Here is a 72089-nt window from a genome sequence, read left to right as displayed (position 1 = left end):
AGATTGGGCCAATCTGTGTCATTGTTAGTGACTAGGAATATGTACTGTTGTCAAGTAAGACAGCTGGTAGGCATGGTAGGTCTGTAATCCTGGCACACAGGAAGCTGAGTTAGGAGGAATAAGAACCTGGGACATCTTTGTCTTCCATAGCAGACCCTGTCTCAAAACAAACATACCAACAAACAAAGAAACAAAAACCAAAATACTGTGGAAAGTAAAGTTATAAGGGTTAATGAAGCCAAAGACTACAGGACAGAATTTAGAATGAGTGAGAGTCTTACGGGATTATATTGATAAATACCACATGAAGAAAGACTGGGTGTACATCTTAGAAGTTTTACAGGTTATTAAATTAATAAAATTCATTTTTATCTGGTTTCATGCATAAAATTTGAGATTAGGGCAAGGCTCATCTCCGGAATATGAAAAGAAAGAGAGCAGAAGACATGTTTGATTCCATTAGGTGCTCATTTTCCCTCAGAAAATCTTCATGATGCAAAAGGGCTGTTGATTCAAGTGCCTCCCACAGTATAGATGAATAAAGCTGCCAGTGCCTTGAGAAGGTTTGGGTAGAAGGCTTGTCAGCACCTATGTGGCTGACAGGACATAGTAGAGCATTTGACCCTGACATCAGCACTGCATTTAGCCTTGTTATATTGTGTTTTATGAGAATAAAAGGCTAGCCTGTGAGACACTTTCGAAAATTGGTGATGCTTCTGAATCCAAATGTGTGTGAGCGGGCTGTCAGTTTTTAGACTAGAACACACATAGGGATATTTTCCTGTCTCTTCATCCTTTTGATGACACAAGAAATGGACTTGGTCTAAATGCTACAAAACTGTAAAGTGGAGATTCTTAATCACCCTGAATTGGATACAGGCTCTGAAAATTGACATGGTTTCTGTACCCCAAAGAGAACCTGTTAGTAAGTTCTATCCACTGAGATTTTTCTGAACTTCTATGTTGCTCACTTTTTCAAATGCAATATTTGCTATTTGAAGAATATTGTTACTTCTCGAAGATGGATGAGGGATTGAAGCTAGTTTTATTATTCTTTGGTTCTGATCGATGGATGTGCCCAATTTACAATCTTTAGGCGAAATTCATAAGGATCATTGAGTGGTGAGAGTCCATCTGGGTAGATGAAACAGCAGTGAGTTTTGTTCTTCACTTTTTTCCTTGACAAAGGGAAGGTGCAGTGGGCAAATGTACTCATTGCAAGCAAACCCTGGACTTTTCCTGAAAGGAGCTCTTTAAGTCCACCACTCTTGGTATATAGCAAGTGTTGCACAAGTACACACACAGTGCAGGGACTCATCCTGCCTCAGAAGGTTTAGAGCACAGAAGCCCATTGGTATAGTGCAGCTTTGTGTGCCTTGTCTGTGAAGGTGACAGGTAAATGAAGAGCCAATTCAAGAAATTTATATTTTATCCGTTAGAATTGAATTAAGTTCAGTTACATTGAAAAACATAATGAGGACAGAAAAATATGAAAAATAATTTTCTTTTCAATAACTACTTAGAAGATTAAAAGGGTCCCATAGTGACACCAACTGTAAGTTCATTATGAAACACAGGAGGAACATAATGCTAATATACGCAGAAGATTATGAAGTCACAAAATGACATTTTCCAAGGAGATACAGACTACGCTGCAGGAGGGAAGAGCCAACACCCAAAAGTATGTAGTCATGAATCCATCTGCAGATTCAGTAAGGAAGATGAGCGTTCCAATTACAGATTTCATAAAAATCTGAGTTGCTTCTACTTGAGTGAGTAGTGCCCCGAATTATCCAGGGACCCTTAAAAAGCAAGTTACCTCATTTATAAAGTCATTAAATACTGACAAAGCTAGAGATTGAAAAAAAACCACTGTATCAAGCTCAAATTTCAGAATCAGACCTATATCTTCTTGAAACAATAAAGACAGGGTGATAATACAAATTGAATCTTAAAGTGAGAGACTTATTTAATAGTGGAGTTAAAACCATCAATTGTCATATTTCAATAAGATTATCATTGTACCTTATTATATATTAACTAAGTAACATTATAAAATCTATACATAGCATGAGTATCAAGAAATAAGATAATATAACTTTAATCCTGAGATAACAAAATCCTAAACCTGGCAAACCATTTAAACATAATGAGGTATTTTCACAAATAAAAAAGACTTTAGAATTAGTAAACTAACTGAACCATATTGTTCCAAACCCAGAAGTATGTCTATGCACAACAACTAAGTGATTAGAAGATAAAATTTGAAAAACCATTTATGATTCTGTCAAAAAGAAATATAAATCACATCTGAAACTTTTCTCAAAATTCCAGGAAGATTCTGTAAAGCAGAAAGTATTGTTGAAGGAAGTTAAAGATGACCTTTAAAATGAAGAGATGTACTATGCTCATGGACTGAATGACAGTGTGGATTCAAAAACTGACTTGGAGCATTTAGGCTACCATAAAGTAACAATAATTGACAATGTCTTTGACAAGTGGTCAATGGGACAAACTGTGTAGTCAGAAATAAAATCTCTTTATATGATCATTTAATTCCTCACTTTTGCCAAAGCAGTCCAGAGAGGTATAGAGAATCTTTGCAGTAAATAGGGTGGGAATAACTAACATGAGTTTAGCATAAATGAATATCAACTCTAATCTTATGACAGAATTAATTTGAGATGAGTCAGACACCCAAATGAAGCTATGAAGCTATGATTCTTAGAGAAGATTATATAGGAAATACTTTGTGATTCACAAATATTCTAAGATTTCTCAGGACAAAGTGTTATCTTTAAAGAAAGAAAAGATAAGTTAGTTGTCATAATATCAGATGTCTTACCACCAAATAATTTGATTAATAAAACTAATAAAGGGCTGGTGTGGAGAGCAATTATAGAGTACTCACACAGTTTGGACAAGGCCCTGTGTTCAACTCTCACTATTACAAAGCAAACAAACCTAGTGAGAATGCTATTGCCTTAGAGAAAATACTCACAGTAAATGCACCTTACCAAGGATTATAATCTAAGATAATATGCCAAACAAGGTGCCTAAACCTTCAAAAATTCTCAGAGCAAGATAAACAAATAGCCAGGGAACACCTGAAACATTAACGTCATGCTTATTTATCAACACATGCAAATGGAAATCAGGATGAAATAGATGGCATCCATGTCCATCCAAAGTGTTAAACTACACAGAGCTGACAACATCAAATAGCAACAGAGATGTGGAGTCACTGGAATGCCTACTTATTGTTGGCAGTGGTGCAAGATTATTTGACCACTTTAGAAAAAAAAAGAGAAAGGAGCTACATATAAAGTTAAATGTATGCCCCCGACACTATTCTATTGTATTTACCCCAAAGAAAAGAAATATTAAATACAACAGAAAACATCAGGTTTAAAGTTGCTCATAGCCATTACATATAGTAGACATATATGAATTTGCCTATGTTGTTCATTCAAAAGAAAGCAGATTTATAAAACATGTAGTAGAATATTTAGTAATGGACTATTATATAATTTAAAAATCCAAGTTATTGGTACTTAGGATGAATTTCCCCAAACTACTAAATGAAAGAAACTTTACAGGTAGAAAACTTTACATAAAAGACTTTACACATAGAATCTTTACACATTTGTTTCCTTTTATACAAAGTCCTACCAAGGGCAAAACTAACTTGTTGAGAAAATCATTCAGATTGCAATTGTCTGTAGAGGACGGAGGCAAGTGATAGGTACTGACAGAAACACACAGGAAGCAATTTTGGAATAATTATAATATTTTCAATCTTTGAAGTTACATTATATAAGAAAATATTTGTTCATTTCATGGTTTAAAATAGGAGGACATCCTGTAAATAATTAATTAATAGTTTTTAGTGAAAAACGTCATGCTGAAATATTTACTGGCACTCTGTAATTGGTACTTTGAAATACAGTGATCAGGTAAAACCTATTCATGTATGTGAAATATTCCAGGCCCACAGAGATAAATAGCATATACATTCTTTTATTTATGGACTCTAGAATCAAGAAGAAAGGCAAAAGAAAGAAAGAAAGAAAGAAAGAAAGAAAGAAAGAAAGAAAGAAAGAAAGAAAGAAAGAAAGAAAGAAAGAGGAAGAAAGGAAGGAAGGAAGGAAGGAAGGAAGGAACTAGGAAAGAAGGAAAGAAGAAAAGAAGGAAAGAAAATGAAAGAAAATAAAAGAAATTCTAGGGATGAAAAAAAAGGAAAGGCAGTAGTAGAAGATGATTTTAAAAGTTCTAAAGGGTCTGTCTACAAAATGGGTCAGTGGATCATCTAATGACCTAAGTTTGATTCCCAAATCCTGCAATATGGATGGAGAGAACCAACTCCTACAATTTGTCCTTCTGCAAAGGTCTTTGCACTGACCTTCATGTGCATTAAATGAATGAATGAATGAATGAATGAATGAATAAACAGTAAATAAGTGTAAATGTTTTAGAGGAAAGTAATAGAGAGGGGAAAATAATATATGCTTGTTTAACAATATAGTTAAACGTCTTTGTATAATTAATATTAAATATAATAAAGTTAAAAGAATTAAAAAATGTTCTTTATATGTGAGAATTTTTATAATGACAACTGAATATAGAGCCTTGCTATCACTCTTGGTTACTTCACAGAATTTCAAAGTAAGATTCTGTTGCTGAAGACACTGTATCATACTTCAGACACACGGCTTGAGAGATGAAGCTAAAATAGACCTGCTCTCTGAAAGCTAATTTTCAGGGTGTGAGAAGGTGTTATGCAAGCTTCCAACAAAGAAAACCACCAATAGTCTGACTTAGCCACAAAGTCTATGGACCTCAACAATGATTGACCAGACAAGATACTCCTCCATGGTACAATAGGCATGGTTTATCTTGGGAAAGACCAACAATTGTCTAAATGGACTTAGGAGGGAACTCATGCCAATACTACAAGCATAGTCAATGTTACCTGGGTCTGAAGATGTCAGAGACCCTAGGGGAAAACCTAATTCTGCCATTTTCCTAAACCGACATAATCTTTAATTGTGTTATAAATACTTACCACTATACCCACAAGTAAGTATAGCTTATTACCTGTCATCAAAGAAGCTAATTTTTACTTGCACCTATTACACAGTGACTATTATCGAGACTCACAACTGGTCAAAGTCAGTGACTGTAGGATGTCCAACCCCAGTTGGTACATCTACAACATATCCGTACACCAAAGGCTCACTGAGATCTCAGAAAAGGGGACAGAAATATTAGAAGATGGACAGGTCATTGCTGCATGATAGTGTCTTCTAGACATGACGCGAGAAAGCTGCACCCAGGAAATGTCATCATTATACTGGTGACAGCACCAGTTGATATGCTAAAACTGATGGGAGAAATCTCACAAGCAACACGCACACACACATACACACACACACACACACACACACACACATAAACACACACTCCTAGTTGACCTGCAATCAATGGTTACTGAAAGAGAGGAATAATCAGTTTTCTCCAGTGACCAGCACCCTAATAGGCATTGCAATTCTAAATTGTCATTTCTAAATATGTGTATATATGAGCAACACTAATTGGACTCAGTAGCCTATATATACATTCTGTGTATATACATGTAACAATAATAATTAAAGATGAGGAGCTCATAAATTTAAGAGGAAGTAGGGGTAGACAGGGGGAAATTGGAGGAATTGAGGGGATGAAGTTATGAAAAATGTACAAATTTCTCAAAATTAAAATATTTAAATTTTACAACTGTTGGGTGGGGATACTGAAAAAAATAAGGAACAAAAAAAAAGTAGAAAAGTATGTATTTCACACATCAATAAAAGAAGGAAATCAGCCTAATCCAAAACCAAAAGAATATGAAACATGCTCACAGGTGTTAGTCAAAAGTGCTTACACTTTCCTAATAATAATTCACACAGAAGGAAAAGTATTGAGACAGCCTTGGTAACTGTGGAACTTTCGAGAGAAATAAGCAAAAGTGTGAATAAATAAATAACCCATAAAGCTAAGCAGTGGAAATATCTTGTCTCGTTAAGTGAGCACACTCAAGTTGTGCTCAAAATTCTGTACCCCATCACTGGAGCCAGAGAGAGTGGAGGAACGGAGAGCATGGGTTAACATGGGTTAACATGGGTTAAATCATGCTAACCACAGAAATCAACAAGTTGTCACAGAATGTGTAATGTCCCCTGTGGGTACTTTTGTTTGAATACTTCTCTCCAGTTGACCAGGCTGTTTGGGGGAGGTTACAGAATCTTTAAGGAGAGCCTTCTTTAGGAAATAAGTCATTAGGGTGGGACTTGCGGGTGTTGTAGACAGGCTAGGCTTCCCATCTGTTTTACTTCTTGGTCTGGTGAGGTGCAAGGACTCCCTGGCACATGCTGGGGCTGCCATGTCATCCCCCAGCAGTAGACTGAACCCTTTCAAACTGTGGGTTACCTATTGCCATGCTTTTGTTCACTGTAACAACAGAAGTATTTCCTATATAAGTAGATGAGCATTCGCTGCTTCTGGGTCCTGAATTTTCTTATGAAACAGACTAAATCCGATTAACTCCAAGATGACTCAGACCATAGAAGGACTGCAAATAAAGCTCGGTCATAGAGCAGTGAGGCCTAATAAGTCCTGCATTAGATCCACAGCACTGCAGTAAATAGGTTAATTCCAATTAAATGGAAAAATTATAGATGGAACACATATTTCAGCATAAGACTTGCTTGAAGCCTTAACAAAATGTGGCATGAAGCTCAACATTAAAAGATGGTGATTGAAAGCATCTTATCTTACCACTCTACCTGCTGATGTTACCAAAGATTTATGCTGTATTTGTGTGTGTGTAATGTGTTTAATACTGAAGCTACAGCATTTATTAGAACCTCATTCCTAACTGGGTACCTCACTTCCAGAAGATTCTGCTATACCACTCCTGGGCATATACCCAGAAGACTCCCCACCATGTAATAAGGATACATGCTCTACTATGTTCATAGCAGCCCTATTTATAATTGCCAGATGCTAGAAAGAACCCAGGTATCCCTCAACAGAAGAGTGGATGAAAAAATGTGGTATATCTACCACAATGGAGTACTATTCAGCCATTAGAAACAATGAATTCATGAAATTCTTAGGCAAATGGATGGAGCTAGAGAATATCATACTAAGTGAGGTAACCCAGACTCAAAAGGTGAATCATGGTATGCACTCACTAATAAGTGGATATTAACCTAGAAAACTGGAATACCCAAAACATAATCCACACATCAAATGAGGTACAAGAAGAAAGGAGGAGTGGCCCCTTGTTCTGGAAAGACTCAGTGAAGCAGTATTCTGCAAAACCAGAACGGGGAAGTGGGAAGAGGTGGGTGGGAGGACAGGGGGAGAGAAGGGGGCTTATGGGACTTTCGGGGAGTGGGGAAATCATTTGAAATGTAAATAAAAAATATATTGAATAAAAAAAAAAGAATTAAAAAAAAAGAACCTCATTCCTTCATGTGAATATGCCTCGTTTTGTTCCTTCATTTTCTTGGTGGAGATATTTAAATTATTTCCCTCTTTGGGTATTATGAATAATGCCACTACACAGATTCATGTTCAAATTTCTGTGTAATAAGTTACCACTGCTTTTCATATGATTTCTTTTGGCCAGTTTTTAATAGATTAGGGGTGCACATTTAGGTTTCAAAGAATCATGCTAGACTCTTAGGGCTGGGATTTAAATCACATTATGCCTATATTTAGGAGGAAACTAGTATTTTTCATTTTTTCCATTCTGTAAAAGTATTTTTTTATTTTTTTTTCATTTTATTATACTTACTTCAGTTTGGTAGGTTTCATGATAAACCTCATTTGGGTCTTTTCACATGGAAGCATCTTCTTATACACATTTCTAACCTGTCTTTGGAGGAGGGAGATGTCACGATAGGCAGTAAGGAGTTACCTGTTATCGTGTGAGCAATGGCTGACCTCCATAACGCAGAGGCAAAGCCATGATCAAGTTGTCATCTCACAGATTGTGTAGGGCAGACTGCAAGGAGCTGTCCTGGAAGAAGAACTGGAGGGAAATTGTATCTTTCTGCTAAGTGTTGTCTGCTCCCTGTTAATAGCATCCTATGAAAAAGAAAGTCAGTGGTAGCCAGTGGGGAAGAAACCTCCTGGGGCACAGAACTTTGAGATGAGCAAACTGCTCCAGCAGAGCAGGGGGCCTTGCTAATCCTGCCCAGCAGGACGTCATAATTGCTGTGGAACAGTGACTGATGGATGCCCTCATTATCCCTTTCCGAAAGGAAGAGCTCAATCATGGCCATCCCACTGTTTCTCCCTCATGGGGTTCTGGCAGCAAATACTTTCTCTATTTCTACTTGTCACTGGACCATAGGAAGCTGCATCCAGCACTGCTAGAGAGTGCTGCTGTTCAACCCGAGATCCAGGACCTTGACCTACCTGCCTTACCTGAGATGTAATCTTAGGAATGGGAGCGGGCGAATCAAGAAAGGAAAGAAGGAAGGGTATGGGTGCTAAGAAAACCAGGCCTTTGATCTGGGTCTGACCTGTTTTCAGCCTTGCCTATGATCCAACAGCCCTTCGTATATTGAACATGGATATTTGTATTGAAATAGACTGAAATCGGTTCTCTGCAACTGAAAACCAGTAGCTGCAAATGTGAACTGGGAAAATTTGAACAGCCATGCTGAACCAGGACATGAAATCCAGATGGAGCCCACCCTTAAGATTCCAGAGGGGAAAGAAGAAATTGAGCAGCAGCCCGAGAACCACATGGCATGACTGACCTGTTCATCTCAGGAACTTACAAATAAGTAGGCCACATCTCATCCCCACCCACCCCACCCCCCACAAACACACCCCATTACCGCCATTCCTCTCTGCATCCATTTCCAATGTTAACCCTATTTCCCCCTCTGAGTGAGATTTAAGCATCTGGACCCTCATTATTTAGCTTCTAGGGTCTGTGGATTGTTGCATGGGTGTGCTGAACTTTGCGGCTGATATCCACTTATAAGTGAGTACATACCATGCATGTCCTTATGGGCCTGGGTTACCTCACTTAGGATGATATTTTCTAGTTCCTTTCATTTGCCTGCAAATTTCATGGTATTCTTGTTTTTAATAGCTGGGTACTATTCCATTTGAACCAGGGTAGGTTGGTACCCAGGGCTGGGGAAGTCCCCCTTCTCAGAGATGAAGGGGAAGGTGAAGGAGGGGCTGCATGAGGTGGGTACTGGGAAGAGAGTGGGGGCTGTAATTGTGATGTAAAGTAAATAAATAAGTTAATGAATACATACGTAAACATATGTTTGTAATATATGTATTGTGTGTGTATGTATGTATGTATGTATGTATATATGTATGTATGTATGTACATGCATGCATGGATATATGTATGTATACATGTATGTGTGTATGTATATACTAAGCACACTATTCTGAAGTTATTCTTACTCCAGGTTGCTGATTCTCAAACAGGGTTATTTCATGCATCACAGCCATTCCATTTATTCTTGTAGCTACCATCAGTCCGTCCTTTCTTCCTAACATTTTCCACAATCGCTTTCTTTCAACCAAGAAGAAGAAGAAATGTTCATCTTTATTTGTTGTTACATCCATCAGCATCACAGTCTCCTGCTCATGGTAATGATTTCACAGCGCACTCCCTTGGGTTGTATTTATCTTTAATCCATCAGGAAAGTGAAAGTGAAAACTAATGCCTCAGAAAGTTCTCTAAGTCAGTGTTTTTAATTTTTCATATAAATCTGGCTGCTCTTTGATTTTTTATTTGATTTCATCTTTATTTTATCAGGTAGAATGCATATAAATGCTTATGTGTTTTTTTAAACAAGCACACAGTTACCAAGGCAGATTTAATGTTTATGGACTATTACTTTGGCTAATATCTATTCCATAAAGGCCTTTCATAACTGCTGTTGCTAAGTTACAGATGACTCACCTTTCATAAGAATATGAAAGTTTCCTTATTTCTAGTAGAACATACAGCTGCAAATAAGCCTCTAAGGGCACTTTTTGCCTTTGTTGTTGTTAATTTTTTCCTTTTTTATTAGATATAGTCTTTATTTACATTTTAAATGTTGTCCCCTTTCCTGATTCTCCCCTTCTGAGAATCCCATAAGCCATCTCCCTTCCCCCTGTTCCCCAATCAACCCTCTCCCACTTTCCTGTCCTGGTATTTCTCTAGCCTTTCCAGGACCAAGGGTCTCTTCTCCCTTTGGTGTCTAACAAGGTCATCCTCTCCTATGTGTCTGGAGCCATGAGTAATTCCATGTGTACTCTCTGGTTGATGTTTTTGTCCCTGGGAGCTCTGGGAGTACTGGGTGGCTCACATTGTTGTTCCTCCTATGGCGCTGCAAAGCCCTTCAGCTCCTTGGGTCCTTTCTCTAGCTCCTCCATTGGGGACCCTGTGCTCAGTTCAATGGCTGTCTAAGAGTGTCCCCCTCTGTATTTGTCATGCACTAGCAGAGACTCCCAGGTGTCAGCTATATCCAGTTCCGGTCAGCAAGCACTTGTGGGTATCAATAATAGTGTCTGGGTTTTGTAACTGTATATGGGATGAATCCCTAGGTGGGGCAGTCTCTGAATGGTCTTTCCCTCAGACTCTGCTCCACACTTTGTATCTCCCTCTGTGGGTATTTTGTTCCCTCTTCTAAGAAGGACCAGAGTATCCATACTTTGTCCTTCTTGGGCATCATTTGATATGGGAAATGCTTGGGTATTCCAAGCTTCTAGGCTAATATCCACTTCTCAGTGAGTGCATACCATGTGTGTTCTTTTGTGATTGGGTTACCTCACTCAGGATGATATTTTCCAGTTCCATCCATTTGCCTAAAAATTTCATGAATTCATTGTTTTTATTAGCTGAGTAGTATTCCATTGTGTAAATATACCACATTTTCTGTATACATTCCTCCATTGAGGGACAACTGGGTTCAGGTTGTTGTGAACATAGTGGAGCATGTGTCCTTATTACATGCTGGAAAATCCTCTGGGTATATGCCCGGGAGAGGTATAACAGGGTCCTCCAGTAGTATTATGCTTTGCCCAGGGATGATCTTTCATTAGGTCCCATCTGTCCAGTCAGTCAGGAAAACTGGGTTCACCTATTTGATAATATCAGGTTGTGTTCCTCCAAGATACCAATAACTTCTTCGGCACTTACTGTGATTCCCTTTTCTACCTCTAAGATTCTGTCTCCCAGAAACATGTCAAACATGTGATAACTGTAGTGAGAAGTACAGCCAGGTGTTCTGCATTAATATGCAAAGAGCAAAATACTGACAACAAAGTCTATGAAAACCCCACTCTGTTCTGCCTCTTCCTTCATTTTCATTGCTTTATTCTCATCCTTGCAAAGTGTCGGAGATTGATGTGACTCTTACTATCCCGTGTGTGTTCACCGTGATAGGTTTTTTTCTCTCCACTCTGTCCTCCTTACAAAGCTCTAGCTTTACCAGGACACTCTCTCATGTTCAGTGCCATCTAAGAAACCAAGAAGAAACAAGCTAGCTAGCATGGCACATTTACATGTAAATCTAAGAGTTGTAGGCATACCTGTGGGGGTTAGTGTTCACAAGGTGTCCCTGTCCATTAATGTATGCAGGAGTGGGCTATGGCCAGAAGCTTCCTGGAGGCCTTTGTTGGGCTCTGGTGGTTTGAATGAATATCCCATCATAGGCTTCCTTGATTGAGTACTTTGTCCCCATTGTTGGAACTGTTTGGGATTAGGAGGAATAACCTTGTTGAGGGAAGTATCTCACAGAGAGTAGGACTAGAGTTTTTGACTCACCCGATGCCCAGTGTTTTCTATTTTGTGGTTGTAGATCAGTAAGCACATTCTCAGCTGTTTCTTCTTTCTACCCCTGTGTACTCTAAGCCTTTGAAACCATGAGCCAAATTAAGTGTTTTCTTTTCTAAGTTGGCTTGGGTGTGATGTTTTATCACAGCAATAGAAAAGTAACTGAGACATGGACAAATCCACATAGGTAAAGCCAAGAAAAGGGGGCAAAGCCTGACCATGCAGCTGAAGGACAGACTCTGGGAAGAGCTCACTCCTGTCTTTAGGAAGACAGGTCACATTGCTAAATCCAACTCCTCTCTTGATAGTGAGCCTAGAAATTGTGGTGAAGTTCCAGGAATTTGAGAAAGGAAGATAAGAAACACTGAATTTGCCATTGCTTAGAATATAAGTTGTATCTACCCACTACACACCATACACCCAACTTTCTTACTAACATCTGCCTCATGCGTGGTTGTTTTGTAAAATTCAGAAATAGATTGCTTCATTCTAAGCTATAAGCAAATCAAAACCAAAACACCACCACCACCACCAGCAGCAGCAGCAGCAACAGCAGCAGCACCAACACCAACAGCAGCAGCAACAACAATAACAGTAGCAACAGCAGCAGCAACAGCAGCAGCAGCAACAACAACAAGAAGAACAACAAAACTTTTTCAGGGGAGGAGTGGTCCCTGAGAATGCAGGACCAGTTACCACAGACAATTTGGAACTGACACTAAGTCATGACATGTCAAGGAAAGGAGCTAATCTTATCTGGACCTATAAGGATCACAAGACCTTTCTATAGAAAAGGAGCATAGCTACAAGTGGAAACGAATTAACAGAGACCTGGCCTGTCTAGTCTCTGCTGGCCTCTGCCCACATGTACTTGTGTGTTCTTCAGAGTTCATTTTCTAAGGAGAGATCATAATTAACAGTTATATCAAGATAGATGATTCATGGTTTTTTCACTTTGTATGATTTGCCTTCACTCATGGTACTAACAAGTAGGACACACATTTGAATGAACAACCCTGCATTGCCTTTTTGGATGGCATAAGGTTGAGATTTTAATGGACTGAAGATTGTATTTTGAGAAGCGTGTGCCTGAAGACTGAAGAAGCACACACAGTCCAGTCGAAAGTCTAATTGCAACCGCTGGAAAGTATGACTTGTCATTAGAGCAAATAAAAATCATTACATTTAAACCAGTCACTTCTTTTTCTTTCCTGTACGTGTGTGTGTGTGTGTGTGTATGTGCGCGAACTCGCGTACATGCGCACACGCACGCACGCGCACAGGGATCTGCCTCTCTTTGCCTGTCTCTGCCTGTCTCTGCCTGTCTGTGCTTCCTCAGAACTGGAATTACAAATGCATGTGTACACTGTGGGTTCTAAAGGTTCCTGTGCTTGCATTACCAATTAAGCTATCTCCCTAATCCCAATTTTCATAATTCTAGGATAATTTTTTATTGTTATTTCAGATTTTCTTGTGACTATAAATATGTAAAGTAGTAACTATTAATATGTCAGAGCTTTCCATCCAACCATCAAATGCTTGAAATAAACAATGAATTAGTTTTATTTCATCACTGTTTCATGTCACTACCTAATTCATAATATTGTAGCAAAGCTTTTGAAATCTATCCTGTTAAAAAGCACATATCTGATATTGTTATAAATGAATTGCCAAGTCAATTTGGAAAATTTAACACTGAAGGAAAAGTTACTTGTTTTTGAGATGGTAATACAAATATAAATCATGGTACAGAATGGTCTGATGACAAAATGTTGTTCTAAATTAAGATTTCTCTGTCTTGAACTGATTGTGCTGAAAATAATATATAACTGATTTTAAAGAACTGCCATACTTTGTCAATCAAAAGTATACTGAAGTTGACAAAATTCATAAATTATTTCTCTACTTTCTAGGTAACCAAGTTGTAGAATTTGAGATATAAATTGATGTTCTATTACAACAATATGTCAGCATTATAGCTGTGCTTTTAATCCTTGATAGTCACCATAAATAAAAGAATTATTAAAGAGTCAAGTACGATGCTTCCTGAATGTATGAGAGCACCCATGATCCTGAAACAAAAGGACTGTTGTGAGTTCAGAACCAATCCTGGGTTCATGGTGGGTTCCATCCTGCTGGGTTTACATGGCAAGGAAAAGAAAGAAAAAATTAAAAAGAGAAATATTTGAGCACTTGAAGACAGTTTTAAAATAAAATCAGGAGGTCATCACTATCAGAGAACCTCTTGTTTTTTGTGTTTCTTGTCAGGATTAGGAATTACTGACTTTACATCTCTATGCTGTTATGCTATAAAATGTGCCAGTCCAAACCAGCTCTCCTTACTGAAGAGCTGCCTTAAAATGATCTAGCTCATTCCCTAAAACCCCATGAGTCAAACAGTCTCCATGGATCCACTAGATCTCTAGGGGATTCCAGAAACCATATAAACATGGTTCCATGTACATACATATTCTATTTTTCCAGTATTTATGTGCCTATTATAATCTTTAACCTTTTATTATTATTTATTATTATGAAAACAGTTCATGGTTCCCCTTAAATACAACCAAATTTAGAGAATCCATGTTCTTCCACTTTGAAAGCATTTTTAAACAAGAGTTTCATGAACACAAGTACAGTACAACCATCAGTCTGCTAGCTGATAGTACTGTCAAGTAACAGGGGAATGGGTAGAATATAATATGGATACTCTGTAAAAAGAAGCAACTTGCATCCTGGGTGGGACAGAACAGAGCAGAGTGAGGCTTCATCACTCATGTCAGAACAATTTATAATTTATGGATTATTTATTGCTGGAATTTTCCATTTAATATTCTTGGAATTCTTCGATGTTGACTCTAGATAACTAAAACCATAGTAGAAACAGAATTTTGACCAAGAGAGGAAAACTATATTCTCCCTAATGTCTCCTATGTAACTAACCTTAAGACTGCCTTGGTGGGACCTGCCCTCCTACTAAGTAGACTATATAGTCTACTACCATCAATTGGTCTGCATGTCTACATCTCTTCAACGAAAGAGTTTTGCCCGAAAATTGTTCTTTTTCCTACTACTTTGCAAGACCAAATATCCTGACAACAGTTCCCATCCATTTCCATCAGTTCCAGAAAGTGGAGGTTTTATTTAATACAGTAGTTCTCAACCTTCCTAATGCTGTGACCCTTTAGTACAGTTCCTCATTATAGTGCCTCCTAACCATAACATTATTTTGCTGCTACTTCATAGCTAATTTTGCTACTGTCATGGATCATGATGTAAATATCTGATTTTTAGGATATTTGATATGTGACCCAAAAGAGTTGCAGCACACAGGTTGAGAGGCAATTATTTAAAGACACAGGCTTAGCTGTTCCAAAGGCTGGAGTAAGAGAAGTGAAGAACTGCTTGCTACTCTCCACTCTTCCTCATTTCCATCCTCTTCATTCTGTGTAACTTAGGTTACAAACAGCTGTCATGAGATCCTTCAATGCAATTCTAAATCCTTAGCAAGCATGGAAATCAGTGTTAAAACAGCTTGTTAATGCAGGAGTTCCTGGTCATCTTTCTGTGAGTTGGATGCAGTATTTTTAAGAGAGAACTTAAGAACTGGAATTTCAAAGAAGCTTCCAGTACTATAGTGCTATAGTAAGTTGCCTTGACTCTGCTATCTCATAGGGTCTTCTTAAACATCTGTATCATCGTGAGCAGAGAACATCCCCTGCTTATTCTGGGATAATGGGTTACAGTTCTCTGCAGAACTACAGAATTATTAAAATGTGTTAATGACATCCGCCCTTGGGAACCACACTTTCTTGATAGAACAAATCCTGTCTCACAGTGCTTCACTTGTTGTACTCCCGAATAGCATCCCTGAGTGATGCGTAGGCATTTACTTCACTTAGTTGTGCATCTCTATAGCTACTGAACCGCTGGTGGGCTCACCAATGCAGAGTCAGCTGCTCTGTGTTCAGCCTCTGCCAAACCTCTGGAGCTGAGATTCCACTTTCAAGGCGAAATAACTAGATCATGCATTTTCTGTACAGATCAAGTTTCCTAAGAGGGTAAAGTAAGCTAAATTTTGGCTTCTAAGACAAAAAGCAAACACACCAACACTGTATTACCTGATACCAAATTACACCCAGCTAGATCCTAAGCAGACAATGAAAATACGGTGGTCTTAAACACATATATCACAGTATCAAATACTAATAATGAATGAATTAATTAAGCATCTCGATCATAGTTTATTAAGGGACACATGTAACAAAGGCTTTCAACCTAAGTGAATATGAGTTTTGATAACAGAAAGTTCTGTGTTGTTTGAGAGCAGATGAGCTCATCTTTATAAGAGACTGGGTGGGTCATGGCAGACCCACTGGGAAATTTCCTCTTCTCTCTTCCTCTGTTTTACTAAGCTTCACCTCCTTCTGAATACCTTTGTCCTATGCAATCCCTATGACACATGTTTTTGAATAAATGGAACCACTCACTGAAAATAAGTCTTAGGAGGTCAAGATTTGACAGGCTCCCATGTCTTCTTTTCCTCACCAGGTTGAAGAACTAGACTACTGCTTGCTCTCCCAGACAGTGTGGGGCTATACATGGAGAGATGCTACATAGCACCCCAAATTTTTCTACCACCCTCCAGGGGTCTAGCTTTACTTTTCAGATCAGAAGATGACCAAGAGCAGAGTCTGAGGCCCAATGCCCATGAGTACACTTCATCTGTGTCAGAAACTGTTGAGATGAAAATGAGAAGCCTCAGACTTCCTAGAAGCTTCAATGTGTTCATTGAGCAGGGTCACAGTGCTGTGTGAGGCTCTGACAGATGGTCTTTCTCTATGCTCTTTGAAGCTGCTCTGGTTCTGAGCAGTCATCTACAAGTTACTGTCTGAGAAAAGAAGGAAAAATAGCGAGTAAGGGAAAAGTGCAATTGCTCAGTCTTCATATTCGCTTGGAATTGGCTACCTTGTGTTGGTGGTAACATTTGTTGGCAGCATCAAGTGCCACCTTCACTCTTTCACTCAGTTGTCCATTCAGTTGGATAGCAGGGAATTATTCTGCAGTTCTTATATTTCAGGCCCCGATCTACTCATAGTTAATTATTAGGTTTATTAAAAATGGTTGATACCTTTATTAGGACTGGATTATGTTATCAGTTTTCTGATTTGTATGTATCACATCTAATCTGAGGTCTACTAAATTCTTATGGTCCCTGATTATTCACCAGAAGGAAAAGGTATTAGCTTTCTTTTGATGCCCATCCCATTAATGTATAATTTCCCATAAATCTTCATAGCTCTTCCTGTTAAAAATTGTCCTCTGGTTTCTAGTAAGGAAATACACATAGTCGTACCATGAATTGCCCACAAATGCACACCTGGTCAGCAAGGGCCAAAGGCAGAAAGGGGTCAGACAGGCTTTTCCTACCACATGAGGTTTTGACTAAATATACAGTCACTAAGACAGTTGTAGTAATTACCCCTTTTCATGGATTCGATAACTCATAATCTGTGTGATCTAAAAATGTTAGATATAAAATTCCATACTATAGAGAGAAGACTAGAAGACAAAGCTGGAGCTAGAGTCCATGTAACTTTATTATTGCATATCATTGTAATAATAATTTTATTATTACCGTTTATTGACTTTCTCTTCCTAAGATATAAATTAATTATAGAGGCATATGTATGTATAAAAACAACAAAGAATATATAAAGTTTAATATAGTTCATGGGGCTAGACATCTACTAACACACTTGGAACACACTTAGAACACACTTGAAACACATCTTTTATGGTACAAATATAATATAAACATTTAATTTACCACATAAATGGTAATAGAACTAATTATCAAGTTAGGACTAGAAAGATAATAGAAGTAATTATCAGGTTAGGACTAGGACTATAAATCTAACATTTATAGGTCCCAGCTGCCTGACACAAGTGCTTTACATTCCTCTTTCATTTCATCTTCAGGACAACCCTTATCCACATTTTACAAATGAGAACACAAAGACTTGAGGAATTCAAATTACTTGTCAAGTTCTAACAAGTACCACCCAGTAAATGCAGGGCAAGGTCTTTTTATACTACAAGAAGGGCGCAATGTTTGAAACTCCCTAAGTTATTAAACAGGTCAGTATGCAGTTTTTCTTTCTTGCTTGGTAGTTTCTATTTTCCAAGCTACACTCTTAGATTAGACAAATATACTATTTCATTACTCTATTTTCCAGCTATAAAATCTGTAGCTATCTGTTGCTCCTCCACGCCACATGGTTCCTATTCATCTTCTTCCATCTTTCCCCCCCTCCATCGTTTATCTCTTTCCCCTTCTTTCCTTTCTCTCTCTCTCTAAAACTTTCAGCTCCACGTGCTCCTTCCACTGCCCAATTACAGGCTCTAGCCTTTATTTGATTAATTAAGATTTTACATGACATCACCTAAATACATGATCTACTCCTTGTTGGGACACCACTCTTGAGAAAACAGCAAATACAAACAGCAATCTAAAACAGTACCTCCTCACACTAACAGAACACTCTGAGACTATTACTACTACTACTACTACTACTACTACTACTAATAATAATAATAATAATAATAATAAAACAATTGTGTGTCAGCTGGCTGTTTAGCATAAGGCATACATTAACCTGATTCTCATCTCAGCTTTCCAGGACTGCTGTGACTATGACTACAAAAGCCTTCCATATCCTATGTTCTCCTTGCCTTTCTGAATACATGACTATACAGTGTTTTCCTCCCCTACACATGGTGATGGGTTCTTACTCAGGAAAAAAAATGAGTTCCAGTAACTATACATCTCTGAGCAAAGGTGGTCCAAACTAGTTCAAACTTTCTTCCCAAATGGTCTTTCTTTCAGTCCCCTTTTTCCAGTTGGTGAGTGCATTTAGAGGATGACAGAGACAAGTACTGGAAAGTAGGTACTGGATCTTGAACCACTGAATCACTAATTAGAACTGGGCCCCACACACTCTCTTATATAGACTGTATGACACAGATATAAGCTTTCACTGTGTTCAGCCACTGAGACGTAAGTTGTTCTGTCCTACTATCAGTGTCAATCATGGCAGTAGGCATTATCCTATTTTGCTTTGGACAGTTGGTAAAATTTATTAAACTTCTAGCAGATCCCTATCTTTATTTCATGAATGAGGAGGGAAGGCTCTAAGAGGTCAAGTGAAGTGTGAAGTCACAGCAGGTATGTGATGGAGCCATAGTACAACTCTAGATATGAATCCTTCAGATCAAATCGTTTCTGGTAACCCCAAAATTATCATTATGGCAGGAAGCATGCTGGCATGCACACACATACCACATGACTACTCACACACATATGAACACTATACATACCTTCACATGCTGCACATGTAAAGAATTCAATTGAATTAAGATGGAAATTTTACACTCAATTTTGTGATTATATAATCTTCCAACTTGGGATGCAGATTTATGTTATTAATATTTTTCAGAGGTTATATAACAAGTTGAGATATCAGAAAGGAACAATGCAGACTGTTTGTTTGAAGACTGTAAAGGGAAGACACTTTCTTGCAGATGAGACCTTAACATCTGCTGCACATTTAGTTTATCTTTGCAGACTTGATACTCTGAGCGGAGGTTGTGATTCTGGGATTTACAGATGTATCTTTTCTCCAGGCACTTCCTGGCATCCTCTGATAACATGTGTAATTAGCTATTTCCCTTCCCTATTAAAGTCTGCATATTATCACAGCCATTCTGGTTAAATCAGACTCGAGAGGCCACTGGTAATGAAAGAAGAATTAGGAAATCTGTCTTTATTAAATGGGAAACAGAATAACTAAGAAGGTCAAGATAGAAAAATAAACTGTATCACGGGGAGAGTGATCAGAATCAATTGCCAAGATTTACCAGCATTCAGAATCTAATTCAGGGGCCTTTAGAAAAATAATTCTACTTTCTACCATATTTGATCTCAAGTTTTAAATGCAGTCCATCTTCTTATCTTGTTGGATCTGGGGTTAGAGGCTCTAGAGCTCCATCAGAAGATCTGAGAACTTTTGTGTTATGCTGAAGAAGCAGGACTTCCTCGTACCTAACTCCACAAACGCCACACCACCAATAGGAAAGTCAACGACAAGCTCATGATCGTGCACCTCTGGGTCTAGTCAGTGGCTCTCTACAGTTAATTTTATTTGAGGTAAACTTTAGACCACACCCTTGTGATGAAGCAGACATGCCATTCACGCTTCTTTTGCAGTTTCAAAACAGTTTCCAAGCAGCACCCGTGACAGGTGCCAATATAAAAATTGTACCCATCATACCCTTTCCCACAGTATAGCTGTCATCATCTCAGAAGCCACCATGTCCAAAATCCCTTGAGAGGAAAAACATCTTAACTGTGGGAAGTGCCAGTTTGATTCTTTCCCCTTTTACTTCTTTAACCACTGTCAAAGAGTAGTGTATTTAATTGGAAAAAGGAATATTGTGGGCATGTACGCAAATTAGCACAAGAGGGCAATTTAATTATAGAAGAGTCAAGGTTCTTACTGAGAAATATTGATGGCTGTATCCTCACAGTTTCTCCTTTGTGTGAAACATATTGAAACTGAAGACTTGGGAGGCGACACAATGGATGTCTGAAGCAGGGATAATTTGGGAAACAAAGGTAGCTCAGCTGTATAATGTAACCTCTGTTTAAGTGCTATTTTTGCTTGTGAACTAAAGACATTTTATAATCAGGTTCTCAATAATCTTCCTGGTAAAGAAGATTTGCTAATCGGTTTAAGGAACAAAAATGTCAAGATTCGCCTGTCTGTCTCATGAACTTGCTCAGCAACCAAAGAAGGAAGCCAGACTCCATTGATCCCCTAATACAAGCTGAGAGCCATACCAGGGGCTGTCACTTCAGCAGTCATGCATTTATTGGATTCTCCCTCCATGCACGCAGGGTGCTGGAATAAACTCCAAAGAGAAGATTTAAAAAAGGCTTAGACTTTCCTATCATGAGGCTGATAGTCCAAGACAAACAGCAAACAAATAAACAAAAAGTCAACCAAAGTGAGTGTGTTTAAAGTTTGGTTTCTACTCTATGGTGCTACTGGGAACTGTTGAGACTTCTAGTAAGTGAAGACTAGTAGGATAAATTTAGGTCATGGTGGGGTTTGCCCCAAGGAAGAGATATTTGCATCCTAAGACTTCTTCTTTCTCTTTCTTTCTCCTCTCTCCTCTCCTCCTCCTCCTTCCTTCCTTCCTTCCTTCCTTCCTTCCTTCCTTCCTTCCTTCCTTCCTTCCTTCCTCTCTCTCTGTCTCTCTCTGTCTCTGTCTCTCTCTCTCTCTCTCTCTCTCTCTCTCTCTCTCTCTCTCTTTCTCTCTCTTATCTCTCTGTCTCTGCTTCTTGTCATGAGTTGACAAGCTTCCTGGATTATGGACTCTTACCATATGTTACTAGAAACAGGACCAAAACCAAAACAGGCCAAGAGATTGTGGACTGAAACCTTTAAACTGTGAGTCCAAACAAATGTGTCTTAGTTAGGGTTCTATTACTGTGAAGACACACTGTGAGCAAGGGAAGACACACTATGAGCTTGACAACTCTTCTAAAGTAAAACATTTAATTGGGATGGCTTACAGTTCAGAAATTTAATCCATTATCTTATGGTGGGAAGCATGACAGCATATAAGCAGACAAGGTGATGAAGACGCTTAAGAGTGCAAGCAGCAGGAAGAGATACAGAGATCTCAAAGCCCACATCCAGTGACACACTTCCTCCAGCAAAGCCATACCTACTTTAACAAGGCCTCACCTCCTAAGAGTGCTACTCCCTATGAACCTATGGGGGTCACTCTTTCAAACCACCACTAAACCTCTCCTCTGAGGAGAGACTGGCTATGCATGTTCCCGTGTGATCCTCTTTGGGGAACTCTCATCCAAGAGCAGCAGAACTTGTGAGAATTCTATAAAGTTGGAAGAATATTTTGTTCTTCAAAAACAATGTTTCTCTTCTTATGAGACTGGAAGGAACCTTTCCACCTTATTTTATAGAGAAAGCCATAGAAGATCACACTGCTACAACATGGGGGTAGATAATAAAAATGGACAGCAGCACAATGTGAAACAGTTGCTACTTCCCAGGTGCCAGTCTACACACACTTCATCTGTTAGTTTACTCAGCCACTTAAGCAAGTCAGTCCTGTGTAACTTGCTCAAGTGGCACAGCCTAAGAACCAGAAGCATCCAAAGAGACTCCTAGGCCATTTGGTTCTATGATCGGAAACATCTGAAATGGAGAATTGGGGAGGGGCAGAGGAAAACTGCAGAGTTCTACCCAGAGGACTGTAGAGTTGGGACATGGAAGGCAGCTTTTCTAAATCATGGAATTCAGCTAGGTCTGAATATATTGACAATAGTTCAGAGCACTCCAGAACTCTCTAATATGAAGACAGAGGAACCTCTAGAAAACATGGCCTTCTGTAAGGAAGAGGGGCTTCTGTAAGGTGGAGGTTACTTAAAGACGAGGCTCTGTGTATTTTATGATATTTGCATCGTAGGCCCCAGACTCCTACTTCTACTAGGTGACATGTTCTGTATAGATCAACCTGGGGCTGTGACCCAGGAAGTTCACTTTCAGAGTTCTGACTCTTTAAATAGGAGGTTGCTACAGTTCTGAGAGGTTACTATTTGTTACTCTCCTGTTGCTATGATGAAATACCAGGGTCAAGAGCCAAATATAGAAGAGAATATGTATTTTGACTTCCCATCTCAGGGGGACGAGTCCATAATGGAGTGGGGAGCAGGAAGTTGGCTTGTCAAGTCTTTTAACCACACACAGGAAACAGAAAGTGTGAGCTGGACTCTAAACTCTCAAAGCCTACCCACAGTGCTGCAGCTCCCCCATGACACTGCTGCCTCATAAGGATTGTAAAATAAAGTCCCCCAAACAGGACCACCAACTGGGAACCAAGCATTCAAATGCTTGAATCCTGAAGGACATTTCCCATTCAAACTACTACATCTGAGCCTTCAGGAATGGTATAAATGTAGCATTATCCTCTTTCTTCCTCTAGGGTAGCAAGTGAGTGAAACTAGGATGCCATCTTAACTGAGCTACCCATTCTAAAGACCCCTGGTTAGGTTGCTAACTCCATTGGGTGATTATCCATGTGCTTTAAAATGTCAGTTTTATAACTCACACACATCAGGCAGATCTCTTTTACCATTATTGAAATAGCTCTTTAGTGTATTGTCACAACTGTATGTGGGCAGCTGATTCATCTGGGCATGTTTAGAACTTCCCCATGTATGCTCCAGAAAGTCTCAATCTATCGAAGACTTTGTCTAGACTCTGCCTGGTCTCGCACCAGCTTATAGCTACAGTCTGAGTATATTTCTTTCATTTTCTATTAGCCCACCCCTCTTTAACCCCCTGAAGTTCCAAGTCCTCAAACTTCATTTAGATATGTGTCTAACTTCTATAAACACTCCCCAAGGTGCTTAGTCTGGGAAAGAGACATCACATGGATAAATATGTGGACCACTAAGAAATGTTTTTTTCACATACCATCCTATGGAGTTGCCAAGAGCTCATGGTTGAGGCAAGGCACACTTATAAAATATTGTGACCTTACAGATGAGAAAATTGTATAGCAAAATCACAAAAGAATTTATCTATTCTGAAATTTGGAATACTGATGGATACATTATTGAATTGAATGAAATAATATCTATGAGTGGTAGCATTTAAATAGTTTTATAGTTGAGTACATTTTGTTTCTTGTGGGTTGGAGGAGTATTTCAATGAAGGGATTATTTGTTAAGAGACAACGTTTAGAAAATTCCCCCAAACTGAGCTTGAGTGGATAAATTAGCTAGAGTTGGCATATAATTCAGGATTGAAAATCATAAGACCAAATGAGACAAGCATTCATTCCCTTGGCGTGGGGTGACGTTAGATGACACACCACAAGAAAGGAGGACATTTGGCTGTCCCCTCAGCCCTGCCTAAGAACTGTGATTTCTGGTCACTGCATAGCTGGTTGTTTATATCACTAAAGAAATCCAGAATCTCCTAGCAGCCATTGTTGTAAAACTGTCAGGAACTCTTCTACCCCAGTGGCTTAGCCTAACTCTAAACATTCATCTTTTACAACAAACCAGTATCACCAGAACATATATAATTTTTATATATACAAATCAAAACATGAAAGTCTGGGCAAGTACCAAACAACATCTGTGTGTAAATGTTTACTTTGCTTGTATCTTCCTAGTAATTCCATCTTCTAGAATTATAGCAACATGCACACACCGTGGGTGGCTGGGTGGAATTTTCTTTATGCTTATTTTTTCAGTAGTCTAAGTGTATCCCTGGGAGTTGTTATCATATCAGAGTGACAGTATATACACTTGACTATTTTCCTATTTTGTAAATTTAATTTAATTTAATTTAATTTTATTTTATGGATATGAGTGTTTTGCCTACATGTATGTATGTGTACCACATGAATGCTTAGTGTCCACAAATGTCAGAAGAGGGCATCAGATCCCCTGGAATTGGAGATACAGCCCTTCCCTCTGTAGATAGCCTTTGTCCCCTAAAATGCTACACAACGGAAAGGACTTTCCGTTCAGCATCCCTCCACTGGCTCTCACAACAATTGATTCAATGACTGATGACAGTCTGAATCTGGTCCCAGGAACTGCTTAAGTTCTTGTAATAAGGTAAATGCACTTTGCATGTGGCTTACTAAAACAGAATCACACAAACTCAGACGCATCTTAAGCCCTAAAAAATAGATTTGTACATTTAAGTCTGTGTTTTTTTTTTCTTTAAAAGGGAGCTGGGGGAGATGGCTCAGTGGTTAAGAGCAACGTCTGCTCTTCCAGAAGTCCTGAGTTCAATTCCCAGCAGCCACATGGTGTCTCATAACCACCTGTAATGGGATCTGATGTCCTCTTCTGTCTGATGCAGTCTTCTGTCATGCAGGCATACATGCAAATAGTTTGCTCATATATGTAAATAAAACTCTTTAACCCAATAGAACTGTTTCATGAGCAGAGCACTGAGGAAGTGGACACCGCAGGTAATGAGGTCACCTGGAGACTGTCTCACAGCAGCTTGCAAGTCACTTAAGTTGTACTCAGATGCCATTTCCATGTTGGTTCTTATAAATAAATGCTTCCAGGCAAACCAAAAACATTCATGTTATTAGATTCCAGAGGCAACTGAGTGTTGGTGTTATCAAAGGCAATTTGCATATACAATTTGCATGCTATTTTGCAACCTTTCAGATTTAATGATTCATTAGAAATGATCAAATTATCCTGTTACGGGAACTGTTGAAAATAAATACAGTGACCCATTTTTTTCTATTATCATTTGGCTTTGGAATATACACCTGTGCTACATTATCTTTGATGATAAAAACGAAGACATTTTCCATTGAGGGTCTGTGGGAGGATAGCAATTATTCAGAAGTTTGGTGTTTTGTTTTTTTTTAAACAGACACAAGTCAGATGTATTACTATACACAAGCTGATTCCCAAACATTCACAAGATCTATGTGAGTGTTTCTGATTTTCAGACTAAATTTGATTTTTCTGGAGTAAATATGAAATTCTGATGTTTCTTTTTCCTCTTATTTTGCATGTTGCCTGAAAGGGGATGTTATCTCAAATCCTAAATCCTGAGACAGCTGACTCCCTTTTTCCTACTAGCCCAATATAACACTTCAGTCTTCCATGAAAGTCTAAACCAGAGTTACCTTTAATGAAATAAAGCCTTCCTGTGGTCATATCCATCTGCTCATTCCTTCTTTTAAAAGCCTCTTACTCCCAACTATATGAAGTTATCATGTCTCCATATTCATAGTCAGTCTGTTGCCATGGGGAATGCTGAGTGCTAGATGCCATCAGGGATGGTGAATGATGTTTCAAAACATTTTGAGCCAAGCAAGATTGTTATTTTCTCAGAACTAACTCGAGACAAACTGGAAAAATCACAATAGTTTTTCAGTTCTTTGTTCAGGGTGAGATCATAGCGTTGGGGATTGAGCACTTGGTTATAAAAGAGAACTCTGTGGTCTTAGTCTGCACTATGCCTGCACTCAATTCCTGGTCCATAACAAACCACCAAGAACCTTAAAACCACAGGCATCCATTATCTCCAGACTCTAGAGATCAGAAATCTGAAGGCTGTAGAGAAGAATTCATGCCCTGCCTCTCCTCCTTCTGATGGCCTTGGGTGTTGTTTGGCTTGTTGTTTGGACACTTTTACCTCTGCCTCCCTTTCCCTGTGGTCTTCTCTTTCACTACAAACCCCCTCTGCTCTTCCACAAGGACACTGATCCTTGGATTTGAGACTCATCCATATATGTTTAGTTGACTCTTATCTCAAGATCTTTTTCTCAATCCCATCTGCAAAGATTCTTTCTTTAAATAAAGTCATACTCAAAGATTCTGGGTAGATCTAAATTGTAGAGTGTTAACCACTCAACCTACCTGTATAGTGTTTCATTTTAAAAACCCAAACAGTTTCCAAGCTGACCTATATTTATGTGGTTTTGTAAAATGAAGTCCTCAGTGGCAGTTATAACTATCCTGAGGTTTGATTCACTGAAAGCTCCGTTCTTATCGCCTCACTCTCTGCTCTTATGATACAATGAAAATAAGACCCTGACCCGGTTCTGGTGCACAAACACTTATTAAAACACTGACCCAAAGCATGTGTTCCATGGCTCTTGTAATTCAATGAGTTGCCCATTGTTTGCGCTCTAGGACCTTTATCCAGCATGTGGCAAGAAAAAGCCACAGAATGTAGCAGTATTTCAGTGCCAGGATTCTGTTTGTCTTCTTGCAATGGTTTAGGTACTCCAACCCGAAGGCCTATGTGGCAGCAGGCTTGGTTCCCATAGTGACACTATTAGGAGATGGTAAAATATGTAATAGATGGAGCCTAGTTAAACACCATTAGACCACTAAGGGTGAGAGAGTTTTCAAGCACAAGCAATGGTTTGCAAAATCTCATTTTATAATGTGTATAAAAGAGGTTCTTCCATCCCTTTCACTCCCCAACTTGATGTATGGCCACTCCCTACTTCAAATGCTGCACTCTAAAGTTCTACCAAGCAAGAGCTTAGCCATATGGCCCACAACGTACCCTGCTACACTTTCAGTCTCCCAAGCTGAAAACTAACAAACTTCTTTCTCATAATATTAGCCTTGGATATATTAGTAATGAAAACTAGACTAATATACTTCCATTTTATAATTTTCCAGAATAGAGTTTATGGATACCCATTATGTTATAAAATAAATTTGGGATGTTTAGTCAGCAACTTGTAAAAGAAAAAATATAGTAGAATTGAATTGAATTGAAAATAGCAAGGCAATCATACAAGATAAGACTCAGTAGAAAATCAAACACCTACCCAATGTTTGTGTGTGTGTGTGTGTGTGTGTGTGTGTGTGTGTTCAGGAAATGATCATGTGGTCAGGAAAATGATGATGTAGACTATATTTAAGACTATGATCTAAAAAAAAAAAAAAAACAAAAACAAATCAAGGCAAAACAAGTGAAAGGTGGATTTGGGCACAGAATGTAATTGGTCGTTTTTCCTAAGACAACAGTCCTGCAGATGCAGGCCGGTGGGCAGTGTGTACCTTTGTGACCCACACATGCAATGGAAGCTGCTTCTGTGTAATTATTTCTAGGCAGTTTAACATAGCCATTCATCACATCAATTAAAAAAATATCACTTTAACATTATTTCATCCAATCAGTAAATGTTCTAAAGATAGTCAAAAGACTTACAATAGTTACCCCTTGAAGATGGATTTCTGATTACATTTATTAAAATACAAGTTGCCCCTGATTATGTACTCTTGATTAAAGCATTTTTAACTATTATCCAACTCTAAAGTATAAACAGAACATAGCTCTGCCTTGTGTGTTGAATGTGCATATGCGACTGTGTGTGTTGGGAGCAGAGAGTGTTTGCATGTGAACATGCAAGTATGTATGCCTAATTTCCTCTCATTTCTGTGGTAAAACTCTGACTAAAAAGACTGTGGAGGAACTGATTTATTTCCATTATACTTCCACGTCACACTCCACGATTGAAGAAAAATCAGGGTTCATATAGGAACCTGGAAATAGGATTCCCAGAGGAACCACAGCTCGCTGTTTTGCTTCCTGGCTTGCTCAAGGCTTCTGCTCAGCTCCATTCTTGTATAACTTAGGACCACCTGCTTAGTGATGATCCCACCCACAGAGATCTGGGCCTTCCGGTTTCATTTACTAATAAAAATAATTGCTCACAAGCCAATCAGATCCAGGTAAGTCCTCAGTTGTGACTTTCTTCTCAGTTGACCCTAGGCTGTACCAAGTTGACAGTTAAGGCTAATTTAGAACAGTGAGGGACAGAGGCTGGCTGCAGACATTCCTTCAGGAAAAGTAGGGGGAGGGGAAGTAATAGAATTTGTAACTCAATACAATGTGTAATATTGGCTCATAATCATTGATATTCAATATAAAGGAAGCCATAATTAAGTATACCACGTGAAACCTCACCTGTCATCTACTTAATAGAGGTATGAAGCAAAACAATCAATCAATTACAAAGGCATAATCTGAAGATGATATATTCAGTCTAAGCTCATGAAGCTGTTTCTAGTTATTGTTTTTATGCAGCAATATCCATTCTCTGACCAATCACTGACTTTCTACTATCTGGAAGACAGTGAATATGTTATAATAAATGTCAGAGGCAAGAGGTAAAAGCAGACTGTGATCTCCACCTTTAGCTGTGCCTGCCATGGCTGCGGGGATCTGTCGAAAGTCACTCTGAGCCCTTGTACATGCAGAGGCTGAGACCACTGGGAAAACAAAAACAAAACCCAAACATCTGAAGCCCTTTGTTCAAGTAAAGAAACATTTTCCCCCTCTTTCTTTTGCCATCTTTATCACAAACTCTACGTGTTTTTTTTTTATTTGATATGTAATTTCCCACCCTCTCAGGCACAGGGAACTTTCAAATATGAGCACTGACCTCTTGGTTTGTTTCTTAGAGAATAACTGCTTTAGTTCATGTTTCTCAAAGACCATTGTCAGGGCAGCTGCAGTAGCTGGGTAGAGACTGGTCTATCTTAGGGCAGTGGCAAGCAGCTCCTGAATGGAGTCTCTACAGGTCTGGTACACATCCCTTTGTCTCACTGAACTATACTTTAAAAAATATATTATATTATATTATATTATATTATTATATTATATTAAATATTATATTACATCATATCATATCCTGATCACAGTTTTCCCTTCCTTGTCCACTCCCAGTCCTTTTCCTGCTTCCTTCCCTCCCCATCCACTTCTCCTGTTTCTTGTCAGAACAGAGCAGGTCTCCCATAAGTATCAACCAGTCCTGGCATATCAAGTTGCAGTAAGACTAGGAAAACCAATATATAAACTGAGATACAAACCAAGTTCTTCCTATCCTATCCTAGATAAAGCCACCTAGGAGGGGAAAGGGGTCCCAAAAGTAAGTAACAGAGTCAGAGATAGCCCTGATCCTACTGTCAGGAACCCCCATAAGAGGATCAATCTAAACAACTGAAACATATGTGCAGAAGGCCCAGGTCAGCCACAGGCAGGCTCCCTAGTGGGCATGAACCACACTTTCAAACCACAAAATCTGATGATAAAATTAAGAATTTCAATCCAGTATGCTCAGTCCACTATGACCACTAAGAACTTGTAGTTCTTCTGAGAGTTCTATGTGAATAAGCCAGCTGCATGATCACAGACCTGATTCTGTTGAGAAGCCCTCACTAAAGTTTGCCTGTAAAGCAAAGGACACCGTCAAAAGGACAAAACGTCAACCAACAGACTGGGAAAGGATCTTCACCAACCCTAAATCCGACAGAGGGCTAATATCTAATATATACAAAGAACTCAAGAAAGTAGAACCCAGAGAAACAAATAACCCCATTAAAAAGTGGGGTATGGAGCTAAACAAAGAATTTTCACATGAAGAACTTCGGAGAGCTGAGAAACACCTTAAGAAATGTTCAACATCATTAATCATTAGGGAAATGCAAATCAAAACAACCCTGAGATTTCACCTCACACCAGTCAGAATGGCTAAGGTCAAAAACTCAGGAGACAGCAGGTGTTGGTGAGGATGTGGAGAAAGAGGAACACTCCTCCACTGCTGGTGGGATTGCAAGATGGTGCAACCACTTTGAAAATCAGTCTGGCGGTTCCTCAGAAAACTGGGCATGTCACTTCCTGAGGACCCTGTTATACCACTCCTGGGCATATATCCAGAGGATTCTTCAGCATGCAATAAGGACACATGCTCCACTATGTTCATAGCAGCCCTATTTGTAGTAGCCAGAAGCTGGAAAGAACCTAGGTGTCCTTCAACGGAGTAATGGATACAAAAAAATGTGGTATATTTACGCAATGGAGTACTACTCAGCCATTAGAAACAATGAATTCATGAAATTCTTAGACAAATGGATGGAGCTGGAGAACATCATACTAAGTGAGATAACCCAGTCTCAAAAGATCAATCATGATATGCACTCACTGATAAGTGGATATTAGCCTAGAAACTTTGAATTCCCACGACATAATCCACAAATTAAATGATGTTCAAAAAGAATGGAGGAGTGGCCCCCTGGTTCTTGAAAGACTCAGTGCAAAAGTATAGGGGAATTCCAAAACAGGGAAATGGGAAGGGGTGGATGGAAGAACAGGGGGACGGAAGAGGGCTTATGGGACTTGTGGGGAGTGGGGACCCAGAAAAGGGGAAATCATTTGAAATGTAAATAAAAAATATATCAATTAAAAAAAAAGAACTTAGCACTTAGACATTAGAAAGATGACTGATATGAACAGAGTGGAGCATGTGTCCTTATTGCATGCTGGGGAATCCTCTGGGTATATGCCCAGGAGAGGTATAGCAGGGTCCTCCGGAAATGTCATGCCCAGTTTTCTTAGGAACCTCCAGACTGATATCCATAGTGGTTGTACCATCTTACAATCCCACCAGCAGTGAAGGAGTGTTCCCTCAGTGGAGGAATGGATACAGAAAATGTGGTATATATACACAATGGAGTATTATTCAGCAATTAAAAACAATGAATTCATGAATTTTTTAGGCAAATGGATGGAACTGGAAAATATCATCCTAAGCGAGGCAACGCAATCGCAAAAGAATACTCATGGGGGCAGTGGTGGCACACACCTTTAATCCCAGCACTTGGGAAGAAGACACAGGCAGATTTCTGAGTTCAAGGCCAGCCTGGTCTACACCGTAAGCTTCAGGACACCCAGGGCTACACAGAGAAACCCTGTCTCAGAAAAACCAACCAACCAAACAACAACAGAAAGCATCTAGAAAAATAGTCTTAAAAAAAAACTAGAACAGCAAAAGAATACACATGGAATATAATCATTGATAAGTGGATATTAATTAGCCCTGAAGCTCTGAATACTGAAGATACAATTAGCATATCAAATGATTCCCATGAAGAAGGAAGAAGAGGGCCCTAATCCTGGAAAGGCTTGATCCAGCATTGTAGGGGAGTACCAGGACAGAGAAAAGGGAGGGGGGAAAGATAAGAGAATGGATGGAGAGAAGAGAACTTATGGAACATATGGGGTGGGGAGACTAGGAAAGGGGAAGGCTTCTAGAATGTAAACAAAGAATATAGAAAATAAATTTTAAAAATTTAAAAAAAGAAGCTAGAGGAAATAAAAAAAGCAAAGTAAAGGGGAGAAAAAAATTATAAAAAAAGAAAGAAAGATGACTGATTCAGTACAGTGGTTGCTATGTAAGTATGAAGACCTCAACATCCACATAAAAGCTGTGTGTGGCAAGCAAGTATCTGTCACCTTGACTTTGGGGGAGCAGAGACAGAAGAATTCCTGGAGATGGCTGGCCAGCCAACCAAGCCAAATGGATAAGATCCAGGTTCAGTGAGAGATTCTGCCTCAAAAGGTAAGGTAGAGAATGATCAAGAAAGATATACAATGATGACCATTGGCTTGCTGACATGTGTGCCCGTGCATGGGTATTGGGGGAGGAAGAGAAAAAGAAAGAACAGCATTCAGAAACTCCTTGTAATTGAGGCTCAGGTTTATTTTTATAGCAATTTGGGTGCACTTTGCGAATCTGTGAATGTCTTTGACTGTTTTCTTTTTTTCTATCAGAAATAGGTGTTTAGTGGTAAAAAATATGACCTCAAACTAATGTGCATGTTCATTCCTTCATGACATTCTTTTCATGTTGTAGAAACTTCTCTCAAACACCTCCCAGACCTTCCCTACTCAGACCCTTCCTTCCAGGGTTGTTCATGACATTTGCTGGGACTTTCCTCTTCATAATGATGTTTCTATAAGTTGAGTGTGCATTGCCATGGTAACCAGAAGTAAACAGAGCATTTGTGTTGGAGACTTGGACTCAGATGTGTTCCTAAATTGGGTTTTGACCTTAGACTACAGCTCGTCAAGTTTCCTTTGTGTCCATGGCAAAGCTCACGTTCATGGCTAACTGGATGAAAGGGTACCCCGAAGCATTTCTTCTTGGCTATGATTGCCCTCTTCCCTGATCTGGCTGGGCTGCAAGAGGTTAACTCCTTATACTTTTCTTAATATTATTTTTTCTTGTGTCTAAAAGAACCTCCCTCCCTGCCTTTTGATTTTTGCATTCCACTCAGCAAAGGCAAATCCCTCAGAAATAGAAGATGAATGAATTCATTGATGTTCTCCCATCAATGTCTTGGCTGGCAGCAATTGTTTTATTATGTACTATTTTCTTAATAAAAGTCAATTACGGTGGCAAAAGATAATGGAGTTATTTCCTACAAATATTTAAACATTGCATGAGGCACAGATTTTAATATTTTTACTTATTAATGTTCATATTTAATTCATATAGACTTACTGTCATTAATAAATCATAAAATGTAGATGTTAAAAATTATCTATACAAGTATACTCATATACATGCATATGTGCACATATTTGTATGTATATTTTAAAATAATTAATACAGTGTGAATAACATACCACCCTGGGTATTTCACAAATGAGGACAGTCTCTTCAGGAGATTGAATATTCTGTAGCTAGCTAGGATGCTGAGTATGTAAATAACAAGTTTTGAACATCAGAAAGCACAGTGAGAGAAGAGGGAGGCTCACTGTGTGGGATGAGACTTGGGGGAGACTACTAGTGTGGGTCAGAACAGTGAAAACCTAATGTTTAGGGTACACCCTTTGTGAAGAATCATGTAGACACTTGGTTCTGCAGATTTCTAGTTCCTGGGCCCTTGGACTTCCATGGCACATAAAACCCAAGAACAGTAGTGACAGGCAGCCCAGTTGGATTTTAAGATCTGTCCTACTTTTTTTACAAAGGAGATCAACTCCTCATTGAGTACCCTCAAAGGCAGAAAAAAAAGTCTTTGAACTATATAGTTTAATAATATTTTATTTTAATTCACAACATCGCTGTCTACTTTTGTCTTCTAAAAAAATAATCTAGGTGATCGCTTAAGTAACCTTTATAAAGTTAGACAGTTGGTCAACGGCTGAGTCAAAGGGAGCTTGGCAAGCCTAAAGAAATCAAGAGTTCTCTTTTATGAACAGGGAACTTCTTTCTTGGTGATTTTATGCAGTAAAATCTAAAACCAACAGCTCCAAAATCATCATAGCACAGTGACCAAACACAGTACCGCACCCTCCCAGAGTTCATCATAATCCAGGGCGTATTTGTCTAACTGCAGCGAATTTGAGAGCTGTGCAAAGGCCTTTTTTGTTTGAATCTCTTTTGGTTCAAATCCTCAGCCTTTGTTCCATGGTTGGCCAGACCTGTCAAATCCATCAAGGCATCTTATGACGAAGAAAGTTAGCCTCTTTTAGGAAAGCACAAACCCTAACCCGGCCTTGGAACATCGCTCCACTCATCAAGCTGAAGTTCACATTGAACCTCTGCCTCTCTCACAGGAAGGAGGGAACAAGGGATGCTTTAGGCTCAAAAGATCTATGCTGTCCATTTCCCCATAAGACAACTGACAGTCACTAGCAGACCAGGTAATATCTGATCACAAGAGTGGCAAACTAAATTAATAGTCAGAGGCTTAGATAAAGAATGAAGCAGAGGTCCCCTCTCACCCTGACCACTGGATGATTTATTTATCTGTAAGCCCTCCACTGATTCTGCCTTTGCTTCTAGAGAGGCTGGCAGCTCTGCTCCAGACCCCAGCTTCTGTCTTGCCTCCTGGTAACCATGCCTGTTCTAGTCTGGGCCGACTCAAAAGAACAGTTTGAAAAGTGTATTTGAATGAAATGGCTTGATTACAAGGGGAAGATGATTGGTTGAAAAAAGTCAATTATGCATCCATTGGCAGGTGCCCTCTTTGAAGTCTGGGCTTCAAATGACTGGGATTGGAGATCTCAGGCCCTTATTAAAAACAGAATAGGAGAACAATGGACCCTAGTTTTGTTGTTCTTGTTGTCTGTAAATTTTTTAAGCAGGGCAGAGAATGAAAGTGATTCTCAGGTAGCTGGTCATCCCCTCCCAGTTAGCTAACAGAAGCATGAAAAAGGCTTGGGCTGTTGTAGCTGCTGCTGCTGCTAAAACTGAGGCTGAGGGTCAAGATCACAGGAGTGCAGTAAGATCCCTGGCTCCAGTGGCTACGGAGAGGTTAATGAACTCCAGGAAAAGGAGCAGAAGGGTCATGTGTACAGTAATTGCTCTAATCTGCAGAGTATCCAAATTTGCATATTTAGTGTCAGGAATGAGGGATCATGTTAAGCTAACTAGGAAAGCAGCACAGCATTCAGAACTAAAAACAAATGATTTATCCAGTGCTGGGAGATCAGCCTCAGCCTTATCGGGGTTCACTGGTGGTCTCTTCTCAACACCAACCTGGTCTCCTTTCCTCTGCCAAGGCCCTCTATTCTCTACCTCCATTGCCATTCACCCAGACAAATGGATGCTGTGGCTGTCAGAACACCAGATGCATAGAACAGGAGTGGGTGGCAGCAGCAGTAGAGATGTCTGGCATCCACAGAGTGAGAATGAAGCTGTTTCTTTCCAGGTAACATCTATGATTGAGTCATTCATGGACAGAGGGGAATTCATTATAGTATGTGCCCTCAAGACATTTGTAACTTAGATCAGGAGTCAAAAATGTGAGCTTGGAGGGCCAGAGAGGTAATGGCACTATATAAATCCAGTCAGAGTATAACAGCAACAATTAGGAGAGTGATGAACTAGAGAGCCAAAAGCCACCTGGAATATAGTTCTAAAGGGGAGTGGCCCTGTCATGATAATCTGATGTTGAGAGAACATCCAAATTTGCAAGTTGAGTTGGAACCTGGATTTGGTACTTTGTAATGACACTGCTATTTCCAGGAATGTGTTTTTCTACAAAACAAATGCATGTTTTGTTTCTAGTCTATGAGCCTCCCATCTTTTCCTCATTTATATTCTAGAATACATTTATTGGTTTCCTGTCTTGTTATGAGGTTATAAAAATGGCTGTGGCCATCATGATCATAATTTGACTAGGACTCATTACAACTGGCAATATGCCTAGCCTATGATGAGGACATTAAACTTTATCCCAGGTAAGATCATGGTAGTTTTATATCAATTTTACACATTAAAAAAAAAAGCCCTCGATAACTTCTGTCAGATTTGGGGCAAAGAAGAAGAGGCACTCAAATTGAAAGTCAATGAAAGTTTAGTAATAGAATTGGCTACAATGAAGAGAGTACCAGGGAGCAAAGTTCTACCTGGTCCCAAGACACACAGAGACTGATGACACAGTCCACTGTGGGACTAATGATTGCCAAGTGAAGGAGACAGGAAGTAGTCCTACCTGCTAAATAATGCAGAGCCTGTACCAAAGTAGTCATCCTCCATGAAGACCAAGATGCTATCTAAGAAAATTTTACATTCCAAGTTTGAAAGCCCACTAAAACATGCTTCTCAATGATCTTCAATGAGACTCACTTTGAAAGAACACTCATTGAGTATGGATGGATATTTCCAAGGTGTGGAGGCTTCATGTGGTGAGTTAAAGGAATGTGCCTAAAAGTTCCCTGTATTCATAATACCTGAATATTATATATCCACCATGCCAGATTATATCTTCCCTTGCTGACCTGGAAGCTCTGTCAGGTCTGAGGCCAACATGACCATAGTACATCTCTTTAATGAAAGTGAACCAAAAAGGTTTCTTTTAGTCTACACAAGGACCCCTAGTTTGCGATGATTTCTGAGCTATAAAACAGAGGACAAGTGCTGTAAAGTAAACTCCTGTGTGCATGAGTGAGGCAGCAGTGTATGTTAGTTGTTAGCATGGTCAGTGCTCCATTAATACCTATCTAAGTACTATTTTATAGATTGTTCTCTGCTTTTACTGTAAAAAATTATACATTTCAGAAATAGCTATTACAATCTTTGTATAGGGCAAGATTGGGAAACCAAGTTCAACTTCTAAGCTGAACCTGGTGGCACATTTGTGATCTTAGCATTTGGAAAACCTGAGACAGGAGCATTGTCATGAGTTTCAGGCTGTCCTGGGCTACAGAGTGAGGCCCTTCCTCAAACAAACCAACTGCCATCAAAACTCAGTTTCTAAAACCACATCTTTAGTGACTTTGAGGCCAGAGATATTTTCTTTTAGCCATTTTAGTTTTCTGGTAATCCTAAAGGAAAATCCTATTAAGAATAAAAGCAACAAGCAAAGCTACCCAGAGAGATGACGTTGCAGTTAAAGTGCCTACCTTGCAAATATGAGGAATGGAATTCTAATGCCCATGAATGCCAGGTGGATGTGGCAGTCTGCATGTAATTCTGTTGTTCTGAAGGTAGCTACCCAGAATCGCCATAGCAAGGTGGTTGGCTATATTAACAGTATATTTGGACTCTGGGTTCCGTTGAGAACTTGCTTCAGTGAATAAGATTGGAAAGTGACAAAAGAAGGCTCTTGATGTCAGTCTCAGTCCTCTCCTCCACATCACACATACAAGCACACATGCAATTGTGTACTTGAAAACATATATGTAAGCACACAACACACACACACACACACACACACATACACACACTTGAGAAACAAAAAAAAAAAGAATAGAAAAACTCTTTGCCAGGATATTCTATTAGTTGAATACCCTATCACTGAACATCTGCAAAATCTTTAAGGTCCACACACCATCTGTCAGTAATTTATACTGTGATTCCCTTTGCATAATGTGCTGGCCCAAGGCATTGATTGCTTGTTAGCATACCTGATAATACCAATGATTCCTCCACTCTCATGAGGATTCATAGCACAACATGGCACCTACCTGCTACCTTAAAAGCCTAAGAATACAGTTGCCCTAGTGTAATCTCAGAGTACTGGCTTGTTCCCCACCCACTCTCCAATTCTCCACTGAGAATATTCCAAAGATGCCAACATTAAGTCCTTTATACTATAATGCTGCATGTTGTTTTCAAAGAAGTTAGTATGATTCTAGTCTTACAATACATTATATATATACATACACACACATATATATTATATATATATATATATATATATATATATATATATATATATATATATATATATACATTGAGCAAAAAAAATGTTGCTCTGTATGGTACAAGAATCCTAAGTGTACATTAGTAGCACACATACACTACTGGTAACTCGTAACTCTCTAAGTGTTCTTATCTTCCACTTGACAAGAAAGAAATCTTATCTGGTACTGGAAACCTAGCCAACTACCAAGAGCTAGTGAAACCACAGATCTTGGAGGAGGACTTATAACCACTACTTTACTAATCCAGCAGAAGCTCAAACTACGTTCTAAATATTTGTCTTTAAACTCACAGAGGAAAGTAGTTCTCAGTTCTCACCAAGGACATTTCTCTGCAACATTTGGGAAACCCACTACATAAAACCACAACTGATCCAAATGTGGAGTTGTGGAGCATGGTCCCAACTGATCCATCGACAACACAACTCCTGTACCTAAGACTCAGAGGCCATTTTTGGAGAGGGAGTTGAAAGACTAAGGGTCCAAGGATCAGGAGCTTGCTGTAAGGTTGTGTGTCCTAAAAATTCCAGACCTATTCCTGTGAAGTCTCACCAACATGGCTGTCTAAACATGACTGGAACAAAGATCCTATCAATAGACATACTAAAGTAGAACTGGGAAGCACATGAAAACCTCAACCCTCTACCAAAAACTAGATGTAACTGAAGAATACTGTGAGTATATATTTATAACAATAGCTCTCTTATTTACTCTTCCCCTGTTGTATTATTCCACTGAATTTCTGGAATATATTTTCAATCCTTCCTACAAACATGTTTTCTGCCTTGCTCCCTCAAGTGCCCATCTAGACTCTGTGAGGCCCCATGGAAATAATCTTCCCTAGGAAAGAGTACACCGACTGGCCATACAGCCCCAGATGGTTAGCTCTGAAAACATACATACAGACAGCATTATAAAAACTATTAGAAAAAATAAGAGTCCATTAAGTTGAAAGAGAGAAGAGGGTTGTTAGAGAGGGTTTGAAGGGAGGAAAGGGGAGATGATGTGATACTATTATAATTTCAATAAAGTAGAGTAAAATAAATATTTAATGGAAAAAAGTCACGTTTTAAGAAATCACAGGGAAAACAAGTCTGCACAGGTGCATTGTTTGCCCTGAATAGCTTTGATCTATGATTTGTTGAATCCATGGATGAGAAAGTTGCAGATAGAGACGGCTCAGTATATTGCTGAGAGCTTGAGGTTTGAACCGTACATGAAAAGAGTATGCATGGCACTCCAAGCCTGAGCATAACTCTATTAGTTTTGATTTTGTATTATGATTACTGTTATTAATCCAGCCACCATTCATCATGGTGCAGTTTATTTTCTTGTTGACTCAGAGGGCTCATGTAGAATTTCTGGGGCCTGCAGACCATTGATCTTGTGGTACACGCCTGCAGACATACCGACTGCCCATTATTGGTAGTCACTCGGGATGGGGGATTTTATTCACAGTGCTCACAAGGCTGAATGTATAGTGCTCTAAACTGGTGATGGGTGAAAATTGCTGCTGAAGCTAACATTTTATTTTAGAGACTAAGTCTGGGGGTTTGAATAAGAACAGCTCCCATAGGCCCATATGCTTAAGCTTGGTCTTCAGTTAGTGATCCTGTTTGAAAAGATTAGAAAGTGTGGCCTTGTAGGAGGAGGTGAGTCACTGGGGGTAAGATATGAGGTTTAAAAATCCCACACAGAGCCATTCTTTGTCACTGCTTCTGTCTGTCTCTCTGTCTCTTTGTCTCTCTCTCTCATATATACATATATGCAAACATATATGTATACATAACACACACACACACACACACATACACACACACACACAAACATATATCCTTTATCCTTTCTCTCTGTGTCACTGCTGAGGATCAGGATATAGCTCTTAGGTACTTCTTCAGCACCATGCCTGTCTGTCTGTGACCATGCTTTCTACCATGATGATAATGGACTAATTCTCTGAACCAAGCCCTCAATTAAATCCTTTGCTTCCCTTGGTCATAGTGTCTCTTCAGCAACAGAACATTAACTAAGACCCCAAGTGCTCTATATTTGTGAGGGTAAGGGCGTAAGACTCCAAGCCCAGCTCTTTTTCGTGTGCTTTTTCACATCCCAGGATGACTAGCCCAGAGAAATTTCACATTTTCTAGGAGCTAGACAGTTTAAGTCAGCAAACACATTTGTAGAAATGTATTACAAATATTTTCCAAGAACTCAGGGGAATTATATAACACAGAAGAGTAAATGACAGAGGCATTGTTTTATATCATCCATTTCATCCCAATGCCTTTGCTGTGAATCTTTTATACAGTGGAAGCTCTACTGTGTACAGGGAATGTGGTAAGAATTAAGCTTTATCCCTCTCTTAAGGAGAAACCAATAGTGAAAAGTAAGAGTGTACGAGGAGAAAATATATTAACAACAAGTCATAAAATATGTGAATGATACAAAAAATCCAGCACTCTATCCCTTTGTCCTTTCACCACTTCATTTTTGGAATGCATTTGGTATGCAATCCTTTCTAAAAGATCTATTTTGAATGAAAATACAGGGAACAAATAATCTTTCCTTGATTGATGGCTGTCAGGATCCAGAGCTGAAATTGCCATCTACCAACTTGCTGATAGATGAATTTCATATGTTCACCCCAGTAGTCACCTAATAAATAACATCTAATGTAAAATACAACCAGTGAGCAAGACCGATATGGTCCTTGTTTCTTTGACTTTACATCTCCTAGAGCAGCGGTTGTCAACCTATAGTTCATGACCCCTTTAGGTGTTGAACAGCCCTTTCTCAGTGGTCTCCTATGAACATTGAAAAACACAGACATTTACATTATGGTAGAAAAATCAGTTATGAAGTAGCCAGGAAAATGATATTATGCTTGGGGGTCACCACAACATAGGAACTGTATTAAAGGAGCAAGGCAGCATTAGGAAGATTGAGCACTCAGCCGTAGAGGATAGAGGCATGCTATTGAGTTAAGAGTGAGGAAGAGAGGATTTAACAGTGATTCATCCTGCAGACGAAACTCTGAGCATCATCATGAGAATGGATGCTGAGGAGGACCAAGGTGGACCCACTGCCTCTGAAGACTGTGGAGTTTTCCCCTCTATCACACACTCTCATGTTGAAATGTGTGGCTAAATAGCCACAGGGGAATCTTTTTCAGGGTTGTGATGGTTAATATTAAATGTTAACCTGACAAGATCAAAATTGCCTCAGTCTTAGACCCTAGTGGGTCATCCTGTGAACAGGTAAGAAAGTTCATTCCCTAGGATGTCACCCCAAATATAAGTGCATTTCTAGTCTAGGTTAACTGAGATGGGAAGATCCAACCTGAATGTGGGCAGCACCATTTCCTGGACTGAGTCTCAGACTATAAAAAGGGAGACAATGCACAAGCATTGGCCTCTCTCTGCTTCTTAAATAAAGATACAATGTGACCAACGGCTCCATATTTGCTGCTCTAACTTCTGCCATGGTGTTCTGAATCCTTGAATTATAAGTCATAATAAATCCTCTTCCTTAAGTTACATTTGTAAGACATTTTGTCACACTGACAAGCAAAGTAACTAATGCTTTGACAAAGGAGCTGAAACTACCCAATGGAAAAAAGATAGCCCTTTCAACAAATGGTGCTGGTTCAACTGGAGATCAGCATGCAGAAGAATGCAAATTGATCCATTTTTATCTCCTTGTACTAAGCTCAACTCCAAGTGGATCAAGGACCTCCACATAAAACCAGACACACTGAAACTAATAGAAAAGAAACTGGGGAAGACCCTTAAGGACATGGGCACAGGGGAAAAGTTCCTGAACAGAACACCAATAGCTTATGCTCTAAGATCAAGAATTGACAAGTGGGACCTCATAAAATTACAAAGTTTTTGTAAGTTTTGTAAAGTCTTAACCTGGTGTGGTGACTTAAATGAGAACAACCCCCCATAGGCTCAAGCATTCGAATTCCTAGTTCCCAGTTGGTGGAACTGTTTGGGAAGGATCAGGAGGTGTGGCCTTGTTGGAAGAAGTGTGTCATTTGAGATGGGCTTGGATGTTGCAAACATCTACCTCATTTCCAGTTAGCTGCCTGTCTTTCTTTGCCTTAAGCTATGTCTCGGTATGTATGCTTTCAGCCTCTACCCACCCAGGGTCACGTCTACCTTCCTGCTTGCTGCCATGCTTCCTGCTGACCTACCATGCTGGTCATAAACTCTTCAGAACTGAGTCCCAAAATTAAATCTTTCTTTTGTAAGTTGCCTTGGTCATGATGTTTTTTCACAACAGTAGAAAGGTCACTAAGACACTTGGTTTATCTGCTGGATCAGATTAGGATTAGACACACAACCCTGGTCAGATCTAAATACTCTTTGAAATGTCCTTCTGAGGACTAAGCTCCTACCTACTGGTGATGTGAACAGGAGGCTCAAGGTGGGGAAAATGTATGAGGTCCCTGGGCCCATTCATTCCTTTTCCAAACTTCCTTCCTTCTGTGTCTCTTAAAGGCTTAAAATAAACCTTGTACTACTCAAATTAGTCTTCCCTCAAAAGAAGGTACAATGTATTAATAATTACGTAGAATTGTCTACTTTGGAGACATTGCTAATGGTTTGCCACTGCAAGACCTGAATTAAGTCCTGAATTATTCTTCTTGTTAAAAATTACTTGTATACAAATACACAGACATACAGACAGCAGACAAACACACGCAGACTGATACACACAGAGATAAACACACACACACACTAATACACACACATAAACACACACACAACCTACCCATTACCTTTCCCAATGCCCTGACTCAGATGTCTGAAAGTGAAAGATTTTTCTAACTTGATGAAATATATCTATATGAACGTCAAGCACATCATTGTGTGGGGTTTGGGACAGGGAATTTCTCCAACTTAGCTGCATGAAAACTCCAATATAAGCCACTGAGAATCACCATGCATCAGCACAGTCCTCCCTGAGGAGGAATGAAATGTGTTGAACCTCTCAGATCTCCTTATCAGCATCAGACCTCTTGTTCTGTGCTAGAGTTGGGTCACTGTGCTCTTCACAGGCCTCCTCCTGAGAATAACCAGAAGTGGCAAAACACATTGTTGTCAGGAGTAAATAGATTGTGTTAAATAATAGGAGAAATAAAATCAGTTGTAAACCACTCCTGTAAAGTGATAAGGTACCAATTAAGCAATAGTAAGTAATATTTGGAGACACAGCCACTCGAACTTATGTGTCGAAATGAGCATTACTTCCTTCAAAATGGTCCCTTTGGGAAACTAAAGAGTTGCTTCAACTGTCCTTCCATAGACAAAGCTAATTCTGCAACTGGAACAGTTTATGTACGAGTCAACCAGAAAACAGCCTCATCGGAGGATCACATGTCATTTTTCACCACCAGAAACAACTCTGTGTGATTTGAACATCCATCAGACTCTCAGAGCTTCCTCAGGAGGCCGAAAAATCACTGACCTGAAGTGGGCTCAAATAGCAGCTTGCAGGCATGCAGTAATGTTGGGGGGGCATGCAGTGCCCTCTGTCTTAACTGCCCAGAGTCCCAGATCCTTCCCTTTGCCTGGGTTTCCCCTCCTTCACTATGCCCGGGGCTCCCCACCTCCTCCTTCATCACTGTTGCCAGTTATCTTTGTTGCTTCATAACTCAGTTCTGACTGAGCATGCTCTTTTGGCCTGGATATTTAACGGCTCTGTCTTTGCTTCTTTCATTTCATTTTTGTTCTGTTGTCATTCACAGAAGAGCACTTTGCAGACTTCCAATATTAGCAATTAACAGCAGCAAACTGAGCAAAGTCTGTACTCTGCCTGCATGGAGGTCAAGCCACAGCCAAGCATGAAGTGAGGCCACAAAGAAAGAGGACTTTATCTCTCCTCTGCTCCCCTCCCCTCCCCTCTCCTCCCTTCCCCTCCCCTCTGCTACCCCTCCCCTCTGTTCCCCTCCCCTCCCCTTTCCTCTGCTCCTCTCCCTTTCCCTCTCATCTGCTCCCCTCCCCTCCCTTCCCTTCCACTCTCTTCTCCTCTCCTCTCCTCTCCTTTTCTCTCTTCCTCTTCCTTGCTGTCCTCCCCTTCTTCCTCCTCTTCCCCTTCTTCCCTTTTTCTCTCTCCTCTCTCTGTCTTTATATCTGTCTCTCTCTACTCTGTCTCCTATCTCTGTGTCTCTGTGTGTTTGTTTCCTCTCTGTATGTGTGTCTGTGTGTGTGTGTGTGTGTGTGTGTGTGTGTGTGTATCTCTGTGTCTATCTCTCTCTTCTTTCTCCTCTCCTCTGCCTCCTTGGAGGATCAGACTTCTTGGAGGTTCAGTGACCCTGACAGCCTCCTAGCAGACTAGTCACTTTGTCTCCTGTTTCTTCACACAAAGCTTTTCTTCTTTTCTCTCATCTTGATGTCTATTCCTTAGAGCCCTCAGCTCATTCAGGCTTTCTGGGTGGTCCCTCAGTTTTACCTTCTCCTGACTCTAGCTCTCATGTGACCTTTCCTTTCTTCCCTAATCACAAAAGTTGGTACAAAGGCACTGGACTCTAAGCCCCTACCCGAGTCTCACGTGGAACTCTAGTCCACCTCCTTGACTCTTCGTACCCATGTCTGTTTAAGTTTTTGATATTTTCTAAATGAGTTCTTCACAGGCAGGCACTCTGCAGGGCCGAGGTTATTTTGTGGTGACACACAACTCCATAGAAATTCCACAAATGAGATCCACAGCCCAGCACTACTCGACCATGGAACTATCGATGGAAAAAATATTTGGTTTCTGATGTGAAGTCGGTTGAGTAAAGGCAGTAAAACCCATTGGAACATTCTGATGTGCTGCTCTGATGATTGATAGTGTGGTCTGATAGTCTCACCCTTTGATCTGTGATAAGTGCATAAACAGGTGGAGAAGCACACCAAAGGCTGTGTTAGAACAAGTGTACCCAAAAAGTGAGAGGTGGAAGGGGAGCAACGCTGTTGACTTAATTGGCCAATTTGAATTAGGGAAAGTACCTCAAATTTACTAAATATAAAAAACCCATTAAGCAAGCTTTCAAAATCCAGCTCATACATTTTTGCAGCAAGTCATAACATGTGGTGGTATTACATACAGAAACTTGGAACAAGGGTATTAGGGTATTAGCAACTGCCTGAGAGAAGCATTTAGAACACCGAGCTACAGGGCCACTGGGGGACTACGGGGCTCTCTCCACACTTCTAGAAACTTCAGTCTATATTCCAGATATGTTTCTATGTGGATGATTGACAGTCATTTCCATTCTTCATTTTTCCTTTTTGATTGTGTTTTTAAGCCATGGCACTTTCTATTCATTATCTGATTGACAAGATAGAATATAATTATATGATTGGATCCCTTGGTCCATAAAATTGCATTGCTAGTAGTTCATTTTAGTATTTTAAGATGGTCATCCCAGCTAACGCTTCTGGGAAAGCCATCACTTATATATAAACACCACAGAAGACAGGTGAGAGGAGGGAAAGGACGCCACTCTGAGCTTCACCCCTGAGCTAGGCCCTCCCATCCAATGGAGAATGCTTCTGTGTTGTAAGCTTTCAGACAAAGGTTGTTAAGAAAATCAAAGGGAAAAATAATGGCATCAAATAAGGCCTCAGGAGTGAAAAGTATCACAGTGCCTGAGGAGGATTATTTATGAGATCTCCTTAAAATCTATTGAGCAGTAGGGCCATTTTGGTGTCCAGTTGTCCAAATGTTTCCCAGATGAGCAAAGGAGAAGGCACGGGGAGAGTTGAGAGCTAGTTGGATCTTTGAATTATGGATTATCATCAGGCTCTGAAGGATAAAAGAAAAAAGAAAAAGAAAAAGACTAGCTACTCTAACACCTGTGAAGTTCTCAAGACTTGAGAGAATATCCAAAGACCCTTGATTTGTCCCTTCTTTCTCGTCAGTGTTAATTACAACAGTCACTGGGGCGTGAACTCTCTGGGATTATTGAAATCCTACATTTTAATCTTATTGTCCTCATTTAAATGACGCAATTGCATTGGAAAGGGATCCTTAGTCTGCCTCTCTACTCAACTATCTGGAAGGCATAGCTTTTAAATTCCCTCTTGTCACAGAGGACAATTCTACAGGCCTCAGTTAAAGCTGTAGTGGTTGGAGGGTGTCATAGCAAAATGAATGAACAAACCCAAAGGTCATTACTATGACTAATATGTAGCTACCACTATCAAAGAAACAACACTGTTAAAGGTTACTACAGTCAAAATAACTACACAAAGTAATGTTACAAAGTGTAGTAGGTATTTTTTAGGTCTTATGGAAATCTACTTCATTGTTCTGAAGCCCTTTGGTATACCTAGTATCAATAATTTAATACTGGGAACACTAAAAAGGAAAAAAAACATGCTATGGTTTTAGTGTGAACTGTCCTCTCTAGGTTACTAGGATCCAACACTTTATCCCTAGATAGTGGTGCTGTCTGGGAAGTGGAGTTTCACTGGAGGAAATATGTCACTGGAAGCCAGTATCTTGAGGACTTGCTCTATTTTTCTGTTTACTCTCTATTTCCTAGATGTGGATGCAATGTGATCAGCCAGCCTTCAGCCCTTGTCACCATGTCTTCCTTGCTATCAATTCTTCTCAGCCCATTGTAGACTGTATTTGTCTAAAACTATAAGCCAAAAGAAACCCTTTCTCCCTTAAGTTGCTTTTGCTAGGGTACTTTATCACAGCAAGCAGAAAGTGACTAAGTTGATATTTCATTAACAAAACTTCAGATGAACTTAGTTGGTCTGTGTTTGGGTTACTGTGATGATTTATCTCTATAAGTTAGAGATACAAGCTTGCTATACAAGGTTTTTACACTGTGTAAAGCCCAGGATCCCTGAAACCCATGGAGAAGGGGCAATTTCACATTTAGTTGGGGACACGAGTTTCTTAAAAGATACAAGAACAACCAGCCACACTTTTTGAACTGATATTTTTCTTGCTGAGCAGATGTAGCTAAAATCCTTTAAGTTAAATAGGGTATCTAGTAGGTTAGCAATCTACAAAGAGAAAATTATGATTTCAAAAATAGACTTACTTTTCCCATAGCTCACTGCCTTTACCCTCCAAGATATGTTAAACAACCCCCAAATCTTAGTGGCTTAAAATAAGAAAGGACTATTTTCAGCCACTGATGTGTGTCCAATGTGGATTAGATATAGTCATTCACAATGCTAACATGAAAAATATCATCATCATCTTATGACATCTCTATCATGCATGGGTCTTGCCAGGCTCAACAAAGCAGAGAGCATGTAGGACAACTTTCTACATAGAAGAGCTAGCCATGCATTGCTTCTAAGTTGTCTTTAATTGTCTAACAAGTAGTATGGTTAAACTCCAAACCTCGCAGGAGCCCAAAGGAGTGATCAACATTAGCATAAGGACAAGAACACCTACTAATTATGTTGACCTTTTGAGAAAGAACTAATATCACATAAACATTTTATGGCTGTTTGAAGGAGGGCTCACCATGATATTTGAGTATTTGAGGACAATATCATCAGGCACTGAAACTGGGTTTCCAAGCATACAGCAGGAAAACCAAAGAAATTGAATGTGGATCTAACACAAACCAGCAAATGTCTAGTTAAAGGTGGAGTGTCTTGTCTGTTTAACATATATTAGTTTCTTATTGCTGTGCTGAAACACCCGAAGAAGCATCTTAATAGAGGAAGGACTTATTCAGTTCATGGTTTGAGAGAACAGTGTCCATTATGGCACAGAAGATTTTGGCAACAGAAATAGTGGTGGCTGTAGGAGCAGGAACGTGGGGTAGTGGGTTACATCATTAGGACAGTCAAGAAGTAGAGAGATCAATAGGTGGGTGTAGTGGCACCTACCTTTAATCCCAACAGGTGGGAAGCAGAGGCAGGTGGGTCTTTGTCAGTTCCAAGATAGCAAAGTTAAATAGTAAGACTGTATAGCTGTCATAACAATAATAACAATAATGATGATAATAATAATACATTTTTATTAGATATATTCTTTATTTATAATTCAAATGTTGTCCTCTTTCCTGGTTTCCCCCCACCCAAAAATCCCCTAACCCTGCTCACCAATCCACCCACTCCTGCTTCTTTGTCCTGGCATTCTCCTATACTGAGGCATTTAGCTTTCTCAGGTCCAAGGGCCTATCTTCCTTTTGATGTCCAATAAGGCTATCTTCTGTTGCATATGCATCTGGAGCCATGGGTCCCTCCCTGTGTACTCTTTGGTTCGTGATTAAGTCCCTGGGAGCTCTGGGCATACTTAGTGTTTCATATTTTTGTTCCTCCTATGGTGCTTCAAACCTCTTCAGCTCCTTGGGTCCTTTCTTTAGCACCTTCATTGGGGACCTTGTGCTCAGTTGAATGGTTGGCTAAGAGTGTCCTCTTCAGTATTTGTCAGGCACTAGCAGAGCCTCCCAGGGGACAACTATATCAAGCTCCTATCAGCAAGCCCTTGTTGGCATCCACAATAGTGTCTGGGTTTTGTAACTGTATATGGGATGAATCCCTGGGGGTGGGTCAGTCTCTGTATGGTCTTTCCCTCAGTCTCTGCTCCACATTTTGTCACTGTATCTCCTCCTGTGGGTATTTTGTACCCCTTTCTAAGAAGGACCAGAGTATCTATACTTTGTTCTTCCTTCTTCTTGAGCTTTATTTGGTTTGTGAATTCTATCTTGGGTGTTCCAGTCTTCTGGAAGCCATAGTTAGTCTATGGCTAATAATATCCATTTACCAGTCAGTGAATAATAATAATAATAAATACATTTTAAAAAAATTAGATCTGTTGGTCTAAAGGCTGGAGAATATCCCAAGAGTTCCACATGCAGTGATCTGCTTGTTATATCTAGGCTCCACTTCTTAAAATCTTCATAATCTCCCAGAATAGCACTGCTATCTGTAGACCAACATAGTTTAAACACAGGAGCCCTGTGGTGTACTTTTCACACAAATAGTAAACAATATGGGAGCAGGAACCTTGGGAATGGACTAAAGAGACTGATCCAAACACTGTGGTTGTTGTGTAGAATCTTATTATACAATACTTGGAGACTGGACTCCAAACAAACACTCCAGACAACTGAAGAATCTGTGAGTTTTTTGTTAGTATCTACACTGATGCTAAGAAGCAATATCTTTTTCTCTTTTAAGGGGACTTTGGGGAAAATATTCAACTATCAAGTTTTGTGAAGTGTACTACAGAACTTAAGAGCACTCACTGCTCTTGTATATGGCTTGATTTCAGTTTCTAAAACCTACATCAAGTGGCTCATGACCTCCTTTAAGTTCAGCTTCAGAGATCTAAAGCCTTCTTCTGGCACTTCAGAAGAAGGCACTGACACACATATGTTTCTATACACACCCAGGCATATATACACAAAAATAAAAAATAAAGTAAAAAGTCAATACCAAAGAATAAAAGTCAATATGTATTCATTTTGCATGACTCAAAACACCTTTTCTCCATGTTTGGGCAGGAACGTAGGTATCTGTTGATCTGTGGTTTGAGATATGAAAAGGAATTGGAAGCTTCAGAAATATCTGTCAACGTAGAAGCAAAAGAAGAGGCAAATCCAAGACACATTTTCAGTTAGCTGCATCTTAGCTCAGTTTAATGGCCATTCATACTTTTGGAGAGTGTCACGAAAGGTATCAAGTACTGTGCTCCGATTGAGGACCCTTGATTAAAAAATGAATCCATCCAATGAAAACTAAGATGCTTGCCATCAAATGCTTTGACAACAGTGATTACCTTAATGAATCAGTTAGCTAAAAATCCCTTGAGTGTGGCCAAGTCAAAAGATTCAGGAAAATGTTTTTTGTTGTTGTTGTTGTTGTTTGTTTGTTTGTTTTTGTTTTTTGTCTTTAGAATAATGGAGAAGTAAGTCTCACTTTCTGCACTAGGTATAAAAAGTGGAAACACGTGCATTTAAAGCAATCAGCTCTCAGAAAAGAATCCTGGAGAACAGCAGGGCAGAGCAGAGCAGAGACTTGGAGATTGGAGCCTCCACCAAGGCCACCACTACTGTGGAGCAAAGTAACCCTGCTGCAGACCTTGACTGATACCCTTGTCCTGGTAGCTGATACGTTCTATGCCAGACTATATTCATCTCATACCAATAATCAAAAAAAAAAAAAAGCCCTAGTATTTTGTTGGAGAAATTAGGATCAATTCAAGGAAAGACACTAAACTCTGAAAGCTACGAGCATAGTGAACAACAATGAGTCTCCTTTCATGGTTTGACACAGAAAATGGTGCTCACCAGTGACATCATAAGTATGCAACTGTCATTATGGCAATGGGAACTGGAGCCCCTGAGGTACTGAACAGCTGCCCCTGTTTTCTTTCAACTAAGTAATTGTGCCTGGGATTGATGCACCTAAACTTGATGTCCCTGGGAGTCTTGAGATTTTCACAGGAGGTGGAATCTTAGGGGGTAGAAAAATAACCAATGTTTTTGACAAAATGATACAGGACTTATACCATCCGTTAGAATGGAAAGGACCATCGCTTATCTTGAAGCTGAAAGTGCTAAGGGAGAATCCATTAGCTGTAGTGTTACCTACGTGTTGATTTTTCAACTAGAATTTGAGTAGCTGTTAAGTTAGAACTCTGTCCATTTATCATTGCCTGGGACACACTGCACTGCAGATGGTTTAGGTCGTGAGCCTTATCGTGTGGTTGCAGAGCCGGCTCTCAAGCTCCATACTTCAGTTCTTTATAGCAGGGAGCAGCAAACTTTTTCTAAAAAAGGGACAGATAATTTAATGTTTTATAGCCATTGTGAATTATATGCTACTTGTTACAACCATTCAGATCTCTCTGTATTGCCAAAGTTGCCATTTATAATACAACAAGTGGGTATGGCTGTGTTTCAATAATATTTTATTTATATGAGCAGACAGTAGGCCCAGGATCATATTTGCTAATCTTGCTATATAGAAGGTGAGAAACCTGTGTTTGAGGCAAGATAACCCTTATTTCAGATTCTACTTCTTCCTTTCATGTGACCTTTCAATCATTCACAGTTTTCTTTCATGAAAAATCTTTTTCCGCATGAACAAAAATTATATGCATAAGAGCTCTTGAGAATATTCCAATCCTAGAAAAGTACTTCATAGATGTATTTCTCTAGTAAATTAATTTGTAGGATTTAAATTTTAAGGTGTTTTGCTTTATGAAGTCTCTTGACCAGTCTTTCCCAGAAAATTCTTTTCATCCTATCTTATATACAGAGTCAAGTTCAGCACTGATTCAAAAAAAAAAAAATCTCATGCATTCTGAAAGCTCAGATGGAGTTTAGGCTGTAATGCCAATTGATTCAGGTTGATTTAAGCCTCTAAGGTGAATGTAATAATTCAGAAAGTTGAAAGGAATGGAGGGAACGGAGCCTTCAAACATCAGTGATTAACCTTCAACATACGGAGGGAAAAGAGCATAATAAATGTGTAGTATTGCTGTGTTCCCTTGCCAGTGAAATTAAAAAAAAAAAAAAAGCAGAGCCCATCTACAGCAGAATATTGTTCAGGAGCCTGCTGAATTGGGTTAGTGTCTCAACAAATCATTTCTTTATGAATTACATGATAAACGTTATTTGCCTGTGTGTTGCAAACATTGTACACGAAGAATTTGCTGTTCACTGTGTGCTTACTGGGAAGAATGGAACTAATGTTTGAAATGCATTCTCTCTGCTAAGGTATATAAACAAAGTGCTTTTCTGGCTTGTCCCTTCAAAGGGGCGTGGCTATAACTCTAAGCCTCCATAAGAGTTCTTCATACAGAGAGGCACAATGCTGCACAAGCATTGCCAGAATTACAAGGTATCATTCTCTAGTTCTTTAGTGCCACAGACTTAAAGACCAACTCAATTCTTTCAAGCCTTTTCAGTGGGGGAGGGGGCTCCTGTGACACCAAGGAAGAGTGCTTTTCCTTCGTGATTCTCTCAGTTGATGGGGCAGTTCTCAGGGTTTCTTTAGAAATTTCTGTTTCCATGCCTCTCACTTATTAAGAATGCAGATTTGGGGGCTGAAGAGATGGTTTAGTAGTTAGGATGGCTGGTTGCTCTTTCAGAGGTCCTGTACTCAATTCCCAGCAACCACATGGAGTCTCACAACCATCTGTCTTGGGATCTGATTCTCTTTTCTGCTATGCATGAAGAAAGAGTATTCATGTATATTAAATAAATAAATCTTTTAAAAATGCAGATTTGTCTTTGAAAATAAGATTGTGGTGATGGGTCAAGAGTTCTTGATGAAGGTGTTATTGTAGGCATCCTGGGACAGAATTGAAAACAAAGCTTTGAAGAATTCTAAGCACAAGTAACCAGTAAAGGGAGGTGGTTTATATTTCCAAGCTGACTAACTTCTCTGAGTCTGCAGGTCTCATCATAAAATGGGAAAGAAATAACTATACTTCAGGCACTAGAAATGAGTGATAATGAATACGGCCTGCATAGCATAATATCAGACAGACTTGATGCAGATGATCAATAAATAGTATTTTACTATTACTGTTTATGCTCTCTTAATTTATTCACATCAGTGATTTACACATTACCAGATATAGTGAGTTAGCAAAGGATGTAGGACATCTGAGAAATGAACTAGGAAGAAGTATTTCATCCAAGGCCTATTCAATAATTGTTGGTTGATTTGATACAACCATTACTTCCACGCTCTGATGATTCCAAATGAGGCTAGAGATCATTTTCTTAGCTATTTTAATTGGAATCACATGGTAGAAGAAACAAGCATTAGGTTTAAGACTCTGTTTTATATCAACCACCAAAAGATGGTCAGAGGAAACAGTAGATCTTTGCAATCCTTAATTTCAATAAGCCACACAGAAAGAGATTGCCCAGATACACAGGGCTGCTGTGTCTCTCTCAGTGCAGGATAATTTGATATAGGCTCCCTTTTCCAATAACAGAAGTTAGGCCTATGACTCAGCAAATTAGGCAGGCAACAGACTAAAAGAAGAAAGCTCTGTGTGTGCTCCTGGACATCAGATTGGAGGCTCCCTTTTTTATCTGGCCTCCTCATATTACTCAGCTGTTGCCCTGGGTATCCTGTTTCAGATCTGGGCTCACCTCCTGCCAGAGCTCTGACCATATCAGCCATGTGCTTGTGAGAATATCAATGTCACGACAGTGGCAGATGGATGGAACACTTTGTAGAGTGTGTCTCTCTTTTCATGTTCCCAGGAGAGCATGTGTGCTGTGCCCCTGCCAAGAATAAGCGTGTACATGTAGACTGGAGGGGACAGGGATGGAGTGTGACCTTGGTGTGGTTCTTACGTGCTGAGGCAGGAGGGAAGGAGTATTCAACTTCTTGTGTCTCCTCCATGCAAAGGCTGTGGAAGTTATTTATCTCTTGCAGATTTTCTCAGACCAAGTGTTTATTTTTCCTTCTTGGAGTTAGATTTATAGAGTGAAAGTAACTAGAAATTTAAAGTCACACAAGTCACACAGGGAGATTCACTACCTGTGACCAAAGGAAGTCTCTCTTTTCAAGAAGAATTCTTCCAGAAAGCACACCAAGTACACTGTGCCCGGCACACCCAGCTGTATTTAATTTTGAGTGCTTACACATCCATGCTGTAGCAAGCAATGCAGAATCAAGCAAGCAGTAGCACCCTGAGAACACTCAAAGGGTTCCATGGCCTCTTTGAACTCATTGCAAACTCAAGGTTCAAGGCATTAGCAGGTGTCTTGGTCCATTCAGGTGCTATAACAAAGGACCACAGACTGGATTGCATATACACTATAAATCGTTTATTTCTGACATTCATAGAGGTTATGAGGTCAAAGTGCTGACAGCCGCCTAGTGAGAGCTGTTTGTTTGTTGTTGTTTTATTTGCTTGTTTTATTCCTTTTCTCAGAAAGCATCTTCTCAATGGGTCCTCACAGGGCAAAAAGGTCTTTTAAAAATCTTTTTCATCGGTGCCTCACCCTGATGATTTAATTACTTCCCACAAACACCACTCTCAACCCAGTAGCCATATAAGAAGCAGGAAGGAAAGCCACACCCAGATTCCTTGTAGGATCTTGGAAGCCATTTACAGATAGCTCGGTCTCATATTGGTTTAGTTTAGATTCATTTTACTATTTTTAAATCTTTGCAACGTTCACATTTTGCCCTGGACATAAGTAAATTTATGCCATTTTAGGAAAAGACTTAATCCCAAATGCAGCACACAAAGGCAGAGGGGACAAGAGTAGGGAGCGCTTGTCCAAACAGCTTTTGAGGCAAGGGAGGGCAAGGCCTGGCTTATGGTCTTTGCTTTTTCCAATGCTGTACATTCTCTGAACTTGGTTAAGTTCATGCTACTAACCATTTAATCACCAGATCTCAAAACCTCTCAAATATTCAACAACAGATTCTTGTTTAACTAGATTCTGTTAAGTTCACCTTTACCACTATGTGACAAACTTATAAAGAAAAATGGAGTATTTTACTTAGGTCTTTTTATAGTAGTCTTCACACACTTTTGTTCTGTTTTACAAATAAGATATCAGGCTGGGTATGGTGGTACACACCTTTGATATCAGCCCTCAGTGATAGGCAGATCTCTGTGAGGTCTTAGTCCAGCTTAGCCGACATAGGGAGTTATGAAAGGACTCTGGCTAGCTCTAGCCTGTTGAACATGGCTCTAGCATGCCTTGTCCCTCTCCCCGACTCCCTCTGCCTTCCTAAAACCCATTAGACTACATTTCTCAAGCTAGCCACCAAGGTCTATTTCCTTATTTGGCCACTTTTTCCTCCTGAGACTGACCACCAAAGTCCAGTTATCAAAGTGTTCAAGTCCAGCAATGAAAAGCCCCCTTGACTTACTTAGCTAACGTGCCCAAGTAAAATTAAACACCTCATCCTAACACAAGGTTGCCCCTTGTACCTGTATTAATTGCCATTTTCCTATGCCACACCTGTCTCCTCTCTTTTGTCCCTCCAGGACAGATCCTCCTCCCCCTTCCTTTGTTCTCTTCCCTTCTCCTTCATGCCCTATCTGCTGTTTTAGTCTCTTACTCCTTGTCCTTTGTGTTGAAAACTTGGTCTTTGGGGTTCTAAACCAATACTTTTCCAAACAAGTTGCAGGCTAAGCAGGACTATATAACGATAACACAATAAAATAAATAAATACCATATTTTCTTTATCCTTTATCCTTTTTCATTTATTTCACAGTCATATTTTTGTGTTATTTATTTATTACAAAATGTTTCAATATACAGGGTTTGATTTTGTTTTGATCAGAATCCCACATGGCCAAGGCTAGCCTCAAACTCACTGTGTTGATGAGGATAACTTGTAACTCCTTATCTTTTAGCTTCTACCTCCTAAGTGAAGGAATTGCAGCTGGCCACCTTAATGTAAGGTTTTGGGGGAGGGGGTGCTAGAGATTGATCTTTGGGCCTTTTGCAAAGCAGATAAGAACTGAGGAAGTTTGGAGTTCCATTAACAGTGCAGCTACTAAGCCTTCCTCAGCCACATTCTGAGCCAAAAGACAGCTTTTTTTTTGTAAAGAAGAAATTACACATGCTTTAGAGACTAGGAGAGCAAGGTCAAAATAAAGCTGGGTAGTAAGAGCTATGCTTATCTGTAGATATAAAGATAAACAATTTGTCTTTGTACTTAATTAATTTTAACCTTAAATTATTATTACATTGGATTAATCAAGTGGCTCTTATAGGTTTCCCTCGAAGAGCAGCTCCACATAGTTGGCTAAATTTCCAGTAGCAGACATAATTTCCCTCTTGTTGAACAAGCCTTGAAGTCACTTAGAAACTTCTTTTTGCAACAAATGAAGAACATTACAGAAAGCCATAAGTGAACAAAATGCAGAAAAAATGACTGTATGTTGCCCAACCCTAACTGAGACAATTCCAGCTCCTAAGGCTCTGGGAGCATCCTCGTGAGGGACTGACTGTAAGAGGCAGAGGAATAGGGGAATTCATCTCCAAGAATGTCAGAGAAGCTACAGCCATGTTTCATCTTCATACTGTCTGGATAAGCATGAACAGACTCAGTCACAGTAAAGAGAGGAAATGTCATAGGACCTCAGTTCTAGACAAAGAACTACAGGCTACTAGAGCCTGTAGAGAGCAAGAGAAATAATCTTCCCAGAAAAAAGTCCCTGTGGTTGGTTATCTAGTCACACAGACACACAGACACATACACACACAGACACACACAGACACACAGAGACACACACACACACACACACAGATACACACACACACACACACACACACACACGTGTAACATAAGTTAAAGGAAAACATGCTATGAATTTGAGAAAGTCGGGTCTATGGGTAGATTGGATGAAAGAAAGGGAAGGGGAGATAATATATTTTAATTGTAAAACAAAAATTATTTAGAATAATAATAAATGAGGGTTTTCACACTTATCTGTGGTTGAATGTGGAAACAATACCCTGCATATTGAACCTCATTATTGACCATTTTGTGCTCCAGGGTATACCCTAGTCCTGCAACACTCACCTAGCACGCAGGAAGGCTTGTTTGTGTTCTATCCCAAACTATGAAAAAAATTGAAATTTATTTACAATCATAAAACCTTAGTAGTTCTCTTATTATTTCCAAGCTTTAGTTAGTGATTTGTCTATTCCTACTGAACATACCTTAGAATTATCGTTTCTTATCCCATCCTCATGAGAAAAACAAAGAGTAGAAATGTATTAAAGTAGCCTATCATCAGAGACGAGAAAGTCATTCTGATGAACTTGAGTTTTCGAATGAATTGCTAAGGCCAGTGGTAAAATTCATAGGCTGACTATCATGGGAAGTCATATTTTAGAGTGAATTACCTTCCTTGGCTCAATGGCTTAGTACAACAGAAACAACTGACAGAAACAAGGGAGGAAAGATTGACTTTGGCTTTAGAGGGATTTCTCCATGGAGAACAATAAAAAAGCAGAGCAGGACAGCCTAGTTCACCATGGTGAGTACCACTGCTGAGGTTCCCCACCGCCAGGTGGACCCATCAGCAGAATAGAAACTGGAGAGCCGTGAGCAGAAAGAGACATGGCGTCAGACATTACCTTCAAAATCTCGCCCCAAGTAACTACTTCCTATACTTAGAGTCTATCTCGTGAATGTTCCACAGAATCCCAAACCATGCCACCAGATGGGATGGGGAGCAAGCTTTCCAAACATCCTGTGAGGGACATTGCAGATCCAAATCCACACTGCATAGCGACACATAGCTTAGTTACTTAACAAGACTCAGAGAGTGGCTCAGTTCAGCTTCAATCCTTAGCATTCTGATAAGAAACCAAAGCTTCAAACAGGAAGGGGAAATAACTAGTTAGATGACTCCATAAGCACTTGTAACATTAATAAGCGGGACACTGAATGGGTCTGGTGCCTTGCTGCCAAATTCTTTTCTATTGCAATACATACTCAACTGTTCCAGTTAAGTAAAAAACAGGGAAACAAGTGTCCCACCAGGCAAGAAGCAAGAGTGGTCTGACTAATGGCTCAGGTTCCAGCTGCCTACTCACAGCTGCCCTCTTCCTGTCTTCAAGCTGTGAAAGCCTGGTCACACTAGTCATGTGCTCCACATACTGGGACTTTTTGTCAAGGAAAGCATAAACTTTCATCTTAAATTTTGGGTGTGTGCACGTTAGTATTATCTTACTCTGATAGCTAATGGCATGTGTAATTCAAATTCAGGAGATTTAATCTCTGAATATGCAAAGTGAATTAAACTGAAAAGAAGCCTAGCAACCAGACCAAATGACATGTGCTTGTGACAGCTACAAAAAATGGTCAGTGGCTTGCCCTGCTATGGATCAGGACCTACAGGCTTTTAAACACAGAATACTATTTAACTCCAGGGAGCCTATATTGCCCTAGCTTTATCCCAGAAATCTGAATGGCTAGTTACTTTAGGCAATCCTGCAGTAGAGCCTGGATCCAACTGTTTCCTTGTCTAATTCCAAATCTTAACATCTTGCCATCAACTATTTCAAAGAAACAGAATCAAAAGGTTTTCATGCATGGCTTCAGAAACCACAGTTCCCCCAATAATTTCTGCAGCATGACTGAAAGGATGGAAATTAATTTTAAATTAGTGTAGAAGGTGAGTTTTGAATCAGATTCGCTCAAAATCTCTAGTGGTTTTCTAACAAGCACATGAAAAGGACAGTGAAATTTATCATTTTCAAATGCATATATATCACTGAGCATTTTGTTTTTTCAAGTTGAGTAGCAGATTTTTGCAGGACAGTAGATTGCTCATTTGGAAGAATTCACCTTCTCTTCATCCCAAGTTTTCACTTGAATTCACAATGCTCTGATTGGAAGAACATATTTCGTTCCTATGGCAACCAGCATTCCCCCATCTCCCTCCCCTTTGAAAATCCAAAGGGACACCTTTTACCTCAGAATTAGAATATGCTGTAGAAACAGGTGATTCTATTTTTATAGCATGTTTCTCTCCCACAAATAACCTCTTACCATTAGAATAGAAGAATATCATCCTCTATCTCTTTCCCCCTTACTTTAAATATTGGTCAAAATTATTGTTAACTCTCCACAGTTACAAGCTCTACCTCTTTAGATTCAACTAGATATGGATTAAAAAATATTTAGGAAAAAATGTACCTATACTGAATGTGAATGGACATTTTAATTGTCATCTTCTCCTAGCCGTATAAGGTATAATATATAAGCCTAGAATATGCTACACAACAGTCATTTGCATAGTATTTGTATTGTGTTCATATTATAAATAAACTGCAGATAATTTAAGCTGTCCAGGAGGAAGGGCATAGCTATATGCATATACCATGTTTTTTTTCATGTAGGGCACTTGAGCATCTATGGAATCTGATGTCAATACTACTTCCTGGAGACAATCCCCTGTAGAAAACAAGGGGCAGCTGTATTCGCCATGGAGACAGTTACCACTGAACTGCACGCTTGTCAGTGGAGCGTAACCTGAAGGCAGCCTAGTCTCTGGCCTGTATTTTCCTTTGGAACGGAATGGAAAAAGTCCCTTAACATTTTGGTTGGTTTTTATATATCTTGTGTAACAATCCATAGATGTCTATGGCTGATAGAGATGTCACATGCATTTTAAAAATAGCCAGAAGAAGAAAAATTCTACTTTATAAATAGAACTAAATGTAGTTCTCTGCTGTCTCCAACTCTCAGTGAGTGTGGCAGCTATAAGAACTGGCTTATCTAAGCATCAGAAGACTAGGAAATGCTCTCTGGGATTGTAATGCCAAGAAATGTTAAGCAGAATGGGGCCATAGATGTGACTTTACATCGCAGCTATGCCTATGAGTCCAGCAAGGCATCTCTCAGGCTTCTGGGACACCCTAGTGGCCAATCACCCACCATTCTTGATTGTGGCCTCCTCACCCCAAGAGAGCAATTGCTGTATGTTTAATGTCTCACCCACGCATCATCCTCCACTCCGTATCTTTGACAACTGTTGAGGAGAAGGCAATTCACAAGAAGGTATATTCATCCTCCTCAGCTCCCTCCCCTAGTTGATACAATGGATGATCACCAGCCTCACTATTAAACAAAGTTACTTGATGCTGACCTTCAGAAATTTGTTTCTCTTGTATGCATTTCAGAGTCTTCTTCTGGAATTGTAATTAAGAAATCCTTCAAGATACCATGGTCTTGTTTGTAAAGCACCTGATGCAAAACCTAGCTCACCTTTTAATTTATTGTGTCTGTTTTTAATCTTCATCTGATAGGCTCTCCTCATCCTTCTTGTTATCATTCTTTTCCTAAGCTTCCATTTGATGTGATTATCAGAGAAAGGTTCTCTCTCTACTGTCCCTCCTAGGAGAAACCCTGAACTGTTCAGTCCTGGTCTGCTTTGGTTTACTGATTTTAGTTACTATCTTGTAGTGTGCCAGCAGTCAAGGCAGAAATAAGGGTTAAGTTACAGACTCAAGCTTGGACTAAGAAAAGACATGAGTGAAATGTCAGTTCTAATATATATCACCATTCTGTGACTGTCCTGTGGGTAAACCAGGGACCTCTCAGATCTTTTTCTCCTCCTGAAAATTTGGAATAAATAGGCTTTTTAAAAAAAACAGTTAATACAGAAACCTGACCAGATGAGGTAATAATTAACTTGCTTACTATATAGGAAGCATACCTATAAAGGCTTTCCAAATAGTCTTAGGAGGAAGAAACTATTAATGAATTTATTCTACAGATAAGGACTCCAGTGACTTCTTCCGACTTGTAAGAGGAGAGTCAGTGCGTAGGAGAGTTTGACTGGCATGGATCTTTGCAACTTCTCTCAGGAATAGAGTCCAGAATGAGGGACACAGCATAACTTGCAAGACTGAGTTGTAAAGATTCCTTGTTCTCTTACTTCTGCTTTGAAGTTCCCACTCTGCTTTCAGGGAATCTGGGCTAGCCGGAAGGAGGGGAGGGAGGGGAGGGGAGAGAGGGAGAGAGAGCTATATAGAAAGAAACCACCATGTCTCTTGTTCCCAGATTTGATTGATTGCCCAAATCAAAATCAGCATCAACTTTTAATTTGGTCCAACATCTTGGAAGTGCCTTTTCTGATCTCCACTTAAGCCACCAAGCCCAGCTTGAAGCCACACAGTAAGTTCTTTGTGCTTAGCTCCACCGACAGTGCCTATTATTTGTGAAAGAAGTTTCTGGTTATTGTTGCCTTAAATACTTATGTTTTGATGTTGATTGGTTTGCCTCAATTAAATGTTTGACTTTATAAAAGTTATCTTGGTCGTGGTGTGTCTTCACAGCAATAAAACAAAAACTAAGACTATATATAATAACCCTGCTTCCATGTCCTGTTATATGAAATAACTCCCTCCCCTGTTTAACTCCATACAATAAACATGCTGAGCACCCCGAAAGCCCAGACAACCTGATCCCACCTCTCTTTATTTCTGAATATGCCTGCCCTTTCCTCATTCTCTTAGTACTCTAGTACCAAGAACTATTCAGGACTATTTCTGAAGCCATATATGAATGTAGTATAAAACCCTGTCTTAAAAACAAAACAAATGAACAGACAAAACATTTCATGGTAGGTGGAATTAGAATAGCAGAAACTTGTAGGATCACATCTCACATCTCAACATGGGCAAACAAAAGACTGACTTGGCTTTTCTTTCACAAAATGAAACTAGAACTCATTTCTAAAATAATACCCCATGCCCTTCCCCCAAGCTCAACTTCTCAGAGACTCTACATAATCTCTAAGCATCACCACTGTGAGGTCCCAAGCTCTCAACACAAAAGCCCCTGGGAGGCACAGCACAGCACTGACTTTGGGGCTGTCACTGTGTCTTCCTGAATATCAACTACATAGAGGGCCGAGTGTTATTATGAGCACAGGATCTGATAATAGCAGAACTGAAAATGTCATCTGCTCAGATGAAAGAATAGGTTCAATTAGAGACAGCCATCCACATTTGCTAATAGGGCTGATGTGAGTCACGAGCCCACTCAGTGAAGAGCATCCAGCATAGTGAAAATCTGTAGAAAGAAGAAGCTTACCAAATGACTTGAGAACTTGAAGTTAATTGCATAGAGTATATATGGGCTTGCTCAAGATGGACAGATTTTCAGTGAGTGAGTGACTGGGTGTGCTACCTCAGTGATAGAGCCTTAAGTTGATGGGACAATGAAAAACCTACACATGAGAAGGAAGTTCATATGAGTGGATGCAGAGAGACTCATAGGGCAGCCACGTGAATAGTCTTGGAAGGAGTTTGTTAGTAAACCAAAGATAAACACAGAAAAGTGAAGAGACTGTTATGTTGGGAATAAGATAACTAAACTTTCATTTTTCTGGTGCCCTACTGTATCTTAAAAAACAAAACAACACCAAAAAGAAAAAAATTTAAAAAAGACTCAGGTTCACTCTGAATATTTCACAAGCTAAATGGAACTCTTACTGGAAGGAATAAAGGATTAAGAAGAGGCTCCAGATCTTCCAGGAGACCTGTGCTTTAAAAGCTTTGACAGCTGAATGTCATTTCAGAGTGACAGTGGCCATAGCGAACCCTCGATCATTAAAAGACAAATGCCCCCCACCTATACATACTCTCCCGCAGTCTGCAGCCCACGGAAAGTTGCAAAGTGTCCAAGGCTTTAAGAGAGAATAACTGAACCCAAATCTTTTCTGAGAACAGCTGCTTTCCCTAGAGCAGTAGATCTCAACCTTCCAACTGCTCAGGCCTTCTAAGAAAGTTTGGTGACCCCCCCCCCCCAAATAAAATTATTTCATTGTTATTTCATAACTGTAATGTTGCTACTGTTGTGAACCATAATGTAAATATCTGTGTTTGCCAATGGTCTTAGACGATCCCTGTGAAAGGGTTGTTTGAACCCAAGGATCACAACCCACAGGCTTCCCTAAAGCACCAAAGGCAAACTCAGAAGCTAGTGGTATAGATACATGTGCTGCCTCCCCGGTGCCCTCCTATGCATTTTATTGGAGCACATGGTATTCCACAACACCATCTTCAGTAGGCTGACCTGAGAATTCTACCACCACATGACATAATTTTCACAGACAAGTCATTCGTAAGGTCTCAACAGCTAAAGGAGAAACAAGCTTTCAAAACAGAATAATGTATATCCCATAGCTAATCCATGTGAACTATCCATAATAGCTTTTCCAGGTCCTTATGGAAATCTGTAACATGTACAAAAGTGGAAATATTCAATGAGTTGGCTGTGCTCATCTTCTTGCAATGAGCACCTTGATCTTTCTTTTCTGGATTCACAAGTTCCTCTGAGTGTTTCTGTTCACCCCTCACCAGGCTTGGGTGTTTTTATCTCCAAAACTCTGCACCTTTAACTACTCTTTTGAGAGATGTAGCAAGAGTTTGGATCTTCAGGTATACCTACTCCTGAAAGTCTGGGAGAAGGGCTCTCTTGTTTCAGGCAAAGCGGTTCTTAGATGTGACATTTCAATGCAGTTCCAACCAGGGATACAGTTTGGCGGATAGATTACTTAAATCCAAGGCATGCGATACTGAGACCTATCCCAAGGCCCCTCGAATATACAAATTGACCTTCAAAGAACAGATCTCCTCACCCCAGAGCTGCCCAGAAGACAGAAGTGAAAAGACCAAAGGTGGTGTGGTATGGGAGGGGAGATATGTAATTAACTGGAAGCCATAGTCTTCCCAAAGGCTCCAGGGAACCCAACTGTCTGGAGAGAAGTCTCCTGGATGCTCTCTTGCCCTCTGCTAAGAAGCAGCAGAGCAGAAGACGCCACTGGGAAGGAAACTGAAGTTACCTGGAACTTGGTAACTGAAACCACACCCTTGTGGGTTGCTTGCAGGCTCTGTCCTGCTCTTCTGCCACATTCCCACTCCAGTGTCCCAGGAAGCTTCTTGGATACAGTGCTCATACACAAATCCTCCTCTTGAGGATTCTGAGGGGACCTGACTATAATATAATAATACAGCTTATTATAAGAAAAAGTCAGAGCTCCGTATTTCACCTATGCAAATCTTTTCAATATGTAGTATTGATAAAGATATACATTTTTATTTCTATTATACTAGTAATACACATACACATTCATTCTTATTCATCTGTATCATCTAATAGACTCTCTGAAATACCACCTGGATTTGTATTTTCACAGATTAGTCAAGAGAGTTGATCCATTATACACGATAGGTATCTTTTTGCCATAGTTGCAACTGGAATGTTCCCCTAAAAAGGCTCATGTGCTGAAAGTTTGATCCCAGATGACAGCACTATTGGAAATCAGTGGCTCCATCAGCATATGAAGTTTAGTGGGGGGATTTTTTTTCTGATAACTGGGAGCATGCCCCTTGAGTAGCTCTCTCTCTCTCTCTCTCTCTCTCTCTCTCTCTCTCTCTCTCCCCTTTGTTCTCAGTCATGAAGTGAACTGACGGCCCCACCATGTACTCCTGCCTACCATATTGTCAGTCATAGGCTCAAAGGCACAGGATAATCAAGCATGGGCAGAGAAGTCTAAAACCATCAGTCCAGGTCACTCTTTTCTCCTTATAAGCTGACTATCTCAGAAATCTGATTATGATCATTTCTTCTAAGGAGCTTCTTTTCCCTTTAATAAAATATATTTATTGAATAAGTGAATACTAGTATGTCTGTCCTTTGCTATTATTGGAAGCTGGCCATTCAAAGCCTGCAGATTCAGTTTTCTGAATAGAAAACTAATAGTTTTCTTTCCAAGAGAATCTCACAGTTGGGAATCTTCACTACTTTTTGCTTTGAATGAGGAGACCATAGTGTCTGGATCACATTATTTCTCACAGACCCATCCTTTATAAAACCCCCTGTCACCCTTTCGTCAAGTGGCTTTAGTACCCGAGTGAGTGAGGAGTGTTAGTTCTTACAGACTGTCAGCAGAACAATCGGATTCCTTGCTTCTTTCTACATTTATTACTGGAATTCAACTCTGGAGAACTTTTACCAACTACTGAAGGATCCTAAAACATAATTTGCAAAATAGGGGCAGGATACTTAACTCTTTGATTCTTTTTTTTCTTTTTTTTATTCGATATAATTTATTTACATTTCAAATGATTTCCCCTTTTCTAGCCCCCCACTCCCCGAAAGTCCCTCAAGCCCCCTTCTCTCCCCCTGTCCTCCCACCCACCCCTTCCCACTTCCCCGTTCTGGTTTTGCCGAATACTGCTTCACTGAGTCTTTGATTATTATAGTTGTAGAAAAATGACTTGTCTTAGTAATATGTGTGGGTGAATACTAAAGACAGTATGGTATAAATTCTTGGATCCCCCCATATTTCACTTACTTTTGGTGCTGAGGATATTTGGTATATTTTTAATACACAGATGTCATTATCTTTTTTGGTACTCAATTTGTACCAACTTTGGAATAAAAACCATTTTCAATAATAGTAAAGTGTGTGTGTGTGTGTGTGAGAGAGAGAGAGAGAGAGAGAGAGAGAGAGAGAGAGAGAAGAAGAAGAAGAAGAAGAAGAAGAAGAAGAAGAAGAAGAAGAAGAAGAAGAAGAAGAAGAATCTCAATTAACCAAACACTCATCCACCTCTTCACCTTCACAGGAGCTCTCTGTTCACACAGAGGATTACAATGAATCTCATTGCAACCCTACTCAAGTACAACTGATAAAATTTACCTACATTAGTAGCTAAACTATATCAGTTCCTATAAAGATCTTCATAATCTTACATAATATTTTTTCTTTTTGATATCTCTTCAACCTCAATCCAATTAAATCTCTATTATAGAACTAACTTTGTCTTCAGTATATAATCATGTCTCTCCCTGGGCCCATAGGAGAATGCATAGTATTACTCTGAGTCCCTGGTACTTAACAGTAGAAGCCATTCATCACATAATGGCTGAATAAGCTAACATATGCTGATTTGAAGTCAAACAGTCTCAAAATCAATTTTCCCTAAACTCTCCAAATCATGATCAAGTGAAGGATAAAAAAGAAAGCTTAGAGAAACTGCCAGCTAACCTTCTTAATTTGATAAATTTACTATAATCGAAGACTTAACTTCAATTGACTCCATATCTTGTGTCTCATTTATATAATAATTAAGTGCCTATATATCATTTCTCCTCAAGCATCCATCTGGCACATCATTTGTAAGAGTAAAGATGCTGCTAGATTGTTCTTGCCTACAGAGAAAAGTCACTGGAGCAAAGAAGCATACACTTGTGAGGAAAATGTGAAGAACCAGGGTGAGTCCAATAAACCAGACCATCTGCTTCTCGGACCAACAGAGAAAATTCAACACAGAAAACATTAAAACGAAGGAATACACATAGATGGAACAAATGCCTATAAAGCTATGTTCACTGTGAAGTGAGATGGCCCTCACTTGCCATTTAGAAATTTTACCAATTCTCCAAGAAAAATCAGATTATAAAAAAATAAAAGCCACACCAACTACTTTCTCTGACCCTCAGTCCTGGGACCTTGTGGCTAAGATTGAATCACTTTAAATGATAACTGTGTAAAATTTGGAAGAGAGGAAATTTGGAAGGCAACAAAGAGAATGTACTATTCAACCCTTAGCAAGCTGCTTGACATAGTTCAAGACTCAGTCACTGGGCAAGTGTAAGTGAAAGATTGCCATGTGTGCGGCTAGCTGTATTGCCCATTTTCTTCAAGGTTAAGAAAGAAGGCAATAGAGACAAATTAGCAATAAGAGCACTCTCACTCTCCAGGTACCATAAGATTCCAGTGATATGGAGAATAATAGAATCTCGGAAGAAGAGTATAGAGTTCACCCAAGCATTGTAAAAATGGGATGTTATTGGATATTTAGCAATGTGCGTGGCTGAATCATCTGCAGGAATCAAGTTTTATAGTTTTTGTTGCTATTTTTATATTTTTATATTTTATTATTTATAATTATTATTATCTTGTTATTATTATTTTATTATATTTTTATTATTTTTTATTATTTTTCAATAAGGGAGAGATTCTTGGGAATAGTGCAAGTATGAAGGGAAGGATGAAACATTTGCAGGAAACAAATATTTGAATATTTTATGGGCAGAGAGTTTTGTCCACAGAGAGCAGTTATCATTTTACTGCATACCATAGACTGTATGCTTTCTCAAAAAGATAAATGATGGCTTACTTGCTCTGCTTAATATGGATATTGAATTAAAAATATGAAACCAACCTCATACTTCCATTTACCTTTTTAAATAAATACCTGCCGTGCAATGCTAAAAGCTTACTGTTCTGTGTAAAGAAGACATATGAAAGTAAATCATTCTGTATGTTCTTGTTTATTAGGAATCAACAAGAGGAATTCCAGAGTCATAAAAGTACAAATGGTCCACAGGAACCACCTCATTGCACAGTGGTCTGGAACACAATCTGAGTACAGTAATTCACTGCACAGATGTCAGAGGCAGACTGTGTGGGTTCAGATCTGTCTGGTTGCTTTGTTGCTGTATAAATAATCAAAGAAACATGAGATGGGAAAATGAGTGCAGCCCCTTTCTGCTACCCCCAAGATGAGCAGGCCTGCTTGACAGATGACTTTGTAGTATCAAGATACAACAGAACCTCTGACGATGTCTACAGATCTAATTACTATCTATGGGCATAACTACTGTTTCCTGGCATACTGACTTCATACATTTTAAAGTAATTTTCAAAACTGAGTTATAACTTTAGGAAAGCTTAATAAAATTGTACAATAAAGTATAGAGTTTGAGAAATTTTTAAATACTTTGTACCCTCTGGAAGCCACCAGAAAAATATTTTCCTTTAGAATATATCCTTTCTATCGAGAGATGTAGAAGTCTTCACACCTTCTTCCTTCTCATTATCTTGTCTCCCAAGTTCACCACTGTACTGACTTTTCTCAACACATTTTGGGCAGCACTGGGAATTAATAAATAGAATCAGACACTGAGATCTTGGGTCTCTGACTAATTTCACTCAGCATCACATCTAGAAGGCAGTCACGTTGCATTCTATCAGGGGCTGATTTTGATTGAGCAGGTTGTTCGTTTGTTTGGGAATACAAGTCTTCCTTTCTACTGAATAGGAGTTCTGAGTCACAGGAAATGTCTAGCTTTAAAAGGTACAGAAGAAGGGCATTGGTAAACCAGTGGCTTTGCTTACGCACATGCTGGGAGGTGGGAGGAAGGACTTCCCAGTTGTTTCCACCCTCACAAACACGATGCATCATCAGATTTTGGATGTCAGCCTTTCTGGTAGGTGTGTGATAAAATTTCATTATTATTGTAACTTTCATATTTTAATAATCTTTTAGTATTGAGGATATTTTATTTTGTGAAATCAATCCAAGCCTTTTGCTCATTATTAAATGTTTTCTAAAAAAAAAAAATTGATCTGGAGGATCTGGGAAGTTGATCCTGTGGGTAAATTGTTTGCTACACAAACATGAGGACCAAAGTCCAGATTCCTAGAACCCACAAAAAAGCCAGATATGTGCTTCTAGCTCCAAGGCTGTAGAGAAAAGACTGGCAGGACCATAAGATCACTAACCAGCTAGCTAATCTAGCCAAATTGGTCAGTAAGAATACCTACCTGGAAAAAGTAGGGTGGAGAGACACAGAGGAAGACAGGTAGCACTGACTTTTGGCATCGACATGTGCACATATGAATGCATGAGTGCACACTTACACATACATACCACACATACAAGCATACAACCATACATGTATACCCACAAAAAAACAATATGTATTTGCAATAAGCTTTAAAAGAAATTTCTGGACATTAAACCTTGTTTCATTTAAATACTGCTAAGTCTTATTCCTAGGAACTATCATTTTCCTTCTCTAATAATATCTTACATAGATTTTAATGAGATCTAGTTTATAACAATTTTATAATTTATATTTCTGTATTCTTTAAAAAAGTTTTCTTATCTCGATGTCATGGAAATACTTGGGTGTTTTTCCCTACTTTAAAATTTCAGTTGCCTTAGATCATTTTCTAAGCTACCTCTCAATGTGATTTTTTATAAATAATGAAAGATAGTATTAAGGGAGAAAGACAGAATTTGTTTGTTTTTCAAGACAGAATTTTTCTGTGTAATAGCCCTAGCTGTCCTGGAACTCACTTTGTAGACCAGACTGGCCTTGAACTCACAGAGAGTCTCCTACTTCTGATTTCCAAGTTCTGAGATTAAAGATGTGTGCCACCATGACTAGCAAAAGATAGATATTTTAAAAGTTCACTTTTGAAGGTCAGCAAAGTGGCTCAAATATAAAGGGGCTTGCCAGGCTGTCTGATAACCCAGGTTTGATTCCCCAGACACAGAGGAAGGCAAGAACTAAATTGCCTTCTGGTAGATATACACATATATACTCCCAACAAATATCACACACTTGTATAATAATAATGATAATAGTAATAATAATAATAATGTTTTATTTTAAATATCACTTTAAAACAGATTTTCAATAAATCCAGCACACATTATTAAAAAGATCTCATGTCCCCACTAAATTTGGTATCATAAGCTACCTCATTCAAAATGTTATTTTTAACTTTATTCTATTATAAATCATGGGTAGATTCTGAATTTTATAAAGTACTTCTCTGTATCTATTAACTATGTGATTTTTCTCTTATTCAGTTTTAGCAAGTTATATCTTTGATTTTCAAATATTAAAAGTCTTACTAGAGAAAAGTACCAGTAATCTTTCCCTGTCCTCATACTCAATACTTCTGTAGCTAGGTTTGGATTACCTTTTCCCCAGGTGACTAATATTCCAAAGAAGTGTTTCATCATTTGTTCCAATTCTGACATTTACTATATTTGCACACAATCCAAAAGCTAAGAACTACGTCTCACCTGGGCTGCCCCTGACTCAGATGACAGTCGCCGGCTGTAGAATTGCCAGCTAATCTTAACTTCCCTCTGCCTTAGCTACAAATCAGAAGCTTCCATGATGACTTCTTGATGCTTACTTTTGCAGGCTAATTACAAAGAATGATTTTTAAAAGATGTATTTATTTTTATGTGTACATATGTTTTTCCTGTGTGTGTGTGTGTGTGTGTGTGTGCTGCATGCATGTGTGCCTATTGTCAGAGGAGGTCCAAACAAGCCTCTATAAACAACTCTATGAAGAGCTACACAGGTTTAGTGTAGATAAGTCCTGAATGCCAGAGCTTCTGCTTCTATGGAGTTGAATACACCTATTCTGAAGTATATGGCTCTGTTGACCAGCTTGATAGCTTTTAAAACTGTAGCTTAGGCATGAGACTTTATCATGTAAGCACATCCCATTAAGCCAACACCCTGTTTTTCTTACCTCCTAGTGGACAGTAAACTTGACGGGCCCAATCTAATGATGGCTTAGAGTTTCATTAACTACTATTTACCCAATTTTTTCCTTAATAAAACAAAGTATTTTTCTAAAAAATCGAAAGGCAGAAATAGTTCTGTGGCAGAAATTGGAGTCAAAAACCAAATATTGTATCCAAGTTTGTGTAGCACATTTAAATTTCAAAAATTATGGGAGAGAAGAGAGATCTATATTTTACTATCTATATTTCAGTATCCTGTGGGCAAGAGCTTAGTGCTAGATTAATTTTACGATAAAGTATGGCCTCTCGGGATGGGCCTTCCCACAGCACTCACTAATTAAGAAAATCCCCCAAAGATTTGAGTATAGGCAATCTTTTATGGGTATTTTCTCAATTAAGATTCCTTCTTCCAGATGTATTTAGATTTGTGTCACATTGACAAAAAAAGAAAAAGAAAAAAAGCCAGTACACCAAGAAGGAATATAAAACAACCTTCTAAAGGTTGCTGGAGATGGGTCCTTAATTTATGTCATTCTCAGAGACTGAAGAAATCCATAGAGGTATGTATGGTCAGCCAATCAAAACAGGAGCTGATAGACATCAGGCCAGAAGAGGACTGAAAGCCCAGGGTGAACTGCAGAAGTAGCTGTGCTTGAGAAGAGCTCAATTGTTCATATTGGCTTTCTGACAGTCTGTTGGAAAGAGCCCATCCATTGGGCAGATAGTACTGAAGGCATCCCCAGTGTGAAGATAGTCACCCAATTCATCCCGAGGAGAAGCACAGTTGGTTCAGTCATCAAGGACTTGACAGATGCAGAGCGAGGCTCTCATAAATACTTTTATTTGTCTAGATTACGAGGTGCAAAACACAGATGGCTTATGAAGTAGGATATTAGATTATAATGAGCTCACTCAGGTACTAAAGCCAATCACAGCAACAGTTTCAGTCCCAGCTCCTGACATCTTGTGTGCAGTGACTGGCCTGATCTCTGTAGCTGTCCTCTACTTGGGACAAAAGGAGTTTATATTTATATGTCAGGGATGATAATCACTTTTTATAGTATTGTTTCACAGCTGTGTAAAACTTAATTGCACAGTCTCAGCCTCGGGTAATTTATTTCCAACACTCTCTTAACAGGATCCAGAATAGTCCTGTATAGCAGCCCACAGCACATGATGAAGGGTCATTTCACAGGCTGAGTGATGTTAACTGAATCTTGGCTAGCAAAGGGTATAGAGTAACCTAGATGTCCTCATCAATCATCTGAATGTCTAAAGATGAAAGGTGAGCCTCAAGGAAGTTTAGGAGATTTCTGTAACTAGAAAGTTGACAGAAGTTGACCAATCTGCTGAATGTGAGGATTTTCTTTATGGACAAAGTGTTAAAAAATTATCATACCCACAATTAAGAAAAATACCCATTGTGTTAGATATTAGATGTTATGAATGCCATTTTTGGTCCCACTTTCCTGGCCCAACAGAAGATATTTCTTAATACTCACCTATAAGGGGTTAATATGATTCCACTTTGCCATGGAATTCATTAGAGTATCACCTCTATTCCAGGACTGTATTTTATAATAAAAGAAATATAGCAACGAGCTTGTGCCCACAGGACTCACTTTATTATGAGCAGTAACATCCAGAAGCAGCTTGTCCCATGGGGCAGTAAAGGTCCTGCTGAAGACTTGGTAACTGAGCACAGTTGGGAGACAACATCTTTCAATACTGAAACGAATAAATTGCCTTAAGAACAATTTTGGCATTGTCTCACCCAGAGCCAGAAAGCATAGATCTCAGAATTAAGGTGCAAGGATGAGGCGCTCACAATTAACTCTTGCTTCCATTTTGCAATGCTGATTTCAAGAAGCTTTTCGTAGTTCGCAAAGATGTTTCTCTACCAGGTAGCAGAGATAGATCATGGATAATCGGACACTGAACTTCCCGTGATACTGAACCAAGAGTCAGAGAAGAGCAACACTATACTCCCTGTCTCTGGTGCACAATATAATTACAAATACTACTCACTGGGGATGAGGAAGTCTATATCTTCTGTCCAGCAGGCTCAATGGATGCCTCTTAAGAATCTCTTGCCCAGGAAACCTCAATAGAGAAATGCCATGAGGGTAAAATTAAAAAAAAAAAGCATAAAGAACTCAGTGAGTAGAGAAGTGAAGTCTCAATAACTTTATCGGGTAGAGAAACCATCCAGTTCCAACCATTTGCCTAAAAATTTCATGAATTCATTGCTTTTTAATTGCTGAGTAGTATTCCATTGTGTATATATACCACATTTTCTGTATCCATTCCTCCATTGAGGGACATCTGGGTTCTTTCTAGCTTCTGGCTATTATAAATAAGGCTGCTATGAACATAGTAGAGCATGTGTCTTCATTGCATGCCGGAGGATCCTCTTGTAGGGGCGTGCCAGGACAGAGAAAAAGAAGAGAGGTGATTGGAGAATTGGTGGAGAGAAGAGGGCTTATGGGACATATGGGGAGGGGGGAACCAGGAAAGGGGAAAGCATTTGGAATGTAAACAAAGAATTTAGAAAAAAAGAAGAAAACGAAAAAGAAAAAAAAAAGAGAAACCTATCCAACCGAGGGACAGGCAAGGAAAACTGAGTATTAGTCAATGAAACGTACAAGACTCAGTAATTAGACAGGATGATCAAGTGCCCAGCTGAAGAACATGGCAGCCATGGGTTACATACTTTGATCCCTCCCCCATCATCTTTTAGTGTCTTAGTGAACTCCAGTCCTGGCTAGCATCCTGGCATTCTAGACGAGGCATAGGTACAAATGGATTTCTAGTCTCTCTCTTGGGGTAGAAACTGGC

The sequence above is a fragment of the Apodemus sylvaticus genome, chromosome 1 (assembly GCF_947179515.1).
Source record: "Apodemus sylvaticus chromosome 1, mApoSyl1.1, whole genome shotgun sequence".
NCBI lineage: Eukaryota > Metazoa > Chordata > Mammalia > Rodentia > Muridae > Apodemus > Apodemus sylvaticus.
This window is presented reverse-complemented; position numbering follows the sequence as displayed.